At 43.2% G+C, this 72089-nt stretch overlaps 1 long non-coding RNA gene and 1 pseudogene across 1 annotated transcript; both read right to left on the reverse strand.

Annotated features, from left to right (window-relative positions):
* Positions 1-30295: 30295 nt before the first annotated feature.
* On the reverse strand, positions 30296-41025 carry LOC123491644 (annotated as a pseudogene).
* Positions 41026-57239: 16214 nt separating this feature from the next.
* LOC121575771 lies at positions 57240-58019 on the reverse strand. Its single transcript, XR_006002378.1, has 4 exons — positions 57896-58019; positions 57743-57780; positions 57574-57636; positions 57240-57455 (listed from the first exon to the last, which is right to left on the reverse strand). It is a non-coding gene; the product is annotated as an uncharacterized LOC121575771 (long non-coding RNA).
* Between the last annotated feature and the right edge of the window lie 14070 nt (positions 58020-72089).

Consider the following 72089-nt stretch of genomic DNA (forward strand, 5'->3'; position numbering starts at 1 on the left):
AGGTAAGCAGCTTGGTTTGAAGAAATCAACTGTGGGAGCAATTATTAGGAAATGGAAGACATACAAGACCACTGATAATCTCCCTCGATCTGGGGCTCCACGCAAGATCTCACCCAGTGGGGGTCAAAATGATCACAAGAACGGTGAGCAAAAATCCCAGAACCACACGGGGGGACCTAGTGAATGACCTGCAGAGAGCTGGGACCAAAGTAACAAAGCCTACCATCAGTAACACACTACGCCGCCAGGGACTCAAATCCTGCAGTGCCAGACGTGTACCCCTGCTTAAGCCAGTACATGTCCAGGCCCGTCTGAAGTTTGCTAGAGTGCATTTGGATGATCCAGAAGAGGATTGGGAGAATGTCATATGGTCAGATGAAACCAAAATATAACTTTTTGGTAAAAACTCAACTCGTCGTGTTTGGAGGACAAAGAATGCTGAGTTGCATCCAAAGAACACCATACCTACTGTGAAGCATGGGGGTGGAAACATCATGCAAAGGGACCAGGACGACTGATCCGTGTAAAGAAAAGAATGAATGGGGCCATGTATCGTGAGATTTTGAGTGAAAACCTCCTTCCATCAGCAAGGGCATTGAAGATGAAACGTGGCTGGGTCTTTCAGCATGACAATGATCCCAAACACACCGCCCGGGCAACGAAGGAGTGGCTTCGTAAGAAGCATTTCAAGGTCCTGGAGTGGCCTAGCCAGTCTCCAGATCTCAACCCCATAGAAAATCTTTGGAGGGAGTTGAAAGTCCGTGTTGCCCAGCGACAGCCCCAAAACATCACTGCTCTAGAGGAGATCTGCATGGAGGAATGGGCCAAAATACCAGCAACAGTGTGTGAAAACCTTGTGAAGACTTACAGAAAACGTTTGACCTGTGTCATTGCCAACAAAGGGTATATAACAAAGTATTGAGAAACTTTTGTTATTGACCAAATACTTATTTTCCACCATCATTTGCAAATAAAATCATTAAAAATCCTACAATGTGATTTTCTGGATGTTTTTTCTCATTTTGTCTGTCATAGTTGACGTGTACCTATGATGAAAATTACAGGCCTCTCTCGTCTTTTTAAGTGGGAGAACTTGCACAATTGGTGGCTGACTAAATACTTTTTTTGTATATACTGAGATTATGTAGCACTTAGATTGCACACAGGTGGACTTTATTTAACTAATTATGTGTTCTTTTTTCATTTCACTTCACCAATTTTGATTATTTTGTGTACGTCCATTACATGAAATCCAAATAAATATCCATTTAAATTACAGGTTGTAATGCAACAAAATAGGAAAAACGGCAAGGGGGATGAATACTCTTGCAAGGCACTGTAACTAACGTATGTTATTATGTGTCTGTAAAATGTATATAGGTTCAGAACTTTTGTGAAACAGCACAGTTGAAAAATATATGGCAAATATAGATAAAAACTGGATGCTTCAGAGATTGATGGGAGGGGTTGAGGGTAGCTGAAGGATGGGACTAAAAACAAACAAATGATAACTATTGTAAAATATACTGTGTATAGTATGTGTATAGTATGTATAAGCTGGAAGAGTTGTTGTCCATTAGTTTACTCCAATTAGGGGAGGTGAGGCGAGGAGTCACTTCAGGATACGAGTATCTACAGCTATTAATCTGTCCACAGAAACCAAATAGGGATAGGGTCATTGTCCTGCTGGAAGGTGAACCTCCGTCTCAGTCTCAAATCTCTGGAAGACTGAAATAGGTTTCCCTCAAGAATTTCCCTGTATTTAGCGCCATCCATCATTCCTTCAATTCTGACCAGTTTCCCAGTCCCTGCCGATGAAAAACATACCCACAGCATGATGCTGCCACCACCAAGAAAGAAACTCCCGAGTGGCGCAGTGGTCTAAGGTGCTGCATCGCAGTGCTAGCTGTGCCACTAGAGATCCTGGTTCGAATCCAGGCTCTGTCGCAGCCGGCCGCGACCGGGAGACCCATGGGGCGGCGCACAATTGGCCCAGCGTCGTCCAGGGTAGGGGAGGGAATGGCCGGCAGGGATGTAGCTCAGTTGGTAGAGCATGGTGTTTGCAACGCTGGGGTTGTGGGTTCGATTCCCAGTATGAAAAATTATTAAAATAATGTATGCACTCACTAACTGTAAGTCGCTCTGGATAAGAGCGTCTGCTAAATGACTAAAATGTAAAATGAGAGAGAGAGAGACTGTCTGAAAACATACTCAATTTCCTCATTTCCTCTCAAAGCGCATTGGAGGAGAAGATCCAAGGTCCATCCATCAGACCTTCTCCTCCAAATAAGCTTTGAGAAGAATTCAGGAAACAAGGATGGAGGATGCAAGGATTTGACCGTTAGTAACATTTCAGACACAGCCCAGGCGTGATAATTCCCAAGCTGCTTTGCACCGTTACTGAGCTCCTCAACAGGAGAGAAAGCAGCTCGGTTTCTGTGGATCTTTAGCCCCGATCCTCTGCATGTCTCTCTCCACAGGCATCTCCCCCGCCTCAGTCTGTCTGTGGTGCAACCTGGTCTCAGAGCATTTTGTATTATTCTGTCCGTAAATCCGAGACACTCCATTTAGTATGATGTGTTACGTTTCCTATGGTATGAATACATTTGTGGATGTCCATCACCTATTTCATCTGATATGTTACGAATTATAATTCGTATTGTATGTAAAAAAAAAAATAATAATACGTATCATATGTTTCAAATTCTAGCTAGGTGGCTAATGTTAGCTAGCTGGCTAATGTTAGCTAGGCTATGGGTTAGGGTTAAGTTTAGGTGTAAGGCTACATTTTAGTTTTCCGGATTTATTTTTACTACGTTACGTCTAGTCTTTGAGACCAGGCTGTGTGGTGTGGCGCAGTGGTCTAAGGCACTGCATTGCAGTGCTAGCTGTGCCACTAGAGATCCTGGTTCGAGTCCAGGCTCTGTCGCAGCCGGCCGCGACCGGGAGACCCATGGGCGGCGCACAATTGGTCAAGCATCGTCCAAGGTATGGGAAGGGTTTGGCCGGCAGGGATGTTGGTTCGTTTCCCACGGGGGGCCAGTATGAAAAAAAAAGAATACATGTATGCATTCACTAACTGTAAGTCACTCTGGATAAGAGCGTCTGCTAAATGACTAAAATGTAAATGTGTGGTGTCTCAACTGATGTCATAGAATATTTGTGGGCGTGGTTTGCACACAGTTCTTTTTGTGCAACCTTTACTGAGTGTTCTGTTTAAGTGTTCTGTTGTGTGATGCTCTCATTTTTAAAAATCTTGTACTCTGCCAATGATGAAGTCTTTAAAAATACTTAAATAAGTACATGACATATGATAAACTTAACAGTTTCTCTTGTAAAAAATACACTGAGTGTACAAAACATTAAGGACCCCTTCCTAATATTGAGTTGCACCCCCCCCCCCTTTTGCCCTCAGAACTGCCTCAATTCGTCGGGGCATGGACTCATGTTGACTCCAGTGCTTGCCACAGTTGTGTCAAGTTGGCTGGATGTCCTTTGGGTGGTGGACCATTCTTGATACACACGGGAAACAGTTGAGCGTGAATAAACCATCAGCATTGCAGTTCTTGACACAAAACGTTCTCCTAAATACTTTTAAGGGTTGAAATGTTTAATTTTTTGCAATTTATGCATTTAAATCAATTGTAATAAACACACAATTTTAAAAAATCCCATTAAATAGCAAAGGCACATTGGCCCAAAGCGGGCATGTTTGCTGGGAAAAGATGGGCTTATTTCAGGTAAAGTTAGGACTGCCTTCACCAGATATGGGCTGCCCACACTGGGCTACATTGGGCCAATGCCCTGGGGGCCAACGTGGAGCCGATAACCAAAGACACACCGACCTAATGTAGGCAGTCTACATGGGGCCAATATTTTAGCCCGCATTGGGCCCACATCGTGCCAATGTGGACATGTTTGCTGGCCCCCTATTCCATTATGTTGCATTAGTAGTAGCAGTAGAATTGTTCTATTTTGTAAGGAGCAGCCCTAAGGAAATGGTGCCCCATATGAGGAGGATCCCTTACACCCTTAGTGCACTACTTTTGTCCAGAAAGACACCCTATTCCCTACAAAGTGCACTACTTTTTGGCCAGAAAGACACCCTATTCACTACAAAGTGCACTACTTTGTGACAAAGCCACTCCCTCTTCCCTCCATCTATTCCAGTAATCATAATCTAAGTGCTGCAACTGGGAATGTGATGAAAGAAATAAAAGCTAAAAAGAAATAATTCTCTGCACTATTATTCTGACATTTCACATTCTTAAAATAAAGTGGTGATCCTAACTGACCTAAGACAGGGAATTTTTACTAGGATTAAATGTCAGGAATTGTGAAAAACGGAGTTTAAATGTATTTGGCTAAGGTGTATGTAAACTTCCGACTTCAACTGTAATTGATGCAACACAATGAAACAGCAATTAGACTGTGGGGAGGGAGGAGCAGAGAGACGGGGGGAGTTGAGTGAGTGAGTGAGAGAGACAGAGAGAGAGAGAGAGAGAGAGAGAGAGAGAGAGAGAGAGAGAGAGAGAGAGAGAGAGAGAGAGAGAGAGAGAGAGAGAGAGAGAGAGAGAGAGAGAGAGAGAGAGAGAAAGAAAGAAAGAAAGAAAGAAAGAAAGAGATACAGGAGAGAGAAGGATATTAGTTGAGAGAGAACCGGAGCTTGGGTAGAAATTGTACCCTTCATTTGTGAGCAAAGCTTTCACTAAATGTTTAACAAAGTTCTGTGTTGGCCAAATGCATGGACAGCACCACTCGTAATGGCATACAGTACACTCTTGGTAGCCTATGGGGACTAAGACTCCTTGCCGCCGCACCAAACGCTACGCCACGCCCACGGACGTTAGTTTCTTCTCCGCAATGAGTCTGGATCTGAGTATGAATGCAAACACATTCGGGGCTGTCTGATTGGCCCAGAAAACCGATGGGTTGGGCTAGAGCCAGAACACACGTGGGTAAAGTGGCGATTTGAAAACTCGTCATTGGCTTTGATTGGTTAGAGACTGTCCTATCACTGATGACTTTGTTTTGTACAACACCCTTCGTGCCCCCCGTCACCGCAAACGACTTCAATGATAGCAGTCTCAGAAGTGTCTTGAAGTATTTAGAGTGAGATGTCAGGCTAATAAGAGAACCATTTGAAGAACCCTTTTTGGTTCCAGGTAGAACCCTTTTGGTTCCAGGTAGAACCCTATTGGGTTCCATGTACAGTGCCTTGCAAAAGTATTCATCCCCCTTGGCGTTTTTTCCTATTTTGGTGCATTACAACCTGTAATTTAAATTGATTTTTATTTGGATTTCATGTAATGGACATACACAAAATAGTCCAAATTGGTGAAGTGAAATGAAAAAAATTACTTGTTTAAAAAAAAAAATAACGGAAAAGTGGTGCGTGCATATGTATTCACCCCCTTTGCTATGAAGCCCCTAAATAAGATCTGGTGCAACCAATTATCTTCAGAAGTGTGCAATCTAAGTGTCACATTATCTGTCACATGATCTCAGTATATATACACCTGTTCTGAAAGGCCCCAGAGTCTGCAACACCACTAAGAAAGGGGCACCACCAAGCAAGCGGCACCATGAAGACCAAGGAGCTCTCCAAACAGGTCAGGGACAAAGTTGTGGAGAAGTACAGATCAGGGTTGGGTTATAAAAAAATATAAGAAACTTTGAACATCCCACGGAGCACCATTAAATCCATTATTAAAAAATTGAAAGAATATGGCACCACAACAAACCTGCCAAGAGAGGGCCGCCCACCAAAACTCACGGACCAGGCAAGGAGGGCATTAATCAGAGAGGCAACAAAGTGACCAAATATAACCCTGAAGGAGCTGCAAAGCTCCACAGCGGAGATTGGAGTATCTGTCCATAGGACCACTTTAAGCCGTACACTCCACAGAGCTGGGCTTTACGGAAGAGTGGCCAGAAAAAAGCTATTGCTTAAAGAAACAAATAGGCAAACACATTTGGTGTTCACCAAAAGCCATGTGGGAGACTCCCCAAACATATGGAAGAAGGTACTTTGGTCAGATGAGACTAAAATTGAGCTTTTTGGCCATCAAGGAAAACGATATGTCTGGCGCAAACCCAACACCTCTCATCACCCCGAGAACACCATCCCTACAGTGAAGCATGGTGGTGGCAGCATCATGCTGTGGGGATGTTTTTCATCGTCAGGGACTGGGAAACTGGTCAGAATGGAAGGAATAATGGATGGCGCTAAATACAGGGAAATTCTTGAGGGAAACCTGTTTCAGTCTTCCAGAGATTTGAGACTGGGACGGAGGTTCACCTTCAAGCAGGACAATGACCCTAAGCATACTGCTAAAGCAACACTCGAGTGGTTTAAGGGGAAACATTTAAATGTCTTGGAATGGCCTAGTCAATGCCCAGGCCTCAATCCAATTGAGAATCTGTGGTATTACTTAAAGATTGCTGTACACCAGCGGAACCCATCCAACTTCAAGGAGCTGGAGCAGTTTTGCCTTGAAGAATGGGCAAAAATCCCAGTGGCTAGATGTACCAAGCTCATAGAGACATACCCCAAGAGGGGGGGTGAATAGTTATGCACGCTCAAGTTTTCTGTTTTCTTTGTCTTATTTCTTGTTTGTTTCACAATAAAACATATTTTGCATCTTCAAAGTGGTAGGCATGTTGTGTAAATCAAAAAATGATACAAACCCCCCCAAAAATCCAGTTTAATTCCAGGTTGTAAGGCAACAAAATAGGAAAAATGCCAAGGGGGGGTGAATACTTTCGCAAGCCGCTGTAGAACTCTTTCCCCAGAGGGAAATTAAATAACCGTCAAACCCGTTTTAAAAAAGCCCTACATTCATTCATGTAGATTCACTTTCCCTAATAGTGGGAGTGTTTACTAATGATTATAAGCAATTGTTTTGCTAACTTTAGTCTGTTAATAAACTTTCTACATCTCCTCTTTCCAACTGTTTGATGCTCCTGCAGCTAATCGTCTACATGCGCTATAGGCTATGGCACTTCAGTAAAACTAATGGTTTGATGTGTGGACTTTCTTTTATCCAATGCACATTTTCATTGCTTGCTAGTAAATAAATACATCTTTAAAAAAGGTGGGATGTGTCTGAGTATTCATTAATTATTAAAACAGCAGTCGACAAGGTTGTGCTTATAATGCTCTAATGTTGTGGCAAATAGATAAAATGGCCGCCCTCCTTTCCCAGCAAAGTAGAACCGCAGACTAGGCTATATAGTGTTTTATGAATGCACATGTAGCCTACCGTTTGCAATTTACCGTTAATCCCTGCATTTAGTTACTTTAATTTCTGTTAATGCATGTATTAATTACAGTAATTTACCGTTCTCATTCTCATTGAACGTTGTTTGCAGACAGCTACACTTGTGAGAAACAGGTTTTGGTTGATTTCATACCATTATTTATGCACTCCATGTGCAGGTGTCTGGTTTCTCTGTCATGTTAATGTTAAGGGGGCTATATGTCCATTCAGAAAATGTCCTCAACTGTAAAAAGGCCGATTTTCAGTAGCTTAGGCTACATTATTTCTCTCATTAAATGGCGTCCTCCCTTCAACAGAATTGGACCTCCCCTTTTTTTGACCCATATCTGAAAGTGTTACCATGGCGCTGCTTCCTGTGTATGTAACCAAATGACTGAAGGCTAACAAACACACAGTGTAGAGAGCTAGAGAGGAAGGAGGGGAACTGACATCATTTTCTTATTTCACGTTAGAGAGATTGTGTCTGTGGATCAGTTTACTCTATGAGGCCTTGTGAACATTAGAAAAAGTTTAAGTTCAAGGTAAAATGTAAGCATCAGCCAAAATCATTGATGTAGTGTCAAATGATAGAACGCTACATTGTAGCTGGTCTCATCAGATAACCTGGCACACGTTAGCCCTATGTTAACTTCACCAGGTGGCAGTGATTATTTCCTGAAACACATTTCTCATCAGCCTATCAAAGATCTTCAACTTTTTGTCCACAAACCAATAGCATTTATTTAAAAAAAGGCAACTCGGTCACCAGAGAGATACATGTAAACCTTGAATTTGGAGGTTTGAATGTCTCCCTCTGGTGGCCGAGTTGACCTATTTTAGTATGGCCCATATCTGTTCAGTCTAGTATGTGCCTAGTTAACATGCTGGATAATTGGGAGAATTAAGCTCTATTTTCATGTCATCCAACAAATGTAAACGCCTGGAGAGCGCTAAATGACACTGGCACTTGGATCGGAACCGGTGCTTTGGTCAGATGAACTGAAAACAGAGCTCTGTGGCCATGCACACAAGCGGTGGGTTTGGTGTTGAAAGAAGGATGCATATATGCAGAAACTGTATATATGCATCCTAAGCCATCCTAAGCCATTCAGAAAATGTCCTCAAATGTAAAAAGGCCTATTTTCAGTAGCTTAGGCTACATTATTTCTCTCATTAAATGGCGTCCTCCCTTCAACAGAATTGGACCTCCCCTTTTTTTGACCCATATCTGAAAGTGTTACCATGGCGCTGCTTCCTGTGTATGTAACCAAATGACTGAAGGCTAACAAACACACAGTGTAGAGAGCTAGAGAGGAAGGAGGGGAACTGACATCATTTTCTTATTTCACGTTAGAGAGATTGTGTCTGTGGATCAAATGTAAAAAGGCCTATTTTCAGTAGCTTAGGCTACATTATTTCTCTCATTAAATGGCGTCCTCCCTTCAACAGAATTGGACCTCCCCTTTTTTTGACCCATATCTGAAAGTGTTACCATGGCGCTGCTTCCTGTGTATGTAACCAAATGACTGAAGGCTAACAAACACACAGTGTAGAGAGCTAGAGAGGAAGGAGGGGAACTGACATCATTTTCTTATTTCACGTTAGAGAGATTGTGTCTGTGGATCAGTTTACTCTATGAGGCCTTGTGAACATTAGAAAAAAGTTTAAGTTCAAGGTAAAATGTAAGCATCAGCCAAAATCATTGATGTAGTGTCAAATGATAGAACGCTACATTGTAGCTGGTCTCATCAGATAACCTGGCACACGTTAGCCCTATGTTAACTTCACCAGGTGGCAGTGATTATTTCCTGAAACACATTTCTCATCAGCCTATCAAAGATCTTCAACTTTTTGTCCACAAACCAATAGCATTTATTTAAAAAAAGGCAACTCGGTCACCAGAGAGATACATGTAAACCTTGAATTTGGAGGTTTGAATGTCTCCCTCTGGTGGCCGAGTTGACCTATTTTAGTATGGCCCATATCTGTTCAGTCTAGTATGTGCCTAGTTAACATGCTGGATAATTGGGAGAATTAAGCTCTATTTTCATGTCATCCAACAAATGTAAACGCCTGGAGAGCGCTAAATGACACTGGCACTTGGATCGGAACCGGTGCTTTGGTCAGATGAACTGAAAACAGAGCTCTGTGGCCATGCACACAAGCGGTGGGTTTGGTGTTGAAAGAAGGATGCATATATGCAGAAAATAACCCCATATCTACTGTCAAATATGGTGGTGGATCTTTGATGTTATGGGGCTATTTCGTGTCCACTGGTCCTGGGGCCCTTATTAAGGTCAACGGCATTATTAAGGTCAACGGTAATTTCAGCCAAAAACCTGGTTGCCTCTGCCAGGAGGCTGACACTTGGCCACAAATGGATCTTCCAGCAAGACAATAACCCCAAGCACACATCAAAATCCACAAAGAAAATGTGAATTTTGCAATGGTCATTTCAGTCTCCGGACTTGAACCCAATTGAAATCCTGCGGTTTGAATTGAAGAGGGGGCAGTCGAAGGATATCAAGGATCTGGAAAGATTTAGTATGGAGAAATGGTCTAAAATCCCTCCCAATGTGTTCTCTAATCTCATAAAACATTTTAGAAAAAGGCTCAGTGCCGTTATCCTCACAAGGCGAGGTATTGAAAGGTATTGAAAATAGGGGTGCCAATAATTTTGACGCGTCTTTTTGAGAGAAAAAAATATAACTTGTTCAAAAAATCTATTTCTCTGAGCTTGTATTAGTATAAAATAATATAATTTCCCAATTTTTTTGTTGCATACAATATAGCTCATTATTTGTCTTTATCATAAGTGCCAATAATTTTGGACCTGAATGTATATGTAACGGTTGGTCAGTGAACCACGCTCATGTGATTAGTGACTTTGTCTGAGACCTGAAAACTTGTGTTAGCCCCGAGCGACATGCCAAGGCTTTAGCTCAGCAGGCTAGCAAGAATGTGACACGCAGGATACTTTTTTCTAATCAGTCTTGTCTTTTTCAGAAAAGAGCTGAAGCAAACTGTCACGGATCCCCCCGGTACTGCTGCTCATTCCGTTCACCAGCTCCGGAGGTCTACGTCACCGGCCTTCTAGGCGTCACTGATCTGGTTCATTACCACCAACCCCGGACTGTCTTGTCTCATTACGCACACCTGGTTCCCATTCCCCCTGATTAGTATGTGTATATACAGTGAGTGAAAAAAGTATTTGATCCCCTGCTGATTTTGTACGTTTGCCCACTGACAAAAGAAATGATCAGTCTATAATTTTAAATGGTAAGTTTATTTGAACAGTGAGAGACAGAATAACAACAACAAAAATCCAGAAAACGCATGTCAAAAATGTTATAAATTGATTTGCATTTTAATGAGGGAAATAAGTATTTGACCCCTCTGCAAAACATGACTTAGTACTTGGTGGCAAAACCCTTGTTGGCAATCACAGTGGTCAGACGTTTCATGTAGTTGGCCACCAGGTTATTTATTTTATTTAGGTTTGCACAAATCTCAGGAGGGATTTTGTCCCACTCCTCTTTGCAGATCTTCTCCAAGTCATTAAGCTTTCGAGGCTGACGTTTGGCAACTCGAACCTTCAGCTCCCTCCACAGATTTTCTATGGGATTAAGGTCTGGAGACAGAGCCACTCCTTTGTTGTGTGTTTTGGGTCATTGTCATGCTGGAATACCCATCCACGACCCATTTTCAATGCCCTGGCTGAGGGAAGGAGGTTCTCACCCAAGATTTGACGGTACATGGCCCCGTCTATCGTCCCTTTGATGCGGTGAAGTTGTCCTGTCCCCTTAGCAGAAAAACACCCCCAAAGCATAATGTTTCCACCTCCATGTTTGACGGTGGGGATGGTGTTCTTGGGGTCACAGGCAGCATTCCTCCTCCTCCAAACACGGCGAGTTGAGTTGATGCCAAAGAGCTCCATTTTGGTCTCATCCTCTGAATCATTCAGATGTTCATTGGCAAATTCAGACGGGCCTGTATGAAATTTCTTGAGCAGGGGGACCTTGCGGGCGCTGCAGGATTTCAGTCCTTCACGGCGTAGTGTGTTACCAATTGTTTTCTTGGTGATTATGTTCCCTGCTGCCTTGAGATCATTGACAAGATCCTCCTGTGTAGTTCTGGGCTGATTCCTCACCGTTCTCATGATCATTGCAACTCCACGAGGTGAGATCTTGCATGGAGCCCCAGACCGAGGGAGATTGACAGTTCTTTTGTGTTTCTTCCATTTGCGAATAATCGCACCAACTGTTGTCACCTTCTCGCCAAGCTGCTTGGCGATGGTCTTGTAGCCCATTCCAGCCTTGTGTAGGTCTACAATCTTGTCCCTGACATCCTTGGAGAGCTCTTTGGTCTTGGCCATGGTGGAGAGTTTGGAATCTGGTTGATTGATTGCTTCTGTGGACAGGTGTCTTTTATACAGGTAACAAGCTGAGATTAGGAGCACTCCCTTTAAGAGTGTGCTCCTAATCTCAGCTCGTTACCTGTATAAAAGACACCTGGGAGCCAGAAATCTTTCTGATTGAGAGGGGGTCAAATACTTATTTCCCTCATTAAAATGCAAATCAATTTATAACATTTTTGACATGCGTTTTTCTGGATTCTTTTGTTGTTATTCTGTCTCTCACTGTTCAAATAAACCTACCATTAAAATTATAGACTGATCATTTCTTTGTCAGTGGGCAAACGTACAAAATCAGCAGGGGATCAAATACTTTTTTCCCTCACTGTATATACGTGTTTGTTTTGGGCTTGACACCTGCTGAAGCCGAAGTTTCAAAACTGCAAACTGCTGCCTCACAAATCATGGTGAAACTCCCTCCTCAGCCAGAGAAAAGCTTATAACCTTTTTCTGTTATTCCATTATTCAAAATTCAAAAGCAAAACTGTCTCTCTGAGCATGAGACGTAATGATATGACATCTGCTAAAGAGCAGAAGAAAATACTATCGAAGACACCAGAAAGGAATACTGTGATACTGCAGAAGTAGGCATTTCTCTCTCCCTCTTTCTTTCTATATTTCTTTCTTTCTTTTCTCTTTTTGTTTGCTGTCATAAAATATTTAACAAGGCACACTGTTCGCTCCTCATTACTGTGTCAGAGAAGAGAGGGGGGAGAGAAAGAGAAAGAAGAGAGAGAGAGAGAGAGAGAGAGCGAGAGAGAGAGAGAGAAATTGTGAAACGGACAGATAGAAGGAAGATAGAGACTGCTCTGCTGTTTGTGTTTCTCTCCATGTTTGTGTTGTTGGTAATAAAATACATCAGATCTCTGTCCTGTCCCCTTTCCTCGTCTCCCCAGAGCCCCCACCCCCATTTGGGAGACATTCAGAGGATCACAGTTCCGGCTAAAATAGAGGCACACAAAAACTGAACCAAAAGTCGCCAGTATCAATACTGTATCCTCCACTCAGTGTTGAATGTACTGTATTATCGGTTTGTGCCGTAATTGCCAACTCATATGGTCATAGCCTGGTTCATACATCTGGAACCAGGCTACTAAGATACTATGATGTTCAGCGGGAAGGTGGGCCAGTCAGGCACTAATAACAACTGTATTATAAGAACAAAGCTAGTCCCACTTCTACAAGCTAAGACCTTGGTGTATCTTATTAGGGGGGGGGGGGTAGCCTTCTTGTTGGATACTGGTAAAGATGGCCTATATAAGAGTTTATTGGGGGGGGTAGCCTTCTTGTTGGATACTGTTAAAGATGGCCTATATAAGGGCTTATTAGGGGGGTAGCCTTCTTGTTAGATACTGGTAAAGATGGCCTATATAAGGGCTTATTAGGGGGGGGGGGTAGCCTTCTTGTTAGATACTGGTAAAGATGGCCTATATAAGGGCTTATTAGGGGGGTAGCCTTCTTGTTAGATACTGGTAAAGATGGCCTATATAAGGGCTTATTAGGGGTGGGGGGAGCCTTCTTGTTGGATACTGTTAAAGATGGCCTATATAAGGGCTTATTAGGGGGTAGCCTTCTTGTTAGATACTGGTAAAGATGGCCTATATAAGGGCTTATTAGGGGTGGGGGGGAGCCTTCTTGTTGGATACTGGTAAAGATGGCCTATATAAGGGCTTATTAGGGGTGGGGGGGGAGCCTTCTTGTTAGATACTGGTAAAGATGGCCTATATAAGGGCTTATTAGGGGGGGTAGCCTTCTTGTTAGATACTGGTAAAGATGGCCTATATAAGGGCTTATTGGGGGGGTAGCCTTCTTGTTAGATACTGGTAAAGATGGCCTATATAAGGGCTTATTAGGGGTAATTGATAATTATACGTTATAGAGGCTACTGAATTAATTGATAATTATACGTTATAGAGGCTACTGAATTAATTGATAAATTATACGTTATATAGGCTACTGAATTAATTGATAATTATACGTTATATAGGCTACTGAATTAATTGATAATTATACGTTATATAGGCTACTGAATTAATTGATAATTATACGTTATAGAGGCTACTGAATTAATTGACAATTATACGTTATATAGGCTACTGAATTCATTGATAATTATACGTTATAGAGGCTACTGAATTAATTGATAATTAGACGTTATATAGGCTACTGAATTCATTGATAATTATACGTTATAGAGGCTACTGAATTAATTGACAATTAGACGTTATATAGGCTACTGAATTAATTGACAATTAGACGTTATATAGGCTACTGAATTAATTGACAATTAGACGTTATATAGGCTACTGAATTAATTGACAATTAGACGTTATATAGGCTACTGAATTAATTGACAATTAGACGTTATATAGGCTACTGAATTAATGATGTGCACTGACTGATTACTAATGGGGCTGCTGATAGAGAACAGACTGAGTATCAGCACAGTTCTGTTTCACATCGCCCTGCTACGTCAAGCTCCCCAACTGCATCCCAAAATGGCACCCTATTCCATAGTGCACTACTTTTGACCAGGGCCCAGAGGGAAGAGGGTGCCATTTGGGACGCTGCTCCCTGAGTGCAGTATGTTGAAATTTAGCACCTCTTAACTTGTACTGTGAGGTGAGGTGTTATCTTCCTGGATGCCCTTCACAACAGTGAGGTAAATTAAGCTGAGAGTACACTACATAATTTTGGCCTCGATAAGGCTGTCCCAGACAAGTTTGTTGAGGTCGGAGACAAAATCCCCACGTTGTAGCCTACTCGGGGCGCAGTCCGTCACCAAAGCTTGTTTAATGTGAGATGGTCAGAGACAGAATCGGAGGGATACCGATCGAGTCTTTCAGCCGTCCCAGAAGTCCCGATATATTCAAACATGTTTGATTTTATTGGCACAGAATCTGCCATGCTCTTGTAGTGTGAGATGTAACGACTAGTTTTGAGAATAGCGATGAGCAATAGCCAATGAGAGCTCGCCAGAGAAGAAGCCATTGAGATGAAGATGTATCGCACATAGAAATCGTATTAAATTACTAGCATTCCTAATTTGATGGTATCCCATCACCCAGAATGTGTAGACTCTCGAGCCGGAGCGATGACTACTACTAGTAAGTAGTTCACAATCAAATGTTATTCTATTCAAAAATGTCTCGGCTAGATATTTCAACTCTGTATGACTGAACATATTTCTGAGGCTGCTTTGAGCCACAGATCGTTCGAGCTGTCTAATCACGTCATCAAATCGTTGTTTTCACAAGAAAGCGAGGTATCGAGAATCCTCATGACCAAGTGAGGAATCTTGTAGTGTGGGACCTCCGTCTGTGCCACATCGTTTCGTGTGCCCGCCACTACGTTGGCAAGACAACAAACTACAGGAAAGACGGTTGTTTAACGTGAGAGGCTCAGCGATGTTAGGATGTTGAAAGTCGTGTAATGTACGCCCAGCATTACTGAGAGCACTGAGGTGTTCCCTTCCCTTCCTGGATGCTTCTAAAATAGAGAAACAGAACTGGTAAATGTATCTCTTAGGGCAGTACATCTCAGAAGGATAACCCTTAGGATCCAGAGGAGTATTACTTGTACTGAGCACTTAAAATTCTCCTATCTCCCTGATACTCACACTGGAAGTTAGTGAAAATAACTACGGTGCATTCAGAAAGTATTCAGACCCCTTGACTTGTTCCACATTTTGTTACGTTACAGCCTTATTCTAAAATGGATTAAATTGTAGTTTTTGTCTAATTAATCTACACACAATACCCCATAATGACAAAGCAAAAACTGGTTTTTAGAATTTTTAGCAAATGTATAAAAGATAAACAACTGAAATATCACATTTACATAAGTCTTCAGACCCTTTACGCAGTACTTTGTTGAAGCACCTTTGGCAGCGATTACAGCCTCAAGTCTTCTTGGGTATGACGGCACAAGCTTGGCACACTTGTATTTGGGGGTGTTTCTCCCATTTTTCTCTGCAGATCCTCTAAAGCTCTGTCAGGTTGGATGGGGAGCGTCGCTGCACAGCTATTTCCAGGTCTCTCCAGAGATGTTCAATCAGGTTTAAGTCCGGGCTCTGGCTGGGCTACTCAAGGACATTCAGAGACTTGTCCCGAAGCCACTCCCGTGTTGTCTTGGCTGTGTGCTTAGGGTCGTTGTCCTGTTGGAAGGTTAACCTTCGCCTGAGGTGCTGAGTGCTCTGGAGCAGGTTTTCATCAAGGATCGCTCTGTTCATCTTTCCCTCAATCCTGACTAGTCTCCCAGTCCCTGCCGCTGAAAAACATCCCCATAGCATGATGCTGCCACCACCATGCTTCACCATAGGGATGGTGCCAGGTTTCCTCCAGACGTGACGCTTGGCATTCAGGCCAAAGAGTTCAATCTTGGTTTCATCAGACCAGAGAATCTTGTTCCTCATGGTCTGAGAGTCCTTTAGGTGCCTTTTGGCAAACTCCAAGCGGGCTGTCATGTGCCTTTTACTGAGGAGTGGCTTCCATCTGGCCACTCTACCATAAAGGCCTGATTGGTGGCGTGCTGCAGAGATGGTTGTCCTTCTGGAAGGTTATCCCATCTCCAAAGAGGAACTCTGGAGCTCTGTCAGAGTGACAATTGGGTTCTTGGTCACCTCCCCGACCAAGGCCCTTCTCTCCCGATTGCTCAGTTTGGCCAGGCGGCCAGCTCTAGGAAGAGTCTTGGTGGTTCCAAACTTCTTCCATTTAAGAATGATGAAGGCCACTGTGTTCTTGGGGACCTTCAATGCTGCAGACATTTTTTGGTGCCCTTCCCCAGATCTGCACCTCGACACAATCCTCTCTCGGAGCTCTACGGACAATTCCTTCGACCTAATATCTTGGTTTTTGCTCTGACATGCACTGTCAACTGTGGGACCTTATATAGACAGTTGTGTGCCTTTCCAAATCATGTCCAATCAATTGAATTTACCACAGGTGGACTCCAATCAAGTTGTAGAAACATGAGTCTCATAGCAAAAGGTCTGAATACTTCTGTAAATAAGGTATTCCAGTTTTTTTTCTAAAAACCTGTTTTTGCTTTTTCATTATGGGCTATTGTGTGTAGATTGATGAGGGGGGAAAAAAACAATTTAATCAATTTTAGATTAAGGCTGTAACTGTATGTTACTAAAACAGCCATTGCATCAATAACCATATAATCTACCATAACATCTGTCTGTGGTTTAACATGATCCATCCCAGGACAAGATGTGGGGTACCAGAGAATATGTGCTTCCTCAAAAGGGCTATGGGGATAATCCCATTGTTTTACGTCAGATAGCACAACATCGTCTGAACACTAAGGGACTAGCGCCGCGTAGGAGTGAGTAATGGGGATACACCAAACGTATGTGGACACCCCTTCAAATGAGTGGATTCGGCTATTTCAGATACACCCGTTGCTGACAGGTGTATAAAATCAAGCACACAGCCATGCAATCTCCATAGACAAACATTGGCAGTAGAATGGCCCGTACTGAATAGTTCAGTGACTTTCAATGTGGCACCGTGATTGGATGCCACCTTTCCAACAAGTCAGTTCCTAAAATGTCTGCCCTGCTAGAGCTGCCCCGGTCAACTGTAAGTGCTGTTATTGTGAAGTGGAAACGTCTAGGAGCAACAACGGCTCAGCCGCGAAGTGGTAGGCCACACAAGCTCACAGAAGGGACCGCCCAGTGCTGAAGTGTGTAGTGCGTAAAAATCTTCTGTCCTCGGTTGCAGCACACACTACCAAGTTCCAAACTGCGTCTGGAAGCAACGTCAGCACAATAACTGTTTGTCTGGAGCTTCATGAAATAGGTTTCCATGGCCGAGCAGCCGCACACAAGCCTAAGATCACCATGCACAATGCCATGTGTCGGCTGGAGTGGTGTAAAGCTCGCCACCATTGGACTCTGGAGCCGTGGAAACGGGTTCTCTGGAGTGATGAATCACGCTTCACCATCTGGCAGTCCGACAGACGAATCTGGGTTTGGCGGATGCCAGGAGAACGCTACCTGCCCGAATGCATAGTGCCAACTGTAAAGTTTGGTGGAGGAGGAATAATGGTCTGGGGCTGTTTTTCATGGTTCGGGCTAGGCCCCTTAGTTCCAGTGAAGGGAAATCTTAATGCTACAGCATATAATGACATTCTAGATGATTCTGTGCTTCCAACTTTGTGGCAACAGTTTGGGGAAGGCCCTTTCCTGTTTCATTTACATTTACATTTTACATTTTAGTCATTTAGCAGACGCTCTTATCCAGAGCGACTTACAGTTAGCGCATACATTATTTTATCGAACCCACAACCCTGGCGTTGCAAACGCCATGCTCTACCAACTGAGCTACATCCCCTGCCGGCCATTCCCTCCCCTACCCTGGGCCAATTGTGCGCCGCCCCATGGGTCTCCCGGTCGCGGCCGGCTATGACAGAGCCTGGATTCGAACCAGGATCTCTAGTGGCACAGCTAGCACTGCGATGCAGTGCCTTAGACCACTGTGCCACTCGGCATGACAATGCCCCCATACAACGAGGTCCATAAAGAAATGCTTTGTCGAGATCGGTGTGGAAGATCTTGACTGGCCTGCACAGAGCCCTGACCTCACCCCATCGAACAACTTAGGGATGAATTTGAATGCCGACTGTGAGCCAGGCCCAATCGCCCAACATCAGTGCCCGACCTCACTAATGTTCCGACTGTGAGCCAGGCCCAATCGCCCAACATCAGTGCCCGACCTCACTAATGTTCTTGTGGCTGAATGGAAGCAAGTCCCCACAGCAATGTTCCAACATCTACTGGAAAGCGTTCCCAGAAGAGTGTCTCTCTCTCTCTCTCTCTCTCTATGCAGTTCTGCGATGTGTCAACCACAGAACTAGAATGAGATTCTATACTGAACAAAAATCTAAACGCAACATGCAACAGTTTCAATGATTTTACTGAGTTACAGTTCATGAAAGGAAATTAGTCAATTTAAATAAATAAATTAGGCCCTAATCTATGGATTTCACGACTGGGCAGGGGAGCCAGGCCCAGCCAATCAGAATGAGTTTCCCCCACAAAAGGGCTTTATTACAGACGGAAATACTCCTCAGCACCATCCCCCTCAGATGATCCCGCAGGTGAAGAAGCCAGATGTGGAGGTCATGGGCTGGTGTGGTTACACGTGGTCTGCAGTTGAAAGGCTGGTTGGACGTACTGCCAAATTCTCTAAAACGACGTTGGAGGCGGCTTATGGTAGAGAAATGACCCAAGCCCAGCTCAGCTAATCCCTACCATTGTGACGCAGAGTTGTCAAAACGCTTCAGCAAATGTACATTACACCAGGGGTGTCGGGTAGACACAATATAAGTAACCTAATGTATGTCCCTCTAACTGCCCTGAATGCATCTGTTGATCCTACATCTATTGTATGCAGTAATCATGTGCCTAAGAACCACATGTATTACTGTTAGCACTGACCCGGTGTGCCCGAGGAGAAAGTCCACTGTGTGCAGCTAACCATGCACTAACAAAACGAACATGAGCACATCTACTGCTGCTAAGCTTCCCAGTAAAGCAATACAAACAAGTAAGCATCCCAGAAGAAAAAGTGCTCAAAATAGCCCACGTTAACATATGGAGCTTAAGAAACAAGGTTCATGAAATCAATAATTTGCTAGTAACAGATGACATTCATATTCTGACTATCTCTGAAACTCACTTAGATAATACCTTTGATGATACAGTGGTAGCCATACAAGGATATAAGGTTATAACATCTACAGAAAATATAGAAATGCCAAATGATCACAATATAGTAGCCATATCTAGGAAAACCAAAGTTCCAAAGGCTGGGCCTAATATTGTATAAGAGGTCATACAATACGTTTTGTAGTGATTCCTATGTTGTTGATGTAAAGAATATATGTTGGTCCGTGGTGTGTAATGATTGATGAGGAATTTAAAAATTGTATTGTTGAGAGGGATGAGGCAAAAGGAATGGCAAATAAGTCTGGCTGCACAACCGATTGGCAAACCTATTGCAAATTGAGAAATCATGTGACTAAACTGAATAAAAAGAAGAAGAAACTACACAATGAAACAAAGATAAATGACATAAAGAATGATAGTAAAAAGCTTTGGAGCACCTTAAATGAAATTTTGGGAAAAAAAGCAAACTCAACTCCATCATTCATTGAATCAGATGGCTCATTCATCACAAAACCAACTGATATTGCCAACTACTTTAATGATTTTTCATTGGCAAGATTAGCAAACTTAGGCAAGACATGCCAGCAACAATTGCTGACAATACACATCAAAGTATATCTGACCAAATTATGAAAGACAAACGTTGTAATTTTGAATTCCGTAAAGTGAGTGTGGAAGAGGTGAAAAAACGTTTGTCTATCAACAATGACAAGCTACCGGGGTCTGACAATTTGGATGGAAAATTACTGAGGATAATAGTGGATGATATTGCCACTCCTATTTGTCATATTTTCTATTTAAGCCTACTAGAAAGTGTGTGCCCCAAGGCCTGGAGGGAAGCAAACGTAATTCCGCTACCTAAGAATAGTAAAGCCCCCTTGAATGTCTCAAATAGCCGACCAATTAGCCTGTTACCAACCCTTAGTAAACTATTGGAAAAATTGTGTTTGACCAGATACAATGCTATTTTACAGTAAACAAACTGACAACAAACTTTCAGCATGCTTATAGAGAAGGACATTCAACATGCACAGCACTTACACAAATGACTGATGATTGGCTGAGAGAAATTGATGATAAAAAGATTGTGGGGGCTGTTTTGTTAGACTTCAGTGAGGCTTTTGACATTATCGATCATAGTCTGCTGCTGGAAAAACACGTGTTATGGCTTTACTCCACCTGCTATACTGTGGATACAGAGTTACCTGTCTAACAGAACACAGAGAGTGTTATTTAATGGAAGACCTCTCCAACAAAATCCAGGTAGAATCAGGAATTCCCCAGGGCAGCTGTCTAGGCCCATTACTTTTTTAAATTTTTACTAATGACATACCATTGGCTTTGAGTAAAGTAAAGTATGCTGATGACTCAACACTATACATGTCAGCTACTACAGCGACTGAAATTACTGCAACACTTAACAAAGAGCTGCAGTTAGTTTCAGAGTGGGTGGCAAGGAATAATGTAGTCCTAAATATTTCTAAAACTAAAAGCATTGTATTTGGAACAAATCATTAACTAAACTCCAAACCTCAATTAAATCTTGTAATAAATAATGTGGAGATTGAGCAAGCTGAGGTGACTAAACTGCTTGGAGTAACCCTGGATTGTAAACTGTCATGGTCAAAACATATTGATACAACAGTAGCTAAGATGGGGAGAAATATGTCCATAATAAAGCGCTGCTCTACCTTCTTAACAGCACTATCAACAAGGCAGGTCCAACAGGCTCTAGTTTTATCGCACCTGGACTACTGTTCAGTCATGTGACCAGGTGCCACAAAGAGGGGAGCACGGCTGGCCCTTGGATGTCAATCTCTCCTGGCTCAAAGTGGAGGAGAGATTGACTTCATCACTGCTTGTGTTTGTGAGAGTTGATGACATGTTGAAAGCACCGAGCTGTCTGTTTGAACGACTGGCACACAGCTCAGACACCCATGCATACCCCACAAGACATGCCACCCGAGGTCTCTTCACAGTCCCCAAATCCAGAACAGACTATGGGAGGCGCACAGTACTACATAGAGCCATGACTACATGGAACTCTATTCCACATCAGGTAACTGATGCAAGCAGTAGAATCAGATTTTAAAAAACAGATAAAAATACACCTTATGGAACAGCGGGGACTGTGAAGCAACACAAACATAGGCACAGACACATGCATACACACACGATAACATACTCACTATACACAGACGTACACATGGATTTTGTGTTGTAGATATGTGGTAGTGGAGTAGGGGCCTGAGGGCACACAATATGCTGTGAAATCTGTTATGAATGTATTGTAATATTTGTTTCTATGTATAACTGCCTTAATTTTGCTGGACCCCAGGAAGAGAAGCTGCTGCCTTGGCAGCTAATGGGGATCCATAATAAATACAAATGCAATTCCCTGGCAACAGCTCTGGTGAACATTCCTGCAGTCAGCATGCCAATTGCACACTCCCTCAAAACTTGTGTTGTGTGACAAAACTGCACATTTAAGTGGCCTTTTATTGTCTTCAGCACAAAGTGCACCTGTGTAATGATCATGCTGTTTTAATCAGCTTCATGATATGCCACACATGTCACGTGGATGGATTATCTTGGTAAAGGAGAAATGCTCACTAACAGGGATGTAAACAAATTTGTGCACAACATTTGAGAGAAATAAGCTTTTTTTGTGTGTATGGAACATTTCTGGGATCTTTTATTTCAGCTCATGAAACATGGGACCAACACTTTAGATGTTGCGTTTATTCCATGATGTCAACAACATATAACAGAAGTTGTTCGGAATGTGAATACAGTCAAATGAATGGCAACTAGACACAGAGAAAGACTCCGAGGCCTCGTTGTACAAACACTGGTCCAGTGCATGAACAGCAGTGACGCTACTCCATCTCCCTAGTCTGACTAGACTATCAGAAGTCCAGTCGGTCATTAACTTGAAAGGTCTGAGGAGGTCCAGTAATTCCCTCAATAATCAGAATGGACCTCTACCAGAAACGACTACTACGTTTCAGTGGTAAACATTTTCACTAATAATGTTCTGCCATCAATCAAAAACAATAGTGCTTCAAGTGATTCCCACACCTTTTTCTAGCTTCCAGTCAGACAAAACAAACAAAACAAATCCATGGTGATACACTATTTACAACTACAACACTACAGCATAGGCAAACTGTGGCAAGTATTGACAAGAAGAGCAATAGAGAGAGAGAGGGGGAGATAGAGCATCTTACCGATCACTGCACCTGTACACAGCCCATCTGAAATTAGCCCGCCCAACTACCTCATCCCCATATTGTTATTTATTTTGCTCATTTGCACCCCAGTATCTCTATATGCACATCATCTTTTGCACATCTATCATTCCAGTGTTAATACGAAATTGTAACTATTTTGCGCTATAGCCTATTTATTGCCTTACCTCCAACACACTGTATATATATTTGAATGTTGTATTTTTGACTTTATGTTTTGTTTTACCCCATATGTAACTCTGTGTTGTTGTTTTTATCGCACTGCTTTTGCTTTACCTTGGCCAGGTCGCAGCTTGTAAATGAAAACGTGTTCTCAACTGGCTTAATCTGGTTAAATAAAGGTTAAATAAAAATAAATAAAAAATAGGTAGAGGAAGAGAAATAGAGCTAACAGAAAGAAAGAACAGAGAGATAAAGTTAATTAGCCCTGTGGCAGCAACGTCCTCAGACTCCTCACCACTGATGCAGAGACTGAGGGAACAGAGGCTCTCCTCGCAGGTCTCAGGGCTCTCCAGCTCCCCCAGGGGGGACGTCCTCCCCCTCTCTCCTCCTCTCTTCCTCGGGGACATCTGCCGCACTATCTTCAGCACCCGGTTCACTCTGTCCATCCTGTTGTGTTATCCTGGAACTACTCCTCCAAAACACCCCTCCGTTCGTTCACTCTGATCTTCACAAACAGTCCCCAGTCCAACAGCGCTGCACTTCTTGCGTAATGTCACATTAGATGACAAACATGTAGGCTACGGCAGTATCGAAATACATCAGAGGATTGAAGGGAGGAGGTTCTCTCTCTCTCTCTCTCTCTCTCTCTCTCTCTCTCTCTCTCTCTCTCTCTCTCTCTCTCTCTCTCTCTCTCTCTCTCTCTCTCTCTCTCTCTCTCTCTCTCTCTCTCTCTCTCTCTCTCTCTCTCTCTCTCTCTCTCTCTCTCTCTCTCTCTCTCTCTCTCTCTCTCTCTCTCTCTCTCTCTCTCTCTCTCTCTCTCTCTCTCTCTCTCTCTCTCTCTCTCAAGAACAAGAAGTTAACCTCAGTCCAGAAGGGGACAATCCCCACTGCTACACAGACATGTGTTAATGACCCAGAGAGGAGTGAGAGCGATAACAGCAATTCTGATTACATCAGAGGTGTATGAAGGACACAATGAGGTAATAGTACAAAGCATAATCAGTTCAGTCTCCAAACTGTGGCTGGGGTTAGTCAGTGGCAAAAAAAACAAAAAAGCCTGTTTGAGTCAAGAACTGCAATGCTGCTGGATTTTTCACGCTCAACAGTTTCCTGTGTGTATCAAGAATGGTCCACCACCCAAAGGACATCCAGACGATTTCACACAACTGTGGGAACTATTGGAGTCATCATGGGCCAGCATCCCTGTGGAACGCTTTCGACATCTTGTAGAGTTCATGGAGGGGGACTCAATATTAGGAAGGTGTTCTTAATGTTTTGTACAGTCAGTGTATAGTATCAGTTCTCTAAATCTGACCAGTAGTATGGAGCTGCAGCTTGGATTATTGTTTCTTCATCCTATGCAATGTATTCTCAGTGAATTTGGTGATATTTTTTTGCCCATTTAAAGAAATTAGTCATTCAAGTTTTTAGGTTTATGTCCCATCCAACATTCTAATATTATAGGTTCTAACCACTAGATGGTGCTGTTCCTGCTATTAGGTGATTTTATAAAAATAATCCCCCCCTCAATATTAAAGTTACAATTCACTGAAATTAAATTAAAATGGCCAATTTGGGTGCAATCAATTAGCTTAATTTCTCAGAGATCAAATTATATTTAAACAAAATAATATTGCAGGAATGCTAATCTTATCTGTTTCAAACTACAAAAATGATTTCAGAACAATCTGAGATGGTGGGTGTCATGGCTTGCTGAAATGACATGTCCCGTGAGGAATCTTCATAAACCCTTGAGTTTCTCATTTATTTGCTTTTAACCGTTCGCAAATAAATTAACTAAAATGAAACTATGACGGCTGCAGTGATGATGATGACGAAGATTCTGCTGCTGCAGGGACGACAACTACAACGAAGACCAACACACTCAGTGAGACGTGACTTTCTGATTATGACTCTGTGGGATTACCAGACAATTTTACACAATCCTATTATTCCAGATTACACAACATTAATCTCTTGTAATTCCCTTTGTTTTACCCACAATTCCCTGGGAATGCCTTCTTATTTCCATCCTTTCGTCTCCCAGAATTACCACGACTTGTTCCCTGTTTCGCGCCGCTTCCCTCCGAGTCCCACCCACACAGTGAGACAGGCAGAGGGAAACGTGGGGAGGTAAAAGTGGAGATGGAGCTTCTCTCTAAGTGCTTTGCTTTAAAGCTTATATTAGCTGTTATTGCCTTGTATGTCTGAAGGATAGAACCACCCACAGAGGATCGTCTCTTTAATCCTGTAGATTCTAGAACACACACACACTTTAAAATGTTCTAAGAACTCTCCAAAGTTTCACCAGCTGATAAAGGCTTGTTGAGTACACTATATAAATATTAATAGGGGAGGGAGTGATCATTCAGTACTCTATGTCTTGTTTGCATGTAGCTAGCTAGTGCAATACAATACTGAATGTCCTAGAAAGCTAAATGGCTCCGATACTACACAGGAACGATAAGTTTTAGTTAGAAACGATTCGGTTGGATTAGAGAACAAATCAATGTGATTCGGTTTGATGCAATACGAGTCGATACACTAACATTTGTTGCATAAACATTTATTTTCCATTCTAAATTAAGCCGATGGAGCTCATGAGCCGGGCCTCTCTGAGCTGGATCTGTCTGAGCCGACTTCTTTGAGTGAGTGAGTGAGTGAGTGAGTGAGTGTGTGTGTGGGTGTGAGAGTGTGTGTGGGTGTAAATAATGTATGTCCATGGCGTATGTCCTGATCTGAGCCAAGACATAAGACTGCTGAACAATTAATCAAATGGCCACCCGGACTATTTACATTGACCCCCCAACCCCTTTGTTTTTACACTGCTGCTACTCGCTGTTTATTATCTAAGCATAGCCACTTTACCCCCACCTACAGTGGCTATAGAAAGGCACCACCCCCTTTTCAAAATGTTCATCTTTTGTTGCCTTACAGCCTGAAATGAAAACACATCAAATCAGACTTTTTCCGGCTTTATTTACACACAGTAAACCACAATATACAAGTGGGAAAGAAAATCGAAAACAAACCTCAGAAAATGAATTACAATTAAAACCGTAAAATACCCTATTTGGATAAGTGAACACCGCCCTGAGTTAATATTTGGTGGAACCACCTTTTGCTTGAATTACAGCCGTGAGTTTCTTTGAATATGTCTCTACTAACTTTGCACACCTAGACGGTGCAATATTTGCCCATTCTTCCTTGGAGAATTGTTCAAGCTCAGTCAAATTGCATGGTGACCGCTCACAGACTTGCACTCTTCAAGTCAACCCACAGATTCTCAATGGGATTTAGGTCGGGGCTCTGACTCGGCCACTCAAGGACATTCACCTTCTTGTCCTTCAGCCACTGTATGGTTGCTTTGGCGGTGTGCTTTGGGTCATTGTCATGTTGAAACGTGAACCATCTTCCCATTTTCAACTTCCTGGCAGAGGGCTGCAGGTTCTCCTCAAGAATCTGTCAGTATTTTGCACTGTCCATTTTCCCTTCTATCCTGACAAGTGCCCCAGTCCCTGCTGAAGGGAAACACCCCCACAACAGGATGCTGCCACCGCCGTGCTTTACCGTAGTCACGGTGTTCTTTGGGTGGAAAGATGTATTGGGTTTTCGCCAGACATATCGTTTTGCGTTCAGACCAAAAAAGTTCAATTTAGGTCTCATCTGACCACAGCACCTTTTTGCCACTTGGCTTCGGAATCTACAACTCAAACAAGACTTGATGTGGCTGGTTCACTTATCCAAATAGGGTATTTACTGTTTTACTTCTAATGAATTTTTTTAGAGGTTTTTAGATTTTTTTTGTCCTACTTGGATATTGTGGGTTACTGTATGTAAATAAAGCCGGAAAAAGTCTGATTTTATGTGTTTTCATTTCAGGCTGTGAGGCAACAAAAGGTGAAAAAGGGGGTGGTGACTTTCTATACCCATTGTACATGTACACATTACCTGGACTAACCTGTCCTCCCGCACATTGACCCGGTACCGGTACCGGTGCCCCTGTACTTAGCCTCGTTATTATTATGTAATTTTATTGTGTTACTTTTTATATTATTTTTTAACTTTATTTTATTTAGCAAGTATTTTCTTAACTCTATTTCTTGAACTGCATTGTTGGTTAAGGGCTTGTAAGTAAGCATTTCATGGTAAGGTCTAAACCTGTTGTATTCGACACATCTGACAAATAAAATTTGATAAGGGAGACTAGGTACAGTGGGGAGAACAAGTATTTGATACACTGCCGATTTTGCAGGTTTTCCTACTTACAAAGCATGTAGAGGTCTGTAATTTGTATCATAGGTACACTTCAACTGTGAGAGACGGAATCTAAAACAAAAATACAGAAAATCACATTGTATGATTTTTAAGTAATTAATTTGCATTTTATTGCATGACATAAGTATTTGATCACCTACCAACCAGTAAGAATTCCGGCTCTCACAGACCTGTTAGTTTTTCTTTAAGAAGCCATCCTGTTCTCCACTCATTACCTGTATTAACTGCACCTGTTTGAACTCGTTACCTGTAAAAAAGACACCTGTCTACACACTCAATCAAACAGACTCCAACCTCTCCACAATGGCCAAGACCAGAGAGCTGTGTAAGGACATCAGGGATAAAATTGTAGACCTGCACAAGGCTGGGATGGGCTACAGGACAATAGGCAAGCAGCTTGGTGAGAAGGCAACAACTGTTGGCGCAATTATTAGAAAATGGAAGAAGTTCAAGATGACGGTCAATCACCCTCGGTCTGGGGCTCCATGCAAGATCTCACCTCATGGGGCATCAATGATCATGAGGAAGGTGAGGGATCAGCCCAGAACTACACGGCAGGACCTGGTCAATGACCTGAAGAGAGCTGGGACCACAGTCTCAAAGAAAACCATTAGTAACACACTACGCCATCATGGATTAAAATCCTGCAGCGCACGCAAGGTCCCCCCTGCTCAAGCCAGCGCATGTCCAGGCCCGTCTGAAGTTTGCCAATGACCATCTGGATGATCCAGAGGAGGAATGGGAGAAGGTCATGTGGTCTGATGAGACAAAAATAGAGCTTTTTGGTCTAAACTCCATTCGCTGTGTTTGGAGGAAGAAGAAGGATGAGTACAACCCCAAGAACACCATCCCAACCGTGAAGCATGGAGGTGGAAACATCATTCTTTGGGGATGCTTTTCTGCAAAGGGGACAGGACGACTGCACCGTATTTAGGGGAGGATGGATGGGGCCATGTATCGCGAGATCTTGGCCAACAACCTCCTTCCCTCAGTAAGAGCATTGAAGATGGGTCATGGCTGGGTCTTCCAGCATGACAATGACCCGAAACACACAGCCAGGGCAACTAAGGAGTGGCTCTGTAAGAAGCATCTCAAGGTCCTGGAGTGGCCTAGCCAGTCTCCAGACCTGAACCCAATAGAAAATATTTGGAGGGAGCTGAAAGTCCGTATTGCCCAGCGACAGCCCCGAAACCTGAAGGATCTGGAGAAGGTCTGTATGGAGGAGTGGGCCAAAATCCCTGCTGCGGTGTGTGCAAACCTGGTCAAGACCTACAGGAAACGTATGATCTCTGTAATTGCAAACAAAGGTTTCTGTACCAAATATTAAGTTCTGCTTTTCTGATGTATCAAATACTTATGTCATGCAATAAAATGCAAATTAATTACTTAAAAATCATACAATGTGATTTTCTGGATTTTTGTTTTAGATTCCGTATCTCACAGTTGAAGTGTACCTATGATAAAAATGACAGACCTCTACATGCTTTGTAAGTAGGAAAACCTGCAAAATCAGCAGTGTATCAAATACTTGTTCTCCCCACTGTATGTACCACCCCACCATCAGATTAGGGGGGGGCAATGTACCCTGTTTATTTGTCCCCCCCACTGAAATCACCATCACCCGACTAATTAACTGTCATTTTTGCAGACAAAGTGTTTGAGCTAGTAACGTATCAATATTTATCATTTACAAATTAGCTATGACATAGCCAATGAATATAGCACTATTTTGGATTTCACCCTCATCTCAAAATCAAAATGGTTTTGACCGTTTGGACGTTTTTACTGGAGTGATCTTCCCTTCTCCTCTGTCTTCGGCCATGCAGTGCGCCTCGCAAGAGTGATTGCTGTCCTCATTATGAAATGATCAACTTTACCCTGTATATTTAAAAATGACCGTATATACCGATTGTTTAAAGCAAAACTACCAAAACTATTGCTGATGGTGAACCTGAACACACAAAATAAAATCTATTGTAGTCTAAGCCCTGTTTAGCAGGTATAGCCAGATGAGAGTTGTCTCCAGTAGCTTACCTTCAACAGCGCCCAGATAACAGTAACCTAGCAAATGACATAGGTTGTCACTCAACTAATAAAGCCTAATATCATGCAAGCCATTTTAGCATTTGAATGCTGAAGGTGCCCCGCTGATGTGCAAGATCAGGAACAGGCCGCCAACCTCGCATAGGTCAGTGTACGAAGCTGGGCACAGTGCGCAGTTTGACTAGGCTACTGATATTGCCTGAGGTTGTTCGGCATGCAAAATGACTTGTAGATCAATGACTGTCAACACAGTTACATGCAGTTCGACACTGAAGGAGAGGACACATCAGTTGTCACAAAACATTTGGTGTTTTGTAAGGTAGAAACATTTTAGTGGACCGGCGATTCGTAACGTTTGAATTTATTTTCTGACAGATGCATGCTACTACATTTGGATCGGTTTGGGCGTCCACGGACAGATGCACTTGTATCTTACACATTTGAATCGGGGGACTGATGCGTACTGGTGAATAATTACATCCCTAAAACATTTCCCCCTCACCTTACACTTGCTATTCCAAAAGAACAGACAGTCTGGAGGATGATGTGTTGTTGTGTTTTGTAGTCAGGAAGAACAGACACAGACAGAGGGAGAGTGACAGGAAGGCCATAAACAAATTACAGATTCTCTAAACAGTGTCGTAGTGTCAAAGTACAGCGCCATCACCATCCTCTGTACCTCTGTGTTCTGGGTCACAGTACAGTCGGTGCCTGCCTGCCTTCAACCTCAGTTCCCTGCCCTAAACTGAACCCGCTCTGTGTCAGGGTCCCAAATGACACCCTATTCCCTACATTGTGCACTACTTTAGACCAGGGTCCATAGGGGCTCTGGTTAAAAGTAGTGCACTATGTAGGGGAATAGGGTGATATGTCTACCTTCTCTGTCTGTTCAAATGCTGGCTGCACCACCTCTACACCTGTTCCCTTTCCTGTCTGAGTCAGTCTACCCTGTCTGAGGCAGTCTATCCTGTCTGAGGCAGTCTATCCTGTCTGAGGCAGTCTACCCTGTCTGCCTTCTATATGTCTGTCTCCTGCTCCTAGTCACAGTACAGTTACAATTCTACCATCTCTACCACCACCTCGGTTCCCTGCCTCCGAGTCAAATCGGCATTCTATGTGTCTGTCTTCTGTTCCGGTCTTCTGTGCCTGTTCCTTTCTCCGTTCTCAGAGTCTAAACAGTCACAGTACACTGCCACTGCCTCCAACCCTACCTCTGTTCACCTGCCTCTGACTCAACCCTACCCTCTCTGTGTTTGGCCTCCTCTGCGTCTGGCCTCCTCTGTGTCTGGCCTCCTCTGCGTCTGGCCTCCTCTGCGTCTGGCCTCCTCTGCGTCTGGCCTCCTCTGTGTCTGGCCTCCTCTGTGTCTGGCCTCCTCTGTGTTTGGCCTCCTCTGTGTCTGGCCTCCTCTGCGTCTGGCCTCCTCTGTGTCTGGCCTCCTCTGTGTCTGGCCTCCTCTGTGTTTGGCCTCCTCTGTGTCTGGCCTCCTCTGCGTCTGGCCTCCTCTGCGTCTGGCCTCCTCTGTGTCTGGCCTTCTCTAATGAACCAGCAAACTATGCCAGCCTGACAGAAAATGGAACACTGAAAAAATTGTGCAAGGCAATCTATTCCGCTCAGCTCTTTGGGTGAGCTCTCGTCTCTTCCTTCTAAACCAACTCGTGGGACAGGAACTCCTGCATGTTCTACAGTTTTCACTGCACTCATCTATTTTGGTGCAACTCAAAAGATCTTCCAATTACAACGAAGAGATGAGATGAATTAACAGATTCTTTCTTCTGGTATGTTCACTGTTTTGATTTGATCCCAGATAAAAGCGAGAATGGATTAACCTTGTATGAAATGACAATCTGGGCTCAGCAAAAATTGTGGTCATTTGTGGAATATTCTTTGAAGTTACACTTTATTTGACAGTTGCAATTAGTTCCAATTATTACACATTCGTTGGCAGTAGCCCTTTACACTCATACCCGTATACGGGTTGAAAATGGCAGATTTTTGCCACTGATAAGTGCTAAATTGGACTGCAGTGGCTGTAACGTAACATGCTATGAATGACGTCAGAACTCTGTGCCTCACAGTGCTGTATGGGTTTTGACTGACAGCCGTTCTGAACTTGAGTGGCGCACGCAACAAGTTGCGAAGTTTCCCCCCCCCCATTCCTCCCGCTCATTAGGCAACTTTGTAACAAATGTTGTTGTCTGAGAGAGGGGAAATGCTGTAAATTAAGAGGACTCTGTGTATTTTGAAAGACGAGGCGTTGAGGATTATAATACATCCCGCTTTGATGTCATACAATCTAGCCAAAACACCCGCGAGTCATCAAACTCATGTCATATACAGTGTCAACGTTTATGATAACTACGTTTCGACATGGCGTTATACCCTGGGTTGTTCTGAACAGAATGAGCCTGTTTGTCCATTGTGAAGAAATTCCGTCACTGGAACACGCACCCTGAACGCACGCATGATTCCTTTCTACGCGCACCAAAATTACCATCTGTTTCACCGAATTGCTCTGTGAAACCCTAACACTAGTTGATCATATTTTATAACTAGCCGTGTTGGCAATAAAAACAAGCTTTCCAATGACGCCCATCTGACCCAAATTGCGATTTATAAAAAAATGGGACGTTTTTGGATTGCGTAAACAACAGTAATTGTGTGATGGCTTGGATGCGGGGTTGTCTCCCAAACAGGGGTATACAGAAGGGAGAGCTCAAAACAAATGAGTATAGTTGAAGACTTCTTTGAGTCATAAAAGTGCATTGAAATGACTTAGGAACTGCTAGTGCTCTCCCAACCCCTTTTCTTGTCTTGTGTTGCGCCTACCCTACATTTCCCAGGCATGTTCCTATCACGTTCCTGAATGTATCCAGAGTATTTTCAGATTTAGTCATCAACAAATGCTGCGAAAAGTGCAGTAATTGTAAAATGCGCATGAAATCAAACAGTGTAATGTTTGGATTCCGTCTTGTGTCAAGGTGAACTGTAAAATTTCCCATCATCTCCAAACTGTTCCCTTTCAATTACTACCATGCTCACACACATATGCTTTTCGTGTTTCTTCTGTAAGAAACATTTCAATGTAGCCCCATCCATATAGGCCAACTCCGAGGAGTGTGGAAAGGGTTAACAGGGTTTATTTCACCTAGATATACAGTAAAGGTAGTAGTTTATTATGTTTCACTACACCCTCCAAAAATGGCCGTACACTCTGGTGTTTCTCTATTTCTTTTTAATTGGTTATTTCGTTTTGAGTGAGAGTACCTTTTGAACTTTACTCAGTTATCCCACTCCTGCACACCAGCCTTGGCTCAGACCCTCATCCTCACCCTCGCTTCTCTCTGTGTTTCTGTCTGCCAGGAGATTCCACCCACCCATCTGTCAGAGGAGGGATATCACCATGTCCCTCTGGTGAGTCTAGATGAATCCCAAATAGCACCCTATTCCCTATTTTGGCCCTGGTCAAAAGTAGTGCACTATATAGGGAATAGGCTGCCATTGGTGAAGCAGGCTCCGTCGCCATACACTGTCGCTGTCTACCAACCAGCCGAGGGTGACGGAAAATAGAGCCTGGCATTTCTCCTGATTATCACATACATCCTAAAGGGTAAACTAGGTCAAACGTGCGAGGTGGAGATAATGTTCAGCTTCTCAGTCAGCCCTCTGAGAGAACAGAGGGAGGGGGGGAGACAGAGAGAGAGGGTGGAGAGGGGGGAGACAGAGAGAGAGGGTGGAGAGGGGGAGACAGAGAGAGAGGGTGGAGAGGGGGAGACAGAGAGAGAGGGTGGAGAGGGAGCAGGGGGGGAGACAGAGAGAGGGGTGGAGAGGGGGAGACAGAGAGAGAGGGTGGAGAAGGGGGAGACAGAGAGAGGGTGGAGAGGGGGAGACAGAGAGAGGCCCCCCTCTCTGTCTCCCCCTCTCCACCCTCTCTCTCTGTCTCCCCCTTCTCCACCCTCTCTCTCTGTCTCCCCCCTCTCCACCCTCTCTCTCTGTCTCCCCCCTCTCCACCCTCTCTCTCTGTCTCCCCCCTCTCCACCCTCTCTCTCTGTAGAGAGTAGGCTATACCTTATTTCGGGGCATTTGGAAACTATTTAATATGACTGAAAAGAGCTTCTGGACATCAAAACCGAGATTACTAACCTCGTTTTGGAAGAGGACATCTATTTCAACTAATCAGAGGCGAAGGACATAATGCTCATCCCAGGCCCAAATCCCCATCACTCGGAGGACGAGGACCCGCCGCTATGGGGGTATCTAACGAGAATGCGACGGCGAGTGCAGGAGACCTGACTCCTCCCTGGCGATTGATGTGGGCTACTGTGGTTCGGTTGTCTGACCAGACCAGCACATCGCGACCCCGAAGGGTAGACGCGAAGTGGGTCAGAACCAGTAGAACCGTTTCCAACTCTAAGAGGTTGATGTGACGACTCGAAAGAGGCCACACACCTCCTATCGCTTGGGTCTGACATCCAGTCAGAGAGGCATCTGTAAACACTGGGATGTAGGAGGACACTTTGCCTATCGGGACTCAAGACGGGCCGAAGACATGAGACCCAAAGTGACATGACCGAAAGCGCCGTTACCGTGTGATTCGGACGAACCTTCGTAGGGCTAGCAATAGGGCAACCCTTCGAGGATCCGAAATTCAAGCCCTCATTGATACAGTGTCTATCTGTATCCCCAGATAGACAATGTAGTGTATTAAGATTATGACTTTCTTAATGGGTTTAAGTGGAACCTTTGAGGATGTTTATTTTAGTATCAAGAGGGAATGTTTTAGTGTAACGCCACATACAACAGACAGGAAGTGTGTGTTGTAGACAGGGGATTGGACAGTAGAGGGAGCCACCCACATCTTGGGAAGATTATATATACTGGGTAAAAAGCGAAGAAGAGGTTAGAGCGGCCATTGCAATTCGGGGGATGCCGTTCTCCGGGTGATCTTGACACCTGTAAGCTCATGCTGAAATCTTGTGATATGAATAAAACTTATGATCAAGGTTCAGTATGAGCGGACTCCTTTGTTTGACAGCAATAATTACCAGCATTGACACGATACGACAAATGGAGGCTCCGCTGAGATTGGTCTGCATCTTCCCTTTGTTTCATTCGTGAGCCGCGAGGTGACTACCGCTCAAGATAAGGTGAGATTCCTCACAAATTATTGGGCGTTAGTTGGTTGGCTGGCTTATGGATGTGCGCTGGTGAAGGTGTACCATGTAAATTACTTGGGTAGATGTGGTTTTGTTGCTGTCGACTAAGGGTCTGTAATAATTATTCTAAAATGTGGTTGCATTGGTAAACGGCGCAAATAATAGGAATCCTAGAAAAATTTATGGTAGTGAATAAAGGCAGATGAATAAGGCAGATATACGTATACAATTAGGGCATTGTGAATCTGGAAATACCTTGGAAACAAGGCCATCATAGGATGGGCCATAAATCCTGGAAGCGTTAGGTGTTCAGGTCAGTCTGGGACTGGTGTTTGGTTATAGATTTATTGTAAGTTGCTGCTCATCTTCTATCCGACGGGATATCTGCTTGGGGGGACCTCTCATAAAATATCCATACTCACGGCAGCATAAAGTTAGTGGTAAAGGAAAAAAGAATTTAGGCACAATGCAGGTTATATTGTTCATGCACATTGTACATAAAGGCTAATGCTAAATGCTAATGCTAATGCTAAATGCTGATTGTGGTTCATGCCACATTGTACATAAAGGCTAAGGCTAAATGCTAATGCTAAATGCTAATTGTGTTACATGCTACATGCTAACGTGTGACCTTAGAGGGCCATTGCGATGGAATAAAGCCTCTTAAATTATGTTTGTGTGTGTGTAGAATTCAGGTTCTATGCGTTGTGAGCTCTGTTAAATGTTGTTTGACTATGAGGGGAAAACTGAGTTACAGCTGGACTGTTAACTGTCTGTTTGGGTCATAGAGGAGAGAACTGATAATTTCCCTTCCATGGTGAAATCGTATCGTTGAATGTATTGCGCATGCGTTTGATTTTACTACACTAGGTTACGACACGTGGGAGTTTACGGCACTAGATTATGACACGTTTGATTTTACGGTACTAAAACTACAACACGAGGGATTTTAGTAAAACTACAACACGGGGGATTTTGGGTAAATTGGTCACACTTCTGTTAGACTGTGCTGCAGGGAGAAACAGACACAGACACAGATGGAGGAACAAAGAATTAGACATTTAGAGTCTAATGGTGTATTCTAGTTGGTGTATTCACAGTGCCATCCGTTTTGTCTCCAAAGCCCCATAAACTACCCACCACTGTGACCTGTACGCTCTTGTTGGCTGGTCCTCACTACATGTTCGTCGTCAAACCCACTGGCTCCAGGCCATCTATAAATCACTGCTAGGCAAATCCCCGCCTTATCTTAGCTCATTGGTCACCATAGCAGCACCCACCCGTAGTCTGCGCTCCAGCAGGTATATCTCACTGGTCATTCCCAAAGCCAACACCTCCTTTGGCCGCCATTCCTTCCAGTTCTCTGCTGCCAATGACTGGAACGAATTGCAAAAATCTCTGAAGCTGGAGACTCTTATCTCCCTCAATAACTTTAAGCATCAGTTGTCAGAGCACCTTACCGATCACTGCACCTGTACACAGCCCATCTGAAATTAGCCCACCCAACTACCTCATCCCTATATTGTTATTTATTTTGCTCTTTTGCACCCCAGTATCTCTATTTGCACATAATCTCTTGCACATCTAGCATTCCAGTGTTAATACTATTGTAATTATTTTGCACTATAGCCTATTTATTGCCTTACCTCCATAACTTGCTACATTTGCACACACTGTATATATATTTTCTGTTGTATTTTTGACTTTATGTTTTTTACCCCATATGTAACTCTGTGTTGTTTTTATTGCACTGCTTTGCTTTATCTTGGCCAGGTCACAGTTGTAAATGAGAACCTGTTCTCAACTGGCTTACCTGGTTAAATAAAGGTGAAATAAATAAAAAATAAAAATAAAAATAAATAGTTGTTACGTTGTCTGTTGTTTGAAGATGAAACTGTTTTTGAGATCTATTGAATTTATAAATTAGATATGTTGACGGATTAAAATAAATAAAATAAAATGACGGATTAAAATAAATAAAAATGTTATTGAGTTATCTATAATTATTCCTGAGTTAATACTTGGAGCGAATGTGAGTGGAATATTGAATGCTGGAAATAACTCAGTGAATGTATAAACTTTAAATTATTGTCTGTTTCTATGCTCTTTTGTCATATGAGAGGAACGATAGGACGAGAGGAGAGAGAGAGAGAGAAAGAGAGGAGGGGCTGGCGTGTACGTCACATGACAAGGGGTGACGCGACCGAGGATCGAGTCAAAAAGGTTTTGGTACTGTTCTGTTTACAAAATCTTCCCCTACAGGATATTTGATGTTATGACAATTTCACAGAGGCTTGGCAAAATACTCATTCATTAAAAATTGCATGTTGGAGTTTCTGTGCATCACTTGGGTTGATTAGGGGTTCTGTTGGAAATCGAGTACTGACATTATTCTGTAAAATTAAGATACTTGGGTGCTTATAAAGCAAGGGGGTTTATGGGTATTGTAGTCTGAAGTTGACTACTTGCATTTACTTTCCTGATGGGTTGTGGTAAGATAGCCACTAATTGATAAATTGGTAAAATATGATATAGGAAGAAAAAAAATGTTTTTGATTATTCATAATTTTTTAATAGATTTTTTAATTTATTTTTAATTTTACTTAAAAATAATTTTTTGGAATAAATTTTTTGAATATAATTTTTTAATATTCATATTTTTGTTGATTGATTAAAAATTGATGGATTTTTTTTTTTTTTTTTTTAGTTTAGTTTATCCCTCGTGTTGTCCTCCCAAATGCCTTACGCCTTTTGTCCTCTGGGGTCAAAAATGACCCCGCCTGGTTTGACTGTTTATAAAGCATACAGTACGGATGACACACAGCTGTACATTTCAATGAAACATGGTGAAGCCCCAAAATTGCCCTCGCTAGAAGCCTGTGTTTCAGACATAAGGAAGTGGATGGCTGAAAACTTTTTACTTTTAAACTCGGACAAAACAGAGATGCTTGTTCTAGGTCCCAAGAAACAAAGAGATCTTCTGTTAAATCTGACAATTCATCTAGATGGTTGTAAAGTCGTCTCAAATAAAACTGTGAAGGACCTCGGTGTTACTCTTGACCCTGATCTCTCTTTTGACGAACATATCAAGACTGTTTCAAGGACAGCTTTTTTCCATCTACGTAACATTGCAAAAATCAGAAATTTTCTGTCCAAAAATGATGCAGAAAAATTAATCCATGCATTTGTTACTTCTAGGTTAGACTACTGCAATGCTCTATTTTCCGGCTACCCGGATAAAGCACTAAATAAACTTCAGTTAGTGCTAAATACGGCTGCTAGAATCCTGACTAGAACCAAGAAATTTGATCATATTACTCCAGTGCTAGCTTCCCTACACTGGCTTCCTGTTAAGGCAAGGGCTGATTTCAAGGTTTTACTGTTAACCTATAAAGCGTTACATGGGCTTGCTCCTACCTATCTTTCCGAGTTGGTCCTGCCGTACATACCAATACGTACGCTACGGTCACAAGACGCAGGCCTCCTAATTGTCCCTAGAATTTCTAAGCAAACAGCGGGAGGCAGGGCTTTCTCCTATAGATCTCCATTTTTATGGAACAGTCTGCCTACCCATGTGAGAGACGCAGACTCGGTCTCAACCTTTAAGTCTTTACTGAAGACTTATCTCTTCAGTAGGTCATATGATTGAGTGTAGTCTGGCCCAGGAGTGTGAAGGTGAACGGAAAGGCTGGAGCAACGAACAGCCCTTGCTGTCTCTGCCGGGCCGGTTCCCCTCTCCACTGGGGTTCTCTGCCTCTAACCCTGTTGCAGGGGCTGAGTCACTGGCTTGCTGGTGCTCTTTCATGCCGTCCCTGGGAGGGGTGCGTCACTTGAGTGGGTTGAGTTACTGACGTGATCTTCCTGTCTGGGTTGGCGCCCCCCCTTGGTTTGTGCTGTGGTGGAGACCTCTGTGGGCTATACTCGGCCTTGTCTCAGGATTGTAAGTTGGTGGTTGGGGATATCCCTCTAGTGGTGCGGGGGCTGTGCTTTGGCGGAGTGGGTGGGGTTATATCCTTCCTGTTTGGCCCTGTCCGGGGGTTTCTTCGGATGGGGCCACAGTGTCTCCGGACCGCTCCTGTCTCAGCCTCCAGTATTTATGCTGCAGTAGTTTATGTGTCGGGGGGCTGGGGTTAGTTGGTTATACCTGGAGTACTTCTCCTGTCTTATCCAGTGTCCTGTGTGAATTTAAGTATGCTCTCTCTAATTCTCTCGTTCTCTCTTTCTCTCTGAGAACCTGAGCCCTAGGACCATACGTCAGGACTACCGGGCATGATGACACCTTGCTGTCCCCAGTCCGCCTGGCCTTGCTGCTATTCCAGTTTCAACTGTTCTGCCTGCGGTTATGGAACCCCTACCTGTCCCAGACCTGCTGTTTTCAACTCTTAATGATCGGCTATGAAAAGCCAACTGAGATTTATTCCTGATTATTATTTGACCATGCTTGTCACTTATGAACATTTTTGAACATCTTGGCATGGTTCTGTTATAATCTCCACCCGGCACAGCCAGAAGAGGACTGGCCACCCCTCATAGCCTGGTTCCTCTCTAGGTTTCTTCCTAGGCTTTCGCCTTTCTAGGGAGTTTTTCCTAGCCACCGTGCTTCTACACCTGCATTACTAGCTGTTTGGGGTTTTAGGCTGGGTTTCTGTACAGCACTTCGAGATATTAGCTGATGTAAGAAGGGCTATATAAAATAAAATTGATTGATTGATTGATACAGTATACATTTTCAATCAATTCTGTGTTACATCTTTAGTCTTACTTCTGTTCAACCCATTACTAGAATTCTTTTCATTTGTTTTGGAATTTAGAGCCAATAGACCTTGTTTACATAAAAGTATACCCTGTTTTTAAGTAAAAATACAATGAAACTATAAATTATTTTGACCTATTATTATTTTGACTATTTGACTTATCACTGAGTGGTATTTGTAAAAGTTTAGTGAGGATGCTGTTTTTGAATCATTTTATTTTTATTAATGACAGCCCATAATCACACCTTTTGTCCTCTGGGGTCAAAAATGACCCCGCCTGGTTTGACTGTTTATAAAGCATACAGTATACATTTACAATCACTTCTCTGTTTCAACTTTTCAGTCAACTTTATTCCAACTTATTACCAGACATATAACACATGTTATAATTCATTTCCAAAACATTTTCAACTTCAAAACCTAACTTTTTAGTCTGAATGAGCCCTCAGTTGCATGCGAGGCAGGTAGTAATGGCGTGATCTTTGCAGATGTATGCATTGCATTTTTGGCACATTTTGGATGTTTTGAAATCACTTCGGCGAGGGCAGAATTTGCACCTACTCCTTTTGGGTAATGGGCGAGGAAGGGCTGGTCGGCATGAGGGAACTGGGAAAGGGGGAGCTGCTGCAGAGGTAGAGCTGGAGGAGACCTGCTGGATCTCCTTAACCAATTTGACAGCGGCTGACGTGCGGGGAACAACCTTGCGTCGCTTGATGTGAGGTATCACCAGTTGTCGCCCAAGCTCCTCCATGAAGAGCCTTCTCTTGTTGTACTTTCCCTGATTCCAGGCTGGCTTGATTTCAGACCATAGGACAAAAGAGTTGTATGCAGACACGTCGAGAATGTTGTAGAAGACAACGAGTGGCCAACGGGCTGTCATTCTTTTGCACGTGTACACACTGGTAACTTTGTCAAGGTTATCAACACCACCTTTGTTGTGATTGTAATCTTCAATGATTTGGGGCCTTTTGTCATCCCTGTTGCTCACAGCAGCATCCCGATGCAGAGTGCTCATCAGAAGAAAATTTTTCTGTTTTTTGGGGTGATATGACACTAGAGTATGGGTCTCGGTGAAGGCAAACTTCGATGTGAACCGTGCCCGGTCCTTTTTTGACACCAGAGCAGGGGGAAGCTCAGGCTTATCCCACCATGTACAGCTTTCTTTTCAGCAGCTGCAAGCCAAGAGCATGTGAAGTAAAAAAGTTGTCACAGGTGATTGTTTTCCCCCGGAGACCTTCTGTCATGTCAAGGACAACTCTCATGCCCTGATTTTTTTCTGACTGCGCACCAGCCGGTTTGCCAGTGTATACCTGCATGTTCCATGCATAGCTAGACCTGGCATCGCATGCTACCCATATTTTTATCCCATATTTACCTGGTTTACTCGGGATGTACTGTTTGAATGGACAGCGACCTCTGAAGGGGACCAGGCGCTCATCCACAGTCACATCAGTACCTGGATCGTACATCAACGGCAGGAGAGACACCCACTTGTCCCATACATCTCGAATGGGAGCAAGTTTGTCTCGTGCACGGCGATTTTCTCTTGTGGCTTTATCATCAAATCTAATCACTCTTGAGATTTTATGAAACATCTTGAGTGTCATGGTAGCACGGAAAATTGTCCTACCAGACTCGGCATGCCATAAACTAGATGTAGCTTCCTTACTAGATCGGTACACGCCAGCAAGAATCAACACACCCACATATGCCTGCAAATCCATTTGATCCATCTTTCTCCACTTGTTGCCATAAACGCGTTGCCCCTCCTTGTTTGTCATGCTCAGCACTGCGTCTTCAATAGGCTTTGGCAGAAACAGGTCAAAAGTGGACTTTATGTCATCAATCCGAGACCTTGCATATGCAGTTGGACCATGGTGGCTTGTATCTCTCTCTGCTGTCAACATGCGTCGTCGGTCACTGGGAGGGATGGAAGACCAGATCAATGTTTCATCCTTTGACTGGAAATATTCTTCCATCTCAGCTGGGTCCTCTTCCTCAGATTCTACCTCATCTGTTGATTCTTCGTCTTCATCCTAATAGATGATGTCCTCCACTTCTGACACTTCTTCCATTTCAACTTCAGATTCTACCTCATCTGTTGATTCTTCATCATAATAGGTGCAGTGCTCCACTTCTGACACTTCTTCCATACCAGCTTCAGATTCTACGTCATCATCACGTTCATCCATTTCCTTATATTCATAATCATCTTCCATTTCTGCAGCAGGAGATGTGGGGAATCTTCGGAGGAAGAAGTAGCATGCTGTCTGTATGTTGGATCTATCACCTCATCATTATGTTCCTCCTCTTCTGACCCTGAACCCTCTTCATCAGTTGATTCATCCTCATTATGTGCAGCATTGTCCTCCTGGTCATTATTTTCTTTTATTTCAAAAATTATCTTGCAAGCCTCCTGTGCATTATAAAACTTCTGCCTCCTCATTGTGCTGCCTGTCTCTCTCAGACTAAAATGTGAAATGCCCAAACACCTGTGAGAAAATACTTTTGTTGTTGTTGTTGTTGTCATAACCATTGCTTGACCCCACACATCAAAGAAACATGATCAAAGATGTTTTGCCAAGCAGTATGTAAACTTTGTGCTGCGGGGTCTTTTTGACCCCAGAGGACAACAGAAGTTATTACATTTAGGAAAACACCCATAATTCAATCAAATTACTTCAAATTTGTTTGAATCATAAAGAGCATAGTATTAAACAACTACCGTTATTTTCAGACCAATTGATGAATAAAAAACATATTTTGTCGGCAAAATATTTAATTTGGGGTCAGAATGACCCCAGGACAACAGGAGGGTTAAAATAATAATTAAAGGGGGGAAGCCATAGGCTATATAGTCTAAAATAAAATAATTCACAATAAAGGAATATAAAAGAGTTGGTACAATGGGGAAAAAGATATCAGGACTATGAAGGTAATTACACCTGTTGATATAGTACAAAATAGTAATCCTTTAACTAAAGTATTGCTAGGTTATCCGGCAAATGAAATAAAAGTTGGCCTGACATTGAACAAACCATAGCTAGTAGAGGGAATCTTAACCCTGACGTCATCAACATAATGAAAGTGCTTCTGTCAATTCATAAAGCAGATCAAAAGAAGGGAAAAAAAGGAACAACGTAAAGAAAAGAGACCGAGAACTGGGTGTTCTTAAGTTGTCCTTCATTCTCAAACAAAAACTGATAAAAGATTCCAGCGATAAGATAAACAAAGGTATAGAGAAAATGCTAAAGGAAGAGAAGGCGACAGAAAAACTAATGGCAGAAGTTAGTACACCTTTCTCACATACGGATTCAGCAAAAAGACCCCCACCTTATGAGAAGGAAGTAGAGCTTAGGGATGTTTATTCTCAGCTTCCAGTGATCATCCAGGAGGGTGATTATTGCATCAGAGATGAAGATGAACGAATAATAGATAGAGGACAAGCAGAAACTACCATAAAAATGAATCCAAAACTCCAGAAGTAAGAAAAACCGAGATGTCTGGAAACTAAGAGAAGAATGAGGTTCGGAAAGATGAAGATAAAGATGAAGATACAGAAGAGAAGAAAAAACTGCTGAGAAAAGGATCCCAAGAATTGGAGGAGAAGAATACATTGAGGCCAAGGAAAGGCCAATAGTAAGAAGATGATGGAAGATGATATTTCGAGGACAGAACTTAGAATATAAGCTGTTGAAGAATCCTGATATGTCAACAACAAGAAAGAACAGGACGAAGAAACTCTCAGAAAACTCAATCAAATACAACTGGTGGAGAAGGAGAAGAGAAGCTTTGGTTATGAAGAATCAGAGTGAACCAAATCAACAATCACTGCTACAGCTTCAACTGAACAAGGTCAAATGCAATTGTACCAGCCACCAAGGGCGGTACCAGTTGTTATCCATATCCACAGCCAGTTTCTGGACAGACACAGAATTGGAGAGGAAGAGAAGGCTTAGAAAGAGGAGGAAGATTTCAGCTACACTTCCAGCAACTTTCAGAAGAGTGTTATAATTGTGGACAGGTTGGTTACTTTACCTGTGAGTGCAATGCGCCAGGAGGAAACAACAGAGGACATTTCTAAGGAAGATAAAGGAGCAAGTGAAGATCACCTGTTCTCTAGGTGAACCCTTAAAGGAGCAAGGATTCTAGACTGCCTAGAAGATACGAAGGGGGGTGTCAGCTGATAGAACCGATTTAGGGAGAAGGAAGAAAATATCTAACAATTGAAGTGAAATAAAAAGGACTAGGAGAAGTGATAGTGGAAAAACTTTTATCTGTGTTGAGCCTAAAGAGGTTAAACATCTCACTATGTAAAATTAACTAATTAGGATAGGGATTTGAGGTAGTAAAACAGTTGATTACTCTTAAGGAACCAATTGAGCTCTGCTATAAAAATCAAAGAGAAATTAAAATAGACATACTAATATTAGAACATATACATATTGCATTGTTGGGAAGAGATGCATGGTGTAAATTGAACTTTACAATAAGATGTACACTAGACGGCTGTCTGGTAGAAGATTTTAAAAAGTAGGGTTTTTGGGAATCATATTTGCTTAAGAAGATAATATCATAGGAAGGATGATAATCTATTAGACTGCCTATTAGACAATCTGTCTGAAAAATAAAGTTAAAAGGGGTGACTGTTATTCTTGGTTACATTCCTACACCAAGAGGGGAAAGAAATTTCAAACTAGGCTAAAAGGTGTTTGATCGTTTGCCAAGTCTGTGTGTGAAGAAGTCAGAAGCAGGTGGGGACTTCCCGATCACATATTCTAAAAATTGGTGGTAAAGGATTTTGTGAATAAATCAGTGGAAAAGGTTTTTAAAGGTTAGGAGAAAAGATTAGATTAAAAAAAGTTAGGAGAACTAGGGTTGAAGGAACTCTAAGACAGTAAGCTAAGTTTCGAAGTTAGTAGTAAGAGAGAGAGAACAGTGGTGAAGGACATTTTAGAGTTTAGTGGGAAGATAGATATGGTAGGAGTTTAGATCTGTTGGGAGCAGATGCATTGGGAAAGTATGCGTTGCTGAATGATAAGAGAAGATTGAGGGTGATTGAGTATCTATACTTACAGTTCCCAGCAGGAAGATCAAGGTAATTGTAGGTGTATTTTTTATAATCAAAAGTTTGAAAGTCAGGGATTAGAGTTAAAAAAGTGACACTAGAGGTGATAGAGGGAAATACAAGTAAGGAGTTAAAAGTCTTATGGAAAATAGATGAAGTCACAACAATGACATTAACACTTCAGTATATTAAAACAACAGTGAGAAGCAATTTAACTCTTTCAACATTGATAGTTATTAAAGCCATAAATATATCGCATTTGATTACAAGGGAACCAATAGCTCCAGCAGCAATTTTAGAGGAAAAGACTGTTATTAGGGTTAGGATGGTGACGTTCCTCCCAGGAGGAGAAGTATTGTTATCAGGACCAGAAGTAGAAGCTGTTGCACCTAGTCAAAGGAGGTATAGTTTGTACAACGATATGAAGTGGAAGAGGGTTATGAGTGATTGTTCATTTATTTTGCGTAATATTACAGAGAAAGATCAGGGAGAATATATGTGTACTTATCTAGTGCAAGCATTAAAATTTGTTCCGGTTAAGAATGATTGGTTAAAAGGCTATGTAATTCGTAAAGTGACGCTTATAATGGAAGAGTTGAAGTCTGTTAAAGCTTCCACAGTCACCGAAGGAGTTCAGGAGAAGTATATTACAGTAGCCACTCCAACAGTAAATAATACACAGAGGATATCGGTAGCGTTCCCACTAGAAGTAGTTAAGGGTGTTAATACATCAACTAAATCAACTACTTTAATGGTAACTTTGGAAGGGATTAATGGTACGACAGCAATAACAAATGTAGGAAGTATGACACCGACACCAACAACAACTTTTCTGAAATTAAAGGATGTAGCAAGAGTGACTCAGGAGTTTATGGTACGGATGGAGAGTGCTGTCAATGGTAGTAAGGATAGAGTTAAAATAGGAGAGCAGATAGTGGTAGAGAACAATATAGATTCATCTGAAATAGTGAAGGATACTATCATGGAGGTACAGGATGAGGTCTTTGATTTTAATGACAGACAAGGAGAGGTATCTGATCAGTACCGCTCGTTAGGGAAGAGAGAAACTAAATGGAAGGCATATGGGTTTGATTCTTCTGTTGTGAAAATTAAAGATGGATGGGCAGGTAGGAATCTTTGGTTCCAGCAGCTAGCTCATTCTGTAAGATCAGTGAGGAATCTTGAGGGTCCATGTCTGTTGAGAATTCCAGAACAGATAAAATAATGTAATTGTCAAAACATTTGTTTAAGCCTAGGTTTAAGTGTTCTTGGTTAAATTAATTACCCTATGTGAATTTGTTAGATGGGAAGGAAAATCAGGTAACAGCGAACCCTGATGCATTGGAGGTGAAACCAGTGAGGGCTAAAAGTTGTTTTTGTTCTAATAAAACATATGATGTAAGGGGTATGTTAATGGGAATATCAGATTGTGATGATTATATGATGACTTTGGGTAAGCATGACCTTAAGGGTAGTAATGAGAAATATAATGTTACTTTTTATATTCCAGTTAGTAAGAAGAACAGGACTTTGATGGTGAAAGATTAGCTTTTGCCTGACAATGTGACTATTGGGAATTTTAGAGATATTTGGAGGGTTTGTGGTGATAAAGCGTATATATTCTTACCCTATGGATGGACAGGATGTTGTTACATGTCAACGTTGAAGCTTCCATATGAGGTTTCTACCATTAAAAGAGGGGTAGCACCGGACACAGATAAATCTGAATCTAGGTTTGGAAGTAGGGTGAAAAGAGACATGGCGACATTTCATAGTCTTGAAGCCTATCATTGGAGGATAAGTCTAAGAGAGAAGGGGGGATTTTTCCATGGTATGGTGTAACATTTTTGGCAGATCATATTGATAATATTAGCTATACTTTGATTCCAGATAGTTCAGATAATATCACTGGGGTTATAGTTGCATTGAAGAATATAAGGGATGCGTTTGGTAGATCTGAAGGAGCTGGATGGTCAGCGAAGACTTGGTTGCAAGATCAGTTAGGTCCAGTGGGAGCAGTGATGGATTAGATTTTAATGGCAGTTTTGATAGCACTGGGTGTGATGATTTTCTTTTGTAATTTGTTACTGAACTTTGAGAAAGCTATGATATTGAGATAGGTTGGAGTTGTGATGCCTGGAGACAACACTCAGATGCCGTTGTTGACTGTTCCTGATCTGGATGAAGATGGACAAGTGGGACTGGATTGATGGATAAATATCCTTTTTGATTATTTGATCATTTATTTTTATTTTTTTCCAATATTAGTGTGATTTTAGTATGATGTTATGAATCAAAGGGGGGAAATAGGATGATGTGATTCATACATCATTTATATATCATTGTTATATTCTTAGTTGATATTAATGTTTTGATTTGAAAATGTTGTTTTTCAAAAGATACTGTTTGGTCTTTTCTTTTCTTCCAGAAGCATTTGGGGGAATATGTAGAGATTGAAATACTCAAACAAGGACAATATGAAGGGACAATATGAAAGGAGAATGACTGGAGGAGATGGAACAAGGAAGGTGTGGAAAGATTCCGATTCCATCATCAACGATGCATTGGAAGAGGAGACTACGGGGGAGATGAAGTGTAGTGAACTACATTCCAGTGTCTGCAATGAAATATAGACATATTTGCATGTGTAATACATAATGTGTGTCATATTCTTAGGTATAAATTTTTGTAGAATGATATTTGATGTTATTGGATACATGTGGGGATCTTAGATGTTTTTGTTTATTTCGTGAATGCTTAGGGACAGGGAGTCTAGGCAGGGAGAGATTCACTGTAGGGTCCGATGGGTTGACCAGCCTTAGAGTGGACATTTTGGATAGTATTTTGTTTGCTGGGCCTTACATGTGTATTTAATTGCATCATAGTTTTAAATGCATTGATAAAGATTTATGAATTCATCGGGAGTACCTAGGTGGTTGCCTGGGGCAGAGGGACCGTGAGAGAATTTTACTGTCTTGATTGATGGATGGATTTTTGGAACGAAGGTTGCCAGACAGTTTTTCGCTCTCACACTCCATAAAGATTTGTTCATATTTCATAGTAATGTATTCACACTCCATAAAGATTTGTTCATATTTCATAGTAATGTATTCACACTCCATAAACATTTGTTCATAGTTCATAGAAAGGTATTTACACTCTAGAGAAGAATGTTTTTTTGGTTTAATGTTAAAGATACTCAAGATAAATTGTTACTTGTCATAATCCTATTCTGTTTGTTTTCGAGACTTTTAGTTCGTCTCGAAGGGGGGATATGTAGTGTATTAAGATTATGACTTTCTTAATGGGTTTAAGTGGAACCTTTGAGGATGTTTATTTTAGTATCAAGAGGGAATGTTTTAGTGTAACGCCACATACAACAGACAGGAAGTGTGTGTTGTAGACAGGGGATTGGACAGTAGAGGGAGCCACCCACATCTTGGGAAGATTATATATACTGGGTAAAAAGCGAAGAAGAGGTTAGAGCGGCCATTGCAATTCGGGGGATGCCGTTCTCCGGGTGATCTTGACACCTGTAAGCTCATGCTGAAATCTTGTGATATGAATAAAACTTATGATCAAGGTTCAGTATGAGCGGACTCCTTTGTTTGACAGCAATAATTACCAGCATTGACACGATACGACAACAATTTGATGACTGAGCCAGGGCGCGCTCTTTTTCCAATTCACAGCGAACCCCAGATGCGTGAGATGAATTTTAATTTTTAATTTTAATTTAATTTTAATCACTGTCTGTGTCGTGTGTGTGATCGACCAGCTCTGCTGACGGGGCGAGAACCAGTAGGTCATCTAGGTAGGCTAGTAGCCTTATTCCCTGACGACGCAACGGTTCAATTGCCGCCTCCACACATTTTGAAAACGTGCGAGGTGCCAGGGCGTACCCGAAATGGCATCCTTGCAAACTCGTACGCCACCCCTTGAAAGGCGAAAGGCAGAAACTTCCTGTGACGCGGCTGTACCGGCACATGAAAGTACGCGTCCTTTAGGTCTATGCTCGTACAAAAGTCTCCCCTCTGGAAACACTCCGGTAAACGTTTTGTCATTAGCATTCGGCAAGGGCCGTTTGGCTACGCTCTCGTTGAGAATGCGTAAATCCAATATTGGCCTCATTCCCCCCTGTCTTTTTGGGCACCAGGAAGTAGGGCGAATATAGCCCTCTGTTCCTTTGCTCCCAGGGAACTACTTTGACCACCTCCTTCACCAAAAGGTAGACTAGTTACTCCAGCAGCTCTACAGGTAGACTAGTTACTCCAGCAGCTCTATAGTTAGACTAGTTACTCCAGCAGCTCTACAGGTAGACTAGTTACTCCAGCAGCTCTATAGTTAGACTAGTTACTCCAGCAGCTATACAGGTAGACTAGTTACTCCAGCAGCTCTACAGTTAGGACTATTACTCCAGCAGCTCTACAGTTAGACTAGTTACTCCAGCAGCTCTACAGTTAGACTAGTTACTCCAGCAGCTCTACAGTTAGACTAGTTACTCCAGCAGCTCTACAGTTAGGACTAGTTACTCCAGCAGCTCTATAGTTAGGACTAGTTACTCCAGCAGCTCTATAGTTAGGACTAGTTACTCCAGCAGCTCTACAGTTAGACTAGTTACTCCAGCAGCTCTACAGTTAGACTAGTTACTCCAGCAGCTCTACAGTTAGACTAGTTACTCCAGCAGCTCTACAGTTAAGACTAGTTACTCCAGCAGCTCTACAGTTAGGACTAGTTACTCCAGCAGCTCTACAGTTAGACTAGTTACTCCAGCAGCTCTATAGTTAGGACTAGTTACTCCAGCAGCTCTACAGTTAGACTAGTTACTCCAGCAGCTCTACCGGTAGACTAGTTACTCCAGCAGCTCTACAGTTAGACTAGTTACTCCAGCAGCTCTATAGTTAGACTAGTTACTCCAGCAGCTCTACAGTTAGGACTAGTTACTCCAGCAGCTCTACATTTAGGACTAGTTACTCCAGCAGCTCTACAGTTAGGACTAGTTACTCCAGCAGCTCTACAGTTAGGACTAGTTACTCCAGCAGCTCTACAGTTAGGACTAGTTACTCCAGCAGCTCTACAGTTAGGACTAGTTACTCCAGCAGCTCTACAGTTAGACTAGTTACTCCAGCAGCTCTACCGGTAGACTAGTTACTCCAGCAGCTCTATAGTTAGGACTAGTTACTCCAGCAGCTCTACAGTTAGGACTAGTTACTCCAGCAGCTCTACATTTAGGACTAGTTACTCCAGCAGCTCTACAGTTAGGACTAGTTACTCCAGCAGCTCTACAGTTAGGACTAGTTACTCCAGCAGCTCTACAGTTAGGACTAGTTACTCCAGCAGCTCTACAGTTAGACTAGTTACTCCAGCAGCTCTACCGGTAGACTAGTTACTCCAGCAGCTCTATAGTTAGGACTAGTTACTCCAGCAGCTCTACAGTTAGGACTAGTTACTCCAGCAGCTCTACAGTTAGGACTAGTTACTCCAGCAGCTCTACAGTTAGACTAGTTACTCCAGCAGCTCTACAGTTAGACTAGTTACTCCAGCAGCTCTACAGTTAGGACTAGTTACTCCAGCAGCTCTACAGTTAGACTAGTTACTCCAGCAGCTCTACAGTTAGGACTAGTTACTCCAGCAGCTCTACAGTTAGGACTAGTTACTCCAGCAGCTCTACAGTTAGACTAGTTACTCCAGCAGCTCTACAGTTAGACTAGTTACTCCAGCAGCTCTACAGTTAGGACTAGTTACTCCAGCAGCTCTACAGTTAGGACTAGTTACTCCAGCAGCTCTACAGTTAGGACTAGTTACTCCAGCAGCTGTACAGTTAGACTAGTTACTCCAGCAGCTCTACAGTTAGGACTAGTTACTCCAGCAGCTCTACAGTTAGACTAGTTACTCCAGCAGCTCTACAGTTAGGACTAGTTACTCCAGCAGCTCTACAGTTAGGACTAGTTACTCCAGCAGCTCTACAGTTAGGACTAGTTACTCCAGCAGCTCTACAGTTAGGACTAGTTACTCCAGCAGCTCTACAGTTAGACTAGTTACTCCAGCAGCTCTACAGTTAGGACTAGTTACTCCAGCAGCTCTACCGGTAGACTAGTTACTCCAGCAGCTCTACAGTTAGACTAGTTACTCCAGCAGCTCTACAGTTAGACTAGTTACTCCAGCAGCTCTACAGTTAGGACTAGTTACTCCAGCAGCTCTACAGTTAGGACTAGTTACTCCAGCAGCTCTACAGTTAGGACTAGTTACTCCAGCAGCTCTACAGTTAGACTAGTTACTCCAGCAGCTCTACAGTTAGGACTAGTTACTCCAGCAGCTCTACAGTTAGGACTAGTTACTCCAGCAGCTCTACCGGTAGACTAGTTACTCCAGCAGCTCTACAGTTAGACTAGTTACTCCAGCAGCTCTACAGTTAGGACTAGTTACTCCAGCAGCTCTACAGTTAGACTAGTTACTCCAGCAGCTCTACAGTTAGGACTAGTTACTCCAGCAGCTCTACAGTTAGACTAGTTACTCCAGCAGCTCTACAGTTAGGACTAGTTACTCCAGCAGCTCTACCGGTAGACTAGTTACTCCAGCAGCTCTACAGTTAGGACTAGTTACTCCAGCAGCTCTATAGTTAGACTAGTTACTCCAGCAGCTCTATAGTTAGACTAGTTACTCCAGCAGCTCTACCGGTAGACTAGTTACTCCAGCAGCTCTACCGGTAGACTAGTTACTCCAGCAGCTCTACCGGTAGACTAGTTACTCCAGCAGCTCTACCGGTAGACTAGTTACTCCAGCAGCTCTACAGTTAGGACTAGTTACTCCAGCAGCTCTACAGTTAGTTGCTACAGGCTTCATATAATTTGCATTCCAATCTGGTGATTAAACTTCTCCGAGAGGCCAAGAGGCATCAATATTTGAGACTGTTTGCCGAAGTCCATATCACTGTGTGTATCTCTCAGCTCAGAGCAGCACCTCTCCTCTCCATGTCTGTTTTCTTATGATCCTAACCTCTTTGATGGCACTCCAGCTGGCTCCAGTTTTTATCTGCGTCCCAAACAGCACCTTATTCCCCTATTTAGTGCGCTACATTTGACAAGGGCCCATAGAGCTCTGGTCAAAAGTAGTGCACTATATAGGGAACAGGGTGCTATTTGGGACACAGATTTAGTCCTCTGGTGTGTGTGTGTGACCATAGGGAGCGCTAGCTGGCAGTGACACATTTCTCAAAACTCGCTCCGCTTTAAATATGGAGGTCGGATCATTGTGAGTCTCTAAGATGTGAGATGATAGAAACATGAGAAATGTGCGGTTGGAACGTTCCTGCTTCCAACTCTAGCTGTAAATACACTGCTCAAAAAAATAAAGGGAACACTAAAATAACACATCCTAGATCTGAATGAATGAAATAATCTTATGAAATACTTTTTTTCTTTACATAGTTGAATGTGCTGACAACAAAATCACACAAAAATTATCAATGGAAATCAAATTGATCAACCCATGGAGGTCTGGATTTGGAGTCACACTCAAAATTAAAGTGGAAAACCACACTACAGGCTGATCCAACTTTGATGTAATGTCCTTAAAACAAGTCAAAATTAGGCTCAGTAGTGTGTGTGGCCTCCACGTGCCTGTATGACCTCCCTACAACGCCTGGTCATGCTCCTGATGAGGTGGCGGATGGTCTCCTGAGGGATCTTCTCCTAGACCTGGACTAAAGCATCCACCAACTCCTTGACAGTCTGTTGTGCAACGTGGCGTTGGTGGATGGAGCGAGACATGATGTCCCAGATGTGCTCAATTGGATTCAGGTCTGGGGAACGGGCGGGCCAGTCCATAGCATCAATGCCTTCCTCTTGCAGGAACTGCTGACACACTCCAGCCACATGAGGTCTAGCATTGTCTTGCATTAGGAGGAACCCAGGGCCAACCGCACCAGCATATGGTCTCACAAGGGGTCTGAGGATCTCATCTCGGTACCTAATGGCAGTCAGGCTACCTCTGGCGAGCACATGGAGGGCCCCCAAAGAAATGCCACCCCACACCATGACTGACCCACCGCCAAACCGGTCATGCTGGAGGATGTTGCAGGCAGCAGAACGTTCTCCACGGCGTCTCCAGACTCTGTCACGTCTGTCACGTGCTCAGTGTGAACCTGCTTTCATCTGTGAAGAGCACAGGGCGCCAGTGGCGAATTTGCCAATCTTGGTGTTCTCTGGCAAATGCCAAACGTCCTGCATGGTGTTGGGCTGTAAGCACAACCCCCACCTGTGGACGTCGGGCCCTCATACCACCCTCATGGAGTCTGTTTCTGACCGTTTGAGCAGACACATGCACATTTGTGGCCTGCTGGAGGTCATTTTGCAGGGCTCTGGCAGTGCTCCTCCTGCTCCTCCTTGCACAAAGGCGGAGGTAGCGGTCCTGCTGCTGGGTTGTTGCCCTCCTACGGCCTCCTCCACGTCTCCTGATGTACTGGCCTGTCTCCTGGTAGCGCCTCCATGCTCTGGACACTACGCTGACAGACACAGCAAACCTTCTTGCCACAGCTCGATTTGATGTGCCATCCTGGATGAGCTGCACTACCTGAGCCACTTGTGTGGGTTGTAGACTCCGTCTCATGCTACCACTAGATTGAAAGCACCGCCAGCATTCAAAAGTGACCAAAACATCAACCAGGAAGCATAGGAACTGAGAAGTGGTCTGTGATCACCACCTGCAGAACCACTCCTTTATTGGGGGTGTCTTGCTAATTGCCTATTATTTCCGCCTGTTGTCTATTCCATTTGCACAACAGCATGTGAAATTTATTGTCAATCAGTGTTGCTTCCTAAGTGGACAGTTTGATTTCACAGAAGTGTGATTGACTTGGAGTTACATTGTGTTGTTTAAGTGTTCCCTTAATTTTTTTTGAGCAGTGTATAAGAACAGAGATATCAGATATGAAGTCATAAGAAGTTAGTTTGTGTGGGCCCCAAAAGATGACAAGTTATTATCGTGACTACAACAAAGTTACTAAAGTCCCTGACCACACTGCGTTGTTACTTTAGTTTGTAAAAACTCATGCTTCCTGCTCTTTAATGCAGTGGGACCCGTCTCCTGTTCTCCGGACTTGTCTTCTCCGTCCTGATTAGAGTCTCCGTTAAACACAAATAGTCCTCAGTTCTTCTGAGTTCTAAAGTTTTGCAGAAAATTATCTTTCAATCAATTTCACGTGCAGCTCCCTGTCATATAGTATGAAAAATGTATGCACTCACTAACTGTAAGTTGCTCTGGATAAGAGCGTCTGCGAAATGACTACAATATAATAATAATAATAATAACATGCTTTTTAGCAGACGCTTTTATCCAAAGCGACTTACAGTCATGTGCGCATACATTTTTACGTATGGGTGGTCCCGGGGATCGAACCCACTACCCTGGCGTTACAAGCGCCGTGCTCTACCAATTGAGCTACAGAGGACCACCTCAATGTAACTGTAAATATAGTCTTCCATACAGTCATAACTTTCAAAACTATACAATAACTTACAAGCCTAACTATCAAAGTTGTAACTAAGTGATGCTGACCTGGCATTGAATAGTACGATATGAATGTTCATGTATTGTTATACTTATTCAAGAGACGTTAATGCCGTACTCTACAAGTAACATTCTGAACGGTGAAGCCACTGTCGCCCATTGACCCAGGCCTTGTTCCATTGTCCAAACTAGCGTTCAACTTAGAATGCATTGCCCAATACATTGCTGTATTTCTAAGTAGTTTGCTAGTGGAGTTGTCTCTGGACGATACTACGGTGGTACAGGAGTCGATATTGACAAAATATATGAGCTTGTGTAGTAGTTAAATGTACTCTCTGCTACTTCCTGGCTGAAATCAATACTGTGATCTACAGGAGCAGAGTCCTTACGTCGATATGATTCATATGGTGTTGGAAGGTCCTTTGTGTGTGTGTGTGTGTTTTTGGTTTTACTAGGAAAAATGTGATTTTTAGGCTTTAGGTTCAGGGTTAGGAGTTAGGGTTAGGGGTTAAGGTCAGGGTTAGGTTTAGGGTTAGGGAAAATAGGATTTTGAATGAGAATCAGTTGTTTGGTCCCCACAAGGTGTGTAAAACACACTAACTTACCCCATCATTTCTAACATACCTGGTTTATCTAAATTACCACAGCATATCTAAATATATACCTAAAACACAAGGCCAAATATACACCAGAGTTGCTTATCAAGACGACATTAATTTGCCTTGTTAGTTTTGATTTAAATTGGCTTAAATCTATGGCAAGACTTGAAAATGGCTGTCTAGCAATGATCAACAACCAACTTGACAGAGCTAGAATAATTTTTTAAAGAATAATGTGTAAATATTGTACAATCCAGGTGTGCAATGGTTTTAAAGACTTACCCAGAAAGACTTACAGCTGTAATCGCTGCCAAAGGTGATTCTAACATGTATTGACTCGGGTGTGAATACCTATGTAAATTAAAATTTCTGTATTTCATTTTCAATACTTTTGCAAAAATGTCTAAAAACATGTTTTCACATGTGGCGCAGTGGTCTAAGGCACTGCATCGCAGTGCTAGCTGTGCCACTCACTATAGATCCTGCTTCGAATCCAGGCTCTGTCGTAGCCAGCCGCTGGGCCGCGTCCAGGGTAGGGGAGGGAATGGCCGGCAGGGATGTAGCTCAGTTGGTAGAGCATGGCTTTTGCAACGCCAGGGTTGTGGGTTCGATTCCCACGGGGGGCCAGTATGAAAAAATAAAAAATAAAAATGTATGCACTCACTAACTGTAAGTCGCTCTGGATAAGAGCGTCTGCTAAATGACTAATTTTTTTTAAAACATTTATATCTAACAACTGCAATGCCCATCTAACGTAACAACTGGTTCATCCAAATTACACCACTGGTTCATCTTCCAGACATGACACAGTAATGATCTCTGTTATACAGATAGATACTATTGACTGCATAGGAAATGCAGTAGAACAGCACTACAATGGCAAAATATGATAACTTGTCATCTTCAGGGCCCAAACAAACTAATTTCTTATAGCTTTATATCTGATATCTCATTACCATTGATATTGATTACTGAATTCTTGGTTTTAGCGCTTGCAAGAAAGGCATTTCACTGTACTTGTGCACGTGATAAAACTTGAAACGGCCTCTCTCTCTCTGAAGTACCTCTTCTTGGCTCTTCTTTGGTAGCTAACTCAGCCGTCAATCTGTAAGTCTCTGCTCTCTCTACTTTATACTGCATCTGCTGGCTTTTTTTTGTGTGTTCTGTGGGTTTCTACCTGTGCTAGACTAGTTGGTGTTGTTCTCTGGCTTACTACTTAGCTACAGTATGTCGACTGTGGTGGCTGGCTAGCTAGGCTAGTTAGCTGGCTAGGCTAGTTAGCTGGCTAGGCTAGCTAGGATAGTTAGCAGGCTAAAATAACTAACTTTAGCTGGCTAAGACAACTGCATATACCTGTAACATTATTTGATAACTGGTTAGATGGCATTATGTATTTCCAAAACTTTGGTTTACTTTATAGGGATACTTTGGGATGTTGGCAATGCGTCCCTTTTTCTAGTTCCCCAGAGTCAGATGAACTCATGGATACCATTTTTATGTCTCTGTGTCGAGTATGAAGCCGATGCCAATGGCAACAGCTAATCTTACTGGGGTCCGACACATGACTAAAAAGACATTACAGACAAAATACTTTACAATTTACATACTGTAACAGTCAAAGGTTTGGACACACCTACTCTTTCAAGGGGTTTTCTTTATTTTGGCTATTTTCTACATTGTAGAATAATTGTGAAGACATCAAAACTATGAAAAAACACATATGGAATCATGTAGTAACCAAAAAAGTGTTAAACAAATTAAAATATATTTTATATTTGAGATTCTTCAAATAGCCACCCTTTGCCTTGATGACAGCTTTGCACACTCTTGGCATTCTCTCAACCAGCTTCACCTGGAATGCTTTTCCAACAGTCTTGAAGGAGTTCCCACATATGCTGAGCACTTGTTGGCTGCTTTTCCTTCACTCTGCGGTCCAACTCATCCCAAACCATCACAATTGGGTTGAGGTCGGGGGATTGTGGAGGCCAGGTCATCTGATGCAGCACTCCATCACTCTCCTTCTTGGTAAAATAGCCCTTACACAGCCTGGAGGTGTGTTGGGTCATTGTCCTGTTGAAAAACAAATGATAGTCCCACTAAGCCCAAACCAGATGGGATGGTGTATCGCTGCAGAATGCTGTGGTAGCCATGCTGGTTAAGTGTGCCTTGAATTCTAAATCAATCACAGACAGTGTCACCAGCAAAGCACACACACACCATAACACCTCCTCCTCCATGCTTTACGGTGTCAAATTTGGACTCCAGACCAAAGGACATATTTCCACCGGTCAAATTCTTTTGAATTCTGATTGGTTTTATGTAAATACTTGATAAATAGAAAAGTGAGGTGTAACTTTGCATTGGGACTTTTGCTGCGTATACTAATGCAAATCCATATATTATATGTGGTTACGTTTATACTACCAACCCTTTAAAAGGGGAACTGCACCTGCTGATTTGGCCTCGTTTTTAGTCTTGCTCCTCAAGAAATGCTGGCGGCCTGACAGAAGCCAAATGTGAGTTGGCTTGGGGGTGTGGTTTGATGTGGGTGTTTCTTGGGTATGTCCTTGCCACCACCAAGACACACCCATCTGTCAGAACCTTGCCCGCAGCTGTTTCCCCCCCGACTCAATCACAACAAACAAACCTCCTGCAGGTTGAGTTCAATAACTACAGACAGATGGATGGTGAGATGCCGGAGGAAGCTTTGAATAGGTCAGTAGCCTACAGATTAATATGAGAAGAATGCAATTGCTGAATTTATGTAGATATTCTAAACGAAGTGTTTTAATAACTTTCAAAATGTAGTAACAGGTCCATGTAGAATTAACAACCCTTTACATAACACCATAGAAGCAGTGTTCTGATAATATAAACAATGTGAACCTTTCACATTTCATTGTCTTTCCCAGCCGATACAGATACTGTACCTATCGGCATTTTGTCTGGTGGTAATGGGGTTAACATGGTAACATGTCAGAGTGGTCATACCTTCCTGTGTTGTGTCCCGTATACAACAGGAGTTCCCTGATCCTGGTGCAGAATACACAGGGTTTCTCCCTCCCCATATTGACTGATACAATTCAACTCAATAATTTAAAAAAAAGACAATACAAGTAGAAGTTGTCTATTAAAAATGTTATGCCGAGTGCTAAGTCTCTCCGTTGTTTTATGCAACTGGGCCCAGGTGTCTCAATTCAGAGACATCAGTATCAAGCCCGTCTGTCAGTCTGGACTTCATCACATCATCTTGCAAGTCTCCAAGTGCTGACTACATCGATGCATCTGTGAACACACACACACACAGTCACTGTTCTATTACCAATGGCAGTTAAGAGATAGGTGATATCTGACACACAAACAGGTGCTATGTTGAAGTTTGAACAGGTCAGATAAAACCCACCCAATTATGGTCTCCACATCAAACGACTGAGGCTGCCGTCTGGCAAAAACATCTCCAGTCCATCTGTAGAAATAGGCAGAGTTGAGGCAGAGATCATCAGTGACACATGGAATGAAAAGGGTGTTGTTATTACTGGGCATTAGTGCTGTACAGTATTATTAGTTAACACCTCATTGTGGATGTGTTGCGTGCCAGGTCTCTCTGCATCTGTGAACACATACACACAGTCACTGTTCTATTACCAATGGCAGTTAGTGATATGTGACATCTGACACATAAACATACACTATGTTGAAGTTTGAACAGGTCAGACTAAACCTACCTAATTCTGTTCTCCCCATCGACGACCGATGATGAGCGGGCAAGAGGTGAGGCTGGAGGTGAGGTCTTTGCCAGCGACCCATTGATGGGCATTGCAGTGTAGATCAGCTCCTGGCACCTAATCAAAAGATACTGGTCGGTCACACACAAACACACACACAGACAGACAGACAGAGCACTGATTACATTATCAATAGTGGTTATGATTAGCCTGGTGGAACCAACCTGATCACTGTGTTCACCTTTCTATATCACTTCAGATTTCATAAAATGTGATTTCAAAACCGGTACCACCAGGATAGGTTATGCCCTGGACATTATATGCATCTAAGAAGTATAAAATAAGCAACAAATAATGTCCGTATTACATAAATTATGTTTCACAATTGGGTTATAAAATGTATCAAAGTAATGAAGTGGGTTTACCTTCTGTATTTGTACAAATGAGGAGCCTGTGAAAGCTGTTGCCGCTGACAGGTGAAGGTTGCTGGCCGGATACTTGCCAACATGCGGCTGACTGTTTGTTCCATTCATAGGGAATGCTCACAGCGAGGGCATGTCTGCATGATGCTGATGAGGGCCCCCTTGCTGGTCTTCTCTATGCTGCATGTTCGACTGCAAACTGAACATCTCTCGGACAACCGCAGCAGGCAATCTTATGGAGGCGGTGTTGACTGGGAGGGGCCTGTGACAGGGTGAGATAACAGACAGCCAAGTGGTAAACTGCAATTTGTTCTAAAGAAAGGACAAAGCTTTTTGCTAATGCACTTCACAACCAAAATGACTCTGCTAGTTGTATCTGCTTGGCTGGGGAATTAGCCTACTAGTTTATCAATCCGGGTAGTTTTGAATACAACTTTTCAAATGACATTACCTGTCGTTGTTGATGAAGCCGTCTGTGTCATCAGGGCAGTAACTCGGGTCGCTATCAGAGGACTCATAATGGTGTGTCCTTTTCATAGGAGTTGAGGGAGACTCTGGCAACAACGTTACAAATGTCACAAAGGTACTTTTGTCGCATGGCACACTTTTATTCTGAGGTCTTGCCTGACAAGCAAGTGAACAGTGAAGGATTTTTTTTTTTTTTAGGTAGCTAAACCAATCTGATTGCCGTCATGCCCATTGGGGGCACGTGCCCACTCAGATTTATCCTGTTTAAAAATATATATAATAATACATTCATAAATCAAATAAAAAAATGTTATTGCTCTGTAATACTGCTAGCCACATAGCAATTTTATGAAGTTGGTTTTAGCTAGCCCAGATAGGGAACCCATTTCCCAAACTCATAACTACCAAGAAGCCATTTCAGGCTATCAATCAAAGTTAGAGTAGCTATCTTATCGAACTGTCTTAGCTGGCAAGCCTGCTGGCAAGGTTGGTAGACTTTAGAAAAGCAAGCAATAACTAAATGTACCGAATAAGTCTCACATTACTTTAAATCTTTTACCCACATTTTTGCAGAGATGCAAATAAGTATATTTAGTTTATTTAAACAAATAACCACCAGTCAGGAGGATATAGACAGCTCAAGAGGTATACTTAGATATAAATAAATTATATATATTTTCCATAGAATTAAGGATAATGATTAAGGCTCGATATCGCAGGAAAAAGCTGTTTCGGGTGTTTGAAAAATTCACATTTCTCCAATTTACGGACAGGGGGCCTAGCCCCCCCTCCAAACTACGCCCCAGCCATCCTCACGTACTTTGTGCCCCCTCAGATTTCTGGGGTGCATGATACCCCTGCCCACCTTTGGTAGGTCCAGGCATCTGTTCATGACCAGGGGATCAGTCTGGCACTCAACCGTGCACTTTTTCTAACAGAAAAACAGGGTCGACGATTGTCATCGTCCCTCAATTATAAACATAGCTCGAGTAAAAAACGTAATCTCATTTGGGAAGCTAATTCTATGCTTTACAGATGTAGACTGACTGGCTCCAGATTGGATAAGATTCAGTCCGGTAATGCTGTTACAACCAACTGTGTTCCGCTGTGGCCCTGGGTTGGTTTGAGTTTGTTGCTTCTAGTTAGTTATTTGTGCCCTAGCCACGGGCTGCACCTCAGAGGCTAATGTGACTGTTTCTGTCTAAATTACACATAAAGAGTGGCATGTAAATTCGACGGCAATGCTAAAAGTAGGCAAATAATTAGTAGGAAACAACTTTTGCCATACTATGTCGTCGTCAAATTTACTCTAGAGAGATGGCAATGTTGCCATTTCTGTTACTAGCAAAGATTGTAAAATCAAAAAACGAGACATGCTCATGTTGGCTAGCTACAATACGGTGGGGTCACCTCAATCTAAGTTAGCTGGCTAAAGTTAAAATGCATCTAAAGTCAATCTGGCGACATCACAATCACGACAAACGGTTTTCCTACTAGTTATTTGCCTTCTTTTAAGTGATAATGATGATCAAAATATGCATAACCAGATACATAAGCAGCAGTCTTTGGTCTAGCTACCAGTATACTCACCACCACTGGGGACCAAAAGAACTCCAACCACCTATTCCGCATGATAGTGTCCTTCGGCAGGGCATGCAAACCGTAAGCCTTCTACCTGCCTTCTCAATGCTATCCCCACATTCTTCTTCAAAAATGTAATTGCATATCTGAAGAAGTGCAAGCTATTGTTAAATCACTCCCTGTTTACAGGCACTTTCCCCACTGCACTAAACACTGCTATGGTGAAACCCCTTCTGAAGAAAAATAATCTAGATTATTCAGTTCTTAGCTATTTTCGGCCAATCTCCAACCTTCCACTCTTAAGAAACATTCTGGAGAAATTGGTTTTCAAACGTCTAAATGATTTTTTAAAGTGCCAACTGTACTTTAAAAAATGCCAATCTGCTTTTCAGGCCCATCACAGCACACACAGCCTTAGTTAAAGTGGTAAATGATCTTAGAGCCAACACAGATGCCAAACAGCTCTCTGTCCTTGTACTATTGGATTTAAGTGCTGTATTCGACACAGTTGATGTCCTTCTGGACAGACTGTAGAGGTGGTTGGCTTCTCCGGTCCAGTTCTAAATTGGTTTGGGACCTACTTAACCAGTCGACAGTTTGTCACCGTTTGTGAACATAACTCAGAGAAAATACATAGCACATGTGGCGTTCCACAAGGTTCTGTTTATTTAAGAAATTTGGCTTATCACCTAAAACCCTCACAAACTTTTACAGATGCACAATTGAGAGCATCCTGTCGGGCTGTAACACCGCCTGGTACGGCAACTGCACCGCCCGCAACCGCAGGGCTCTCCAGAGGGTGGTGCGGTCTGCCGAACTCATTACTGGGGGCAAACTACCCGCCCTCCAAGACACTTACAGCACCCGATGTCACAGGAAGGCCAAAAAGATCATCAAGGACATCAACCACCCTGCCTGTTCACCCCGCTATCATCCAGAAGGCGAGGTCAGTACAGGTGCATCAAAGCTGGGGCCGAGAAACTGAAAAACAGCTTCTATCTCAAGGCCATCAGACTGTTAAATAGCCATCACTAGCACATTAGAGGCTGCTGCTGCCTATTGAAATCACTGGCCACTTTAAGAAATGGAACACTAGTCACTTTAATAATGTTTACATATCTTGCACTACTCATCTCATATGTATATACTGCATTCTATTCTATAATATTCTACTGTATCTTAGTCCATGCCGCTCTGTCATTGCTTGTCCATATATGTATATATTATTAAATCCCATTCCTTACTTTTTTGTGTGTATTGGGTATATGTTGTGTAATTGTTAGATATTACTGCACTGCCAGAGCTAGAACCACAAGCATTTCGCTACACCCGCTATAACATCTGCTAAAACACGTGTATATGACAAATACAATTTGATTTGATGTGTTTATACAGTGCATTCGGAAAGTATTCAGACCCCTTGACTTTTACCACATTTTGTTACGTTACAGCCTTCTTCTAAACATTCTATCTACACACAGTCCCATAGGAACAAAGCAAAAACTAGTTTTTATCACATTTACATAAGTATTCAGACCCTTTACTCAGTACTTTGTTGAAGCACCTTTGGCAGCGATTATAGCCTTGAGTCTTCTTGGGTATGATGCTACAAGCTTGGCACACCTGTATTTGTTGAGTTACACCCATTCTTGTCTGCAGATCCTCTCAAGCACTGTCCGGTTGGATGGGGAGTGTCGCTGCACAGCTATTTTCAGGTCTCTCCAGAGATGTTCAATTGGGTTCAAGTCCGGGCTCTGGCTGGGCCATTCAAGGACATTCAGAGACTTGTCCCGAAGCCACGCCTGCGTTGTCTTGGCTGTGTGCTTAGGGTCGTTGTCCTGTTGGAAGGTGAACCTTCGCCCCAGTCTGAGGTCCTGAGCGCTCTGGAGCAGGTTTTCATCTCAAGGGTTCTCTCTGTACTTTGCTCCGTTCATTTTTCCCTCGATCCTGACTAGTCTCCCAGTCCCTGCCGCTGAAAAACATCCCCACAGCATGATGCTGCCACCATCATGCTTCCCCGTAGGGATGGAGTAGCAGTGTAATTGTTCAGAGGAACAACAATTCCCTGAAGCAGAGGCACTGCAGGATGGATGGAACTATCTAATTTACCAATACACACACACATGCCCGCACACACACACACATCTTACAAAATCATGACTAATAAAGGGATCCAGGAATCAAAGGCACAACTTCCTCTTTAGGCAGAAATACAAAAAAAAACGGAAAAGCGCAGCGACATAAAAAATGTTGGGTTAGTGAATTGCTTCTCTCTGTGGGTTCCCTCTCTCATCATGGAGGTCTGGCCTCTGCTCTTCTCAGCAACCAGTTTGCCTGAAGCTATGCCGATTCCCCCAAGGAATAGTGACTTTTAAAACGAGAGAATAAATGGTAGAAGATTCAAGAGGAGGCTTGAACTGTTTTCTGGTTTCCCACTCTTTATCCTTTAACAACAAAAACACAACACTCCAGACATTAACAGACGGGCTGCGTCCCAAACGATACCCTTCCCTATATAGTGCACTACTTCTGACCATGGGCGGGTGAATAGTAGTGCACTACATAGGGAACAGGGTACAATATGGGACAAACATAACCCAGTAACACTCAGAAGACCATGTGTTTAGACTGTAGTGTTGACTTGGCCTCAACAGATCGGTGTGAAATAGAAACTGGCTTCGGCATCTTTGTTGTTGCCGCGTCCCTGGGGAGGTGCGTGTGTGTGTGCATCCGTGCGAAGGCATTTCCCACATTACTGTTGGCAGTCCTAGCTGTTCCTTCACACACAGCAGATATGGTGTGGGCAGTACACACACACACGGTACTGTTAGAATAATGAGCAGTGCTGAAGTGGCCCCTCATGTTCCACTGTCAGGTTCTCTCCATAATGGAGCCGTCTAGTACAGGCAGAGCAGCTGTGGTCTCTCTCTCTCCCTCTCCTCTCTCCCTCCTCCTCCTCCTCCCTCCCTCCTCCCTCCCTCCCTCCCTCCCTGGGCCAGCTGGGATAGAGACAGAGAGTGAGAGATGGGGAGAGGGGGGAGAGAGATTGGGAGAGATGGAGAGAGAGATGGGACAGAGAGAGATGGGGAGAGGGAGAGAGAGATGGGAGATGGAGAGAGAGATGGGGAGAGATGGGTAGAGAGCGATGGGGAGAGAGAGAGATAGATAGAGAGATGGGGAGAGCGAGATGGGGAGAAGGAGAGAGAGATGGGGAGAGAGAGAGAGAGTGAGATGGCGAGAGATATGGGGAGAGAGAGAGAGATGGGGAGAGAGAGAGCGATGGTGAGAGAGAGAGATGGGGAGAGAGAGAGCGATGGTGAGAGAGAGAGAGCGAGCGAGAGAGAGAGAGAGATGGGAGAGAGAGAGAGAGAGATGGGGAGAGAGAGAGATGGGGAGAGAGAGAGATGGGGAGAGAGAGATGGGAGAGAGAGAGAAATGGGGTGAGAGAGAGAGGAATGGGGTGAGAGAGAGAGGGGGAGAGAGAGAGAGAGAAAAATCGGCAACAAACAGACTTCTCTCAGGGACGTGGAGTGAAACAGGGCTGCCCAATAAGTCCAACACTATTTAACATCTACATTAATGAATTGGCAAAAACATTAGAAGAATCGGCAGCACCTGGTCTCACCCTACACAAAGACACGCAGATGACCTGGTGCTGCTGTCTCCCACGAAGGAGGGGTTACAGCAGCATCTAGATCATCTGCACAGGTTCTGTCAGACCTGGGCTCTGACCGTTAATAAAAAAAAAACGAATATAATGATATTCCAAAAAAGGTCAGGAAATCAGGATGACAAAAATAAATTATATTAGGACACAGTTCTATTAGAACACACCAAAAATTACACGTATCTACGACTAAATATCAGCAACACAGGTAGCTTTCACATGGCTGTGATGAGCTGAGAGACAAAGCAAGAAGAACATTCTATGCCATTAAAAGGAATATTAAAATCGAAATTCCAATTAGAATCTGGCTCAAAATGTTCCAATCAGTTATAGAACCAATTGCTCTATATGGCAGCGAAGTATGGGGTCTGCTCTCTAATACTGAATTCACCAAATGGGACAAACATCCAATCGAAATACAGCATGCAGAGTTTTGCAAGACTGTATTGCAAGTGCAAAGAAAAACTCAAAATAACGCATGTAGAGCAGAATTGGGCCAATACCCCCTCCTTATTCGAATAGAAAAAAGACCCATCAAATTTTACAACCATCTAAAAACAAGTGACCCCAAAACATTCCATCACACAGCTCTACTATGTCAAGAGATGAAACAAGAGAAGAGTCCCCTCAGCCAACTGGTTCTGAGGCTCAGTTCACTAACCAAAACCAACCTCACAGAGCCTCAGGACAGCACTCAGAAAATCTGGACCAACCAAATCATCACAAAGCAAAAAGAAAAATATATCACCTATTGGAAAGACACCACAAAAAATCAAAGTAAACTTCAATGCTATTTGCCTCTAAACAGACAGTACATGGTGGCAGACTATCTGACCACTGTGACTGATAGAAAACTGAGGAAAACAATGACTAGGTACAGACCCAGTGAGCACAGTCTGGCTATAGAGACCGGTCGACACAGGCAAACCTGGCTGCCCAGAGAGGACAGGCTGTGCTCACTCTTTCCCAAAATTATCATTCAGTACAAAGAATTTGAAACTATGAAAAAAAATCAAATATTTATTGGTTGAAAAGCCTAAATGTGCAGTTTTGGCAGCCAAATATGTGTCCTCCTGCCACAACCTGAGGGACAGCCAGTGAAAAGTGTAATGTAATATTTCCTGTTTTGTTTTGCCTTTCATACCATGTAATGTGTCATGTTGAGACTGGTCAACTGCTATTGCTTTAATGTATTGTTATTCTCATTAATATTGTTGTTGTAATCGCTGTTAATGGTAATCCCATTTCCACTACTACTAATATTATTGAGATGGGGAGAGAGTACGAGAGAGATGGGGAGAGAGAGAGAGAGAGAGAGAGAGAGAGAGAGAGATGGGGAGAGAGATGGGGAGAGTGAGAGAGATGGGGAGAGAGATGGGGAGAGAGAGAGAGATGGGGAGAGTGAGAGAGATGGGGAGAGAGAGAGAGATGGGGAGAGTGAGAGAGAGATGGGGAGAGTGAGAGAGATGGGGAGAGAGATGGGGAGAGAGAGAGATGGGGAGAGAGAGAGAGAGAGAGAGAGAGAGAGAGAGAGAGAGAGAGAGAGATGGGGAGAGAGAGAGAGATGGGGAGAGAGAGAGAGAGAGAGAGATGGGGAGAGAGATGGGGAGAGAGAGAGAGATGGGGAGAGAGATGGGGAGAGAGATGACAATGACAACCTGTCAAGAGGCATAGGAGGACAGCAGAACTATAAAATACATCACAACATAGCAGGGGGAGAATAAACATCCATGTCAAATAGAGGCAATATGAATCCACATCCATACAGGGTTAATATCATGTTCATGTATGTTCATAATTATGATATGTCGGGCTATTGTTATATGCAATCCAACACAAACACAATCAATTCATCCAATGTCTTTTTGTGACGTTACCATTTCTCTTTGCAGAAATCTCACCATGTTTACTGTGAAGGGATGTTTACTAATACAGTCAACAGCTCAGATCATTTGGTATATGAGTCATTTGGGAGTGTAAAAATACGGAATTGGGGCAGTGAGCGTGAATCCCCCCCTCACTCTGTGATGCTAGATGTAACTGCATGAACAGTACAACTGCATGGACACACACCCCTCTAGTGGCAGAACCAAGTTGATTCAAACGGGAGTCTATATACTAAGAGACAGCTATATATACTGAGTGTACAGAACATTAAGAACACCTGCTATTTCCATAGAGTGACCAGGTGAATCCAGGTGAAAACTATGATCCCTTATTGATGTCAGTTGTCAAATCCACTTAAAATCTGTGTTGATGAAGGGGAGGAGACAGGTTAAATAATGATTTTTAAGCCTCGAGACAATTGAGACATGGATTGTGTATGTGCGCCATTCAGAGGGTGAATGGGCAAGACAAAATATTTAAGTGCCTTTGAATTGGGTATGGTAGTAGGTGCCAGGCGCACCGGTTTGTGTAAAGAACAGCAACACTGCTGGGTTTTTCATGCTCAACAGTTTCCAGTGTGTATCAAGAACGGTCCACCACCAAAAGAACATCCAGCCAATTTCACACAACTATGTGAAGCATTGGAGTCAACATGGGCCAGCATCCTTATGGAACGCTTGACACCTTGAAGAGTCCATGTCCCGATGAATTGAGGCTGTTCTGAGGGCAAAAAGGGGGTGCAACTCAATATTAGGAAGGTGTTCCTAATGTTTTGTACACTCAGTGTATTTTCATATGTTGAAAGACCACTCAAAGCATATGTGACCCACCACCTGGATTCGGTCCTATGTAGCAACATTTCAAATAGTGTTTTTTACAATGGAAAAAAGTAGTCATACACTATATCATACACTGCAGTTGAGGAACAATGGGAAAGTAATTCTGCTTTTGAGAAAATGGCCCTTGAATGTTTTGGTACACCTACTTGAGAGCTCTTCTTTCAGCATAGTTCAACCCTTCTTAAGCCTTAGCCCCACCCATCTCTTTAAGGATTCACATGTAAGGCCATGTGCTAAACAGAGGGAGTGTAGAAAACAACCAAAGATTTCAAGACTAAAAGTAGCAGCCTAAAATGAGGAGAAACTCCAGGTATAAATACTTTATCTAGTCCTTGGCCTATTTCATATTCTCACTTTGGTGCAGGTTGTTCTTCACATTACCATCTCTGGTAAACACAAACTACAGTGCATTTGGAAAGTATTCAGACCCCTTGACTTTTTCCACATTTTGTTACGTTACAGCCTTATTAAAACATTTATTAAATTGTTTTTCCCCCCCCCTCAATCTACACACGGTACCCCATAATGACAAAGCAAATACAGGTTTTTAGAAATGTTTGCAAATTTATCAGAAATACAAAACTGAATTATCACATTTAAGTAAGTATTCAGACCCTTTACTCAGTACTTTGTTGAAGCACCTTTGGCAGCGATTACAGCCTTGAGTCTTCTTGGGTATGACGCTACAAGCTTGGCACACCTGTATTTGGGGAGTTTCTCCCATTCTTCTCTGCAGATCCTCTCAAGCACTGTCAGGTTGGATGGAGAGCATCGCTTCACAGCTATTTTCAGGTCTCTCCAGAGATGTTAGATCGGGTTCAAGTCCGGGCTCTGGCTGGGCCACAACGACATTTAGAGACTTGTCCCGAAGCCACTCCTGCATTGTCTTGGCTGTGTGCTTAGGGTCATTGTCCTGTTGGAAGGTGAACCTTCGCCCCAGTCTGAGGTCCTGAGCGCTCTGGAGCAGGTTATCAGGGATCTCTCTGTATTTTTCTCTGTTAATCTTTCCCTCGATCCTGACTAGTCTCCCAGTCCCTGCTGCTGAAAAACATCCCCACAGCATGATGCTGCCACTACCATGCTTCACCGTAGGGATGGTGGCAGGTTTCCTCCAGACGTGACGCTTGGCATTCAGGCCAAAGAGTTTAATCTTGGTTTCATCAGACCAGAGAATCATGTTTCTCATGATCTGAGAGTCCTTTAGGTACCTTTTGGTAAACTCCAAGCAGGATGTCATGTGCTTTTTACTGAGGAGTGGCTTCCGTCTGACCATTCTACCATAAAGGCCTTATTGGTGGAGTGCTGCAGAAATGGTTGTCCTTCTGGAAGGTTCTCCCATATCCACAGAGGAACTCTGGAGCTCTGTCAGAGTGACCATCGGGTTCTTGGTAACGTCCCTGACCTAGGCCCTTCTCCGCTGATTGTTCAGTTTGGCCGGGCGGCCAGCTCTAGGAAGAGTCTTGGTGGTTCCAAACTTCTTCCATTTAAGAATGATGGAGGCCACTGTGTTCTTGGGGACCTTCAATACTGCAGAGATGTTTTGGTACCCTTCCCCAGATCTGTGTCTCGACACAATCCTGTCTCGGAGCTCTACGGACAATTCCTTTGACTTCATGGCTTGGTTTTTGCTCTGACATGCACTGTCAACTGTGGGACCTTATATAGACAGGTGTGTGCCTTTCCAAATCATGTCCAATCAATTGAATTTACCACAGGTGGACTCCATTCAAGTTGTAGAAACATCTCAAGGATGATCAATGGAAACAGGATGCACCGGAGCTCAAATTTCGAATCTCATAGCAATACTTATGTAAATACAGTATTTATATTTTTGCAAAAAAGTTCTATAAACCTGTTTTCACTTTGTCATTACAATTGAGAGCATCCTCTCGGGCTGTATCACCGCCTGGTATGGCAACTGCACCGCCCACAACGGCAGGGCTCTCCAGAGGGTGGTGCGGTCTGCACAACGCATCACCGGGGGCAAACTACCTGCCCTCCAGGACACCTACAGCACCTGATGTCACAGGAAGGCCAAATAGATCATCAAGGACAACAACCACCCGAGCCACTGCCTGTTCACCCCGCTATCATCCAGAAGGCGAGGTCAGTACAGGTGCATCAAAGCTGGGACCGAGAGACTGAAAAACAGCTTCTATCTCAAGGCCATCAGACTGTTAAACAGCCATCACTAGCACAGAGAGGCTGCTGCCTACATACAGACTTGAAAATCACTGGCCACTTTAATAAATGGAACACTAGTCACTTTAATAATGCCACTTTAATAATGTTTACATATCTTGCATTACCTATCTCATATGTATATACTGTATTCTATACTATCTATTGTATCTTAGCCTATGCCACTCTGATAATGACATCCATATATTTATATATTCTTATTCCATTCCTTTATTTAGATTTGTGTGTATTAGGTTTTTGTTGTAGAACTGTTAGATATTACTTGCTAGATATTGCTGCACTGTCGGAACTAGAAGCACAAGCATTTCGCTACACTCGCAATAACATCTGCTAACCATGTGTATGTGACCAATACATTTGATTTGATTTTACACAGATCATACACGTAACATTAGCTCGCAAGCCAGCAAGCTAACATTAGCTAGCTAGCTAACAGTATGCTTGAACTTGCAATGAAAACGACTTTCTGACAAAATTAGAAACTTATAATATCTGAAAATGTAGCTAGACTCTTTTACCCGTATACTGGATGAACGCCTCACGGCAGACTGGAACAATTTAACTCTGTTTTGTTTGTAGCTACCTCTTGTTTGGCTAGCGTTGTGTCAAGTCACTCCGGTTCACAGTGACCGTGGCGTGTGCAGGAAGTAGCCCATTACAACTTTTTCCAACTGATCTGTGGATAGCGCCTGCTAAATTCAAGGCATCAATGTTGTTGAGAAAAGTAGCAAAACTTTTGTAGTTCTCGATGGCTAACGTTATATCTTTCAAAAACGCGACGGTAGAAAGGACTATCAACACATACTGAGCAGCTCACGTTATAGACAGAAGCATGCTACATGGCAGACCAATCCAAACTCATCTCCCGGCATGTCCAGCCCATCCATTATCTCAGCCAATCATGGCTAGCAGGAAGGTTGCTGTCTTTTTCCATGGCTAAACCAACTAGCCTCGTAATTTAACAATGTCATTCACATTTACAGATGTAATACAAGTTCGAGAGAGAGAGAGAGAGAGAGAGAGAGAGAGAGAGACAGAGACAGAGACAGAGACAGAGACAGAGACAGAGACAGAGACAGAGACAGAGACAGAGACAGAGACAGAGACAGAGAGAAAGAGGAGAGAGACAGAGACAGAGAGACAGAGACAAAGAGGAGAGAGACCGAGACAGAGACAGAGAGAGAGGAGAGAGACAGAGACAGAGACAGAGACAGAGAGAAAGAGGAGAGAGACAGAGACAGAGACATAGCAGAAGAAGGTGGCATCTTCTCCTCCAGCCCCATCAGTGTGTATTCATGTCCTCGCCAATAGCAGCATTCTGGTACATGGAATGGAAGACAGAGAGGTCAGCACAGTGCAGAGCATTGAGTTTCCCCTGCAGACTCAGACCATTCCAGTGCTGCCGTAGCTGCATCCGTCTGATACCGAGGATTGTTGTCCTGGATGTAGGATGACAAGTTCCTTCATGGGTGGCAGAAGCCTAAATGACAACACAGTGGTCTGCCACAATTGCATCAGACGCAGTCACTGACTGAGTCTGTGTGTCAGTCAGTGTCCATCTGAGCTCCACTCTAGTCAGTGTCCATCTGAGCTCCACTCTAGTCAGTGTCCATCTGAGCTCCACTCTAGTCAGTGTCCATCTGAGCTCCACTCTAGTCAGTGTCCATCTGAGCTCCACTCTAGTCAGTGTCCATCTGAGCTCCACTCCAGTCAGTGTCCATCTGAGCTCCACTCCAGTCAGTGTCCATCTGAGCTCCACTCCAGTCAGTCTCCATCTGAGCTCCACTCCAGTCAGTCTCCATCTGAGCTCCACTCCAGTCAGTCTCCATCTGAGCTCCACTCCAGTCAGTCTCCATCTGAGCTCCACTCCAGTCAGTGTCCATCTGAGCTCCACTCCAGTCAGTGTCCATCTGAGCTCCACTCCAGTCAGTCTCCATCTGAGCTCCACTCCAGTCAGTGTCCATCTGAGCTCCACTCCAGTCAGTGTCCATCTGAGCTCCACTCCAGTCAGTGTCCATCTGAGCTCCACTCCAGTCAGTGTCCATCTGAGCTCCACTCCAGTCAGTGTCCATCTGAGCTCCACTCCAGTCAGTGTCCATCTGAGCTCCACTCCAGTCAGTGTCCATCTGAGCTCCACTCCAGTCAGTGTCCATCTGAGCTCCACTCCAGTCAGTGTCCATCTGAGCTCCACTCCAGTCAGTGTCCATCTGAGCTCCACTCCAGTCAGTGTCCATCTGAGTTCCACTCCAGTCAGTCTCCATCTGAGCTCCACTCCAGTCAGTGTCCATCTGAGCTCCACTCCAGTCAGTGTCCATCTGAGCTCCACTCCAGTCAGTGTCCATCTGAGCTCCACTCCAGTCAGTCGCCATCTGAGCTCCACTCCAGTCAGTCTCCATCTGAGCTCCAGTCCAGTCGCACAGGTCATTGAGGTCTGGCCAGTCAGAACAGAGTCCAAAGCCCGCAGCAAAAGTGTCCAGTTTTCCCCTTGGCCCAGGAAGTTGTCCTCGGTGTCCGTGGCCAGTGGGACCTTCCTCCTCCGTACGCCCAGAAGGAAGGAGGCTCTGGCTAACTTCCAGTCAGTCTGTAAATCCACTCGACATTCAGGACACCCAAACGCCCTCTCTGGCTCAGGAAGATAACGTCAACTGTGTGTGTGTGTGTGTGTGTGTGTGTGTGTGTTTAAGTAAGTTTAGCCACTTTAACAGCTTTTCCATGGGCACGCTGTTTTTTATGCCAACCCTAAGTTGGATTGGTTCAGTCAGCTGCTTCCCACAGATAATTTGGGAGAAAAAAGGCTTGTTTGGTGGGGAAGTCAAAACATCTACCTCCTTGAGGGTGAAAATGTAAAATGTATCTTGTTGTACCGTTTCCATAGTTTCACACCAAGGGGGCATGGTCAGCGGTACACTATCAGGCAGGGCTTGGCATTATAGTAGCAGGGGGCATGCACTATTGTTCACAATAATGTCAATCGCTTTAGATTTGCGATGTTGCCATAGGTATGCCATTTTCTCCCTGCATACCTTTCTCTGCCCTCTTTCGCATTGAGTCCCACCGACTGCTTGAACTGTATACTAAATAAAGAGCAGCTGCGACTCGATCCAGGAGGTCCCCGTCACCTCCGCTGG

Source organism: Coregonus clupeaformis, chromosome 10 (genome assembly GCF_020615455.1).
Source record: "Coregonus clupeaformis isolate EN_2021a chromosome 10, ASM2061545v1, whole genome shotgun sequence".
NCBI classification, from domain to species: domain Eukaryota; kingdom Metazoa; phylum Chordata; class Actinopteri; order Salmoniformes; family Salmonidae; genus Coregonus; species Coregonus clupeaformis.